Source organism: Euprymna scolopes, chromosome 45, assembly GCF_053919585.1.
Source record: "Euprymna scolopes isolate OS-2025 chromosome 45, ASM5391958v1, whole genome shotgun sequence".
Lineage (NCBI taxonomy): Eukaryota > Metazoa > Mollusca > Cephalopoda > Sepiida > Sepiolidae > Euprymna > Euprymna scolopes.
In genome coordinates, this window is record NC_136526.1 from 29,040,148 (window position 1) to 29,112,236 (window position 72,089).

The 72,089-nt window shown below is 33.7% G+C and overlaps 2 protein-coding genes across 2 annotated transcripts; both read left to right on the forward strand.

The window, feature by feature from the left end:
- Positions 1–7,417: 7,417 nt before the first annotated feature.
- On the forward strand, positions 7,418–36,770 carry LOC145269327 (uncharacterized). The gene is made up of 2 exons (XM_080125027.1): positions 7,418–7,775; positions 33,666–36,770. The coding sequence occupies exon 2, from the start codon at positions 34,037–34,039 to the stop codon at positions 34,826–34,828; it is 792 nt and encodes a 263-aa protein (XP_079981153.1). The 5' UTR covers positions 7,418–7,775; positions 33,666–34,036; the 3' UTR covers positions 34,829–36,770.
- Positions 36,771–61,281: 24,511 nt separating this feature from the next.
- Positions 61,282–63,012, forward strand: LOC145269135 (uncharacterized). Its single transcript, XM_080124741.1, has 3 exons — positions 61,282–61,574; positions 62,074–62,219; positions 62,405–63,012. Exons 1-3 carry the CDS (start codon positions 61,282–61,284, stop codon positions 63,010–63,012), a joined length of 1,047 nt encoding a protein of 348 aa, XP_079980867.1.
- Positions 63,013–72,089: the final 9,077 nt, after the last annotated feature.

The following is a 72,089-nucleotide window of genomic DNA, read 5'->3' on the forward strand; positions in this document are numbered from 1 at the left end:
TGTTGCACGGTGGTTTGCTGTCCTCCCTTCTTGGTGTTTGGGGAGGTGGTTGATGGGGTTGTTGAGCGGGTGGATACTCCGGCGTATCCATGACCGGTTTGATTTTCCTGAGGAAACGGCGATTGCGTAATGTGATCCTGCCGCTACCATCCAACCGTATCCTGTACTGCCTGTTACCCATTGTCTCGACGACTCTCCCAGTTTTTGCCCATCATCGTGGATTTGGTTCCTCCTGATTCTGCACCTGCACAGACTTGCCGACTCGGAGCTGTTGGAGGGGGCGGCTGTGTATGTCGTACTGTTCTTTGTTAAGTACGTGCCTTTTCGCCATCACCCTCTCTCTCAAATCTCTGGTCTCCATCCAACGCTTGTGGATGCAGTATTTTTTGCGAAGTGCGGGGAGATGGCCCCTTACTGTTCGACCATATAGCATTTCCGCCGGCGACAATCCAAGGTCCTGACTGGGCGTATTCCTATGAGTCATCATCGCCCGTGCTGCCCGATCATGATGTAGGTGTCCGTAGCCATCAACGCAGTCCATCAGCATTCTTTTGGTCGTTTTTACGGCCAGTTCAGCTCGGCCATTACTCTGGGGGTAATGTGCAGATGATATGCGCCTTTTTATGCCCCAGTCTTCTAGGAACGATTTGTATTCTAGTGAATCGAATGGTGGCCCTCCATTGGATGATATTTCCTCCGGCGCACCATACGTGCAAAACCAAACCCTCAGGACGTTACACACCGCTGCAGCCCTTCCCATGTAACTTTTCCCGTGCATATCTAGCAAGTCAGTGACTGTCTTTTGAAATGGGAATTCCGGGTTTATGGGTGGCATTAGTGGTTCCGAATTGCAACTCCGACATTGCGCCCTTGTTTGTCGGATGCTGGCATCTAAACCAGGCCAAAATAACCGTTGTCTGGCGTTAGCCAACATACCATTCGCCCCTTGATGGGCAGAGTGTAATGCCTCTAACACCTCGGCTCTAAGCCGTTTTGGTATCAAAATTTTGTCCCCTTTTATGGGTACCCCTTCCAGACAATATAGTTGGTCTGCCATCGGCCAGAATTGCCGGATTTCTGGTGGTAGTTCGTGGCGTGACCTTGGGAACCCGTCTTGAATGTATGACGCCAACGTTCGGCACTCCTCATCGGTGGCTGCAGCTGCGACTATCCTATCCCAGGTGATCGCTCGGAACTTGGGGTCATGTGCGTATGCAGCTATGATGGATGCTTGTATACTCCCCTCGATTTGCTGGGAAGTGTCAGTGCCCTTTAGTCTGCTGTGTCTTGACGGCGCAGGGTATTGGGATGTGCAGTCCGGTGCTGCGTTGAGTTTCCCGGGAACATGCTTAATCTGGAACCTGTACATCAACGACCGCTCCTTGAATGAGAACAGGCGGGGATTTTTTATATTCTCCAGGATCTGATCCGAGAAAATTTTCACTAGGGGCTGGTGGTCCACGGTGACCAATAGGTCTGGGGATCCCAGGATGAACATCCTACAAGACTTCAAGCCATAAATCAGCGCTAGAGCCTCCCCCTCTATAGGGGAATAACGAGATTCTGCATCTTTCGTGAAGCGAGACCCGGCCAAAATCATCTTCCAGTGGTCCTTACCACAGTTGGGACCTAATTCCGTTGGGCATTGGCAATGCTTCTGGAACAGAAAATACCCAATGCCAACCTTACTGAAGTCGGTTGAAAGGCAGGTCGCTCTGTTCATATCGAAGGTTTTCACCCCTTCTTCGATTTTCTGAACGATATTCCTCTTCGACTCTTCGAAAAGTCTATTCAATGTGTCATCCTAGTAAAATTTACGGTTCTTTGTCTGCAGTAACTCTCGAAAAGGGGCCATTATATCGGCCTGTGCAAATGTATACGACACCTGGTTAACTAAACCAAACCGGGACCTGATACCAGTAATGCTCGTTGGGGTCGGGAAATTGAGAATAGCCCCCGTCATTTTTTTAGTTGGCTTCACGCCGTCCGAGGTTATCACAAAGCCGGCAAATTCAACTTCATCGTCAGCAAATTGAAATTTGTCAGGGTTAAAGACTATCCCACTTTTACCACAATGGGTAATATAGTCCACAGTATGCCAGAAAGCCAATTCTAAGGACCTGTCCCATAGGAGTGTGTCGTCTATGCACCGGGTCTTTCGAGGCATGTCAACTGTGATGTCATCGAACCGGCGCGTGTACCCGTCCCCGGATGCGTGAAAACCCTGGGGAGCCCTGAGATACCGATAACGACCCCATTCCGTTATGAACGTGGTCGCGTCCTGGGCTTTTGGGGAGAGTGGCAGACTATGGTACCCATTCCATGCGTCCAAGACAGTCTTTTTGGTTTGGGCAGGCACCACGGACACCTGATTAAAAGGGGACGGTGTGTGATGAGTCTCTCTCATCGTTGCTGCATTCAATTTTTGTAGGTCTACCGTCCTTCTTGGTGACCCGTCTTTCTTTGGAGCGACTACCATCCTCGAACACCAGATCGTAGGTGTGCCTGCTGGTACCGGTTCGATAATACCCAACGCAACATCTCGATCCAAATCATCCTTTACTCTTTTCTTCCAGTGATGAGGGACTGGAATGGGTGTGTGTATGGCCGATGGTTTCGCCCCCGGGGTAAAAGTTATATCCAGCGGCCTCCCTACCATGACTTGTAACGGTTGATGGGGGCAGGTGTTGAATGCGCTGGACTTAAAGTGTTCACGTAACCACTTCTCTAACCGTTCCCTATTATCTTCAGTGGGGGTAAACGGGATCCTCGCTGGCTTGTCCGGGACGGATTCTCTTTTCGGACATCCACACGGTGCTGTCCCACTTTCTGAAGCCGATAAATCGGCCTTTGATACTCGATGCGGGAAGTCGCGATTGATTACTCCTAGGTCTTTGAGGGCCGATTCTGACAAGTAGAATCCTGACGTGTTTTCTGAAACGTAGACCACTTGTCGCGTTTCCTTCTGACCGAGCTTAATCTGAGTCAGGACCACCCCCTTGATATCTAGGGGTTCGTCTGTGATTCCCCGTATCCTGTGGGTGGTAGGTATCAGGATCCTGCTGGTGCACCCTAATATTTTCAATATTTCTGGGCCACTCGAACATGTCTGGGCACCGGTATCTGCAATGGCCTGGATGCGGTGTTTTCGACGGCTTACTCCCTTATCCAAAGCGCACCCGAATTTAGCCTGGGACTCTGGTATCAGGGACACATCGACCATTAATGAGGGTGGTGGCTCAGGGGGACTTCTCCTGAACCCACCACTGCTCCATGCAAGGTGTGGCACTGCTTCTATTCTACCTTTTTGATTGTAACATGCCGGTGCCCCCTCCATTCTGCTGCCGAAAATATTCGATTGACGTGTGGCATCGTTTGTTGACTCCGCCGTCGACCTCTCCTGTTTCCGGCACACTCTTTGTAAGTGGCCTGTGACACCACAATTAAAACATTTTAGCCCCCTCGCCGGGCAGTTCTTCCGCCCTTTTAACCCACTGGGGTGTGAGGTCCTCCCACACCCTTCACAAGGACTATTCTGAGGGGTTTTGAGCGGCTGCTTCTTCCGAGATGGTTTTTTCTCGGTTGTTAGTAGGCCAAAAGTCGAGTGTCCCTCTGAACCTCGTTGCAACTGAGGAGCAGACGTCTCTGTAGTTTCTAAACTAACCAGCCTGTGAAGCTTCTGCTCCACAGTGGTTAGAATATTTGCTTCGGCCAGCAATTTACACTGGTACTCCGCATTTGCCAGACCAGCTACGAGTTGGCCAGCTACCATGTCCTCCGAATAGTTTACGGCTTGCCGGCAGTTCTCGTTGGGGCACAGAACCGTGAAATTGCAAAACCGTGCCTGGGACCGAAGCTTTGCCAAGAACTGTGCGGGTCCCTCCCCTGTCTGTTGTCTGATGTTATGAAATTTATGTCTATGCACCTCCGGGTGTAGAACTTTCACCGCAATGAACTGTATATGCCTTAAGAGTTGTTCCTCTGTGACAGAATTGAAGGTTCCAGGCCCAACTAAGTCAAATAAAAGTCTATTTACCTCATTTGAGCAGGCTGTCCTTAGTTCATTGCGGATTTCCACGGGGTCGGTAAGGCCGCACATTTGTTTGTATCGGGCCCACGAGTCGATGAAAAGCGCCCAGTCTGCGTCGGTGAATCCATGTTCGATACGTGGCCGGTCTGGTTTCTTGGTGTTAGACCGACTCGAGGCACTCCCTCCGCGAAGCTCATTGTTTTCTCTTTGCAGATTTATTAGTTGTTGAATCAACTGCATGTATTGGCCGTCCTCGTGTTGTCCTGACGCCATTATACTCCAAAAATCGTGCAAAAGAAATTATGTTGAAAAATAAATCCTGTTCGTAGCGCCATGTAAAGTTTCCGAGTCAACTATCGTCGTAGTCGTCGTTCTTCTACCTGTGCGTGCGTGCGTGCTCTATATATACTACTAATCAGATGACGGTGTCACTCTTTTGTGTGTCCCGTCTTAATGGTCGTTCCTATTCTCTACACCTATGACCTCATTCAGATTGTTCGCGAGCCCACCCATGTGCCCGATACTACCGGTCAGTATGCAAGCCTTCTAGACCTTTTTCTCTCCCCTATCCCCTGAGCTATGTTCATGTACCGTTCTATCTCCTCTGGGATCCTCTGACCACTCCATTGTATCAGTTAAGATAAAAATGAAATATATGTTTACAGATGTACCTCTCGACCGTACTGTATACTGATACTCTATGGCTGACTGGGATAGCTTCCGTACATTCATATCTTATCTAACTATCCATTACATGTTTAAAAAGGATGTGTCCTCTATAGTACCAGACCTGACCGAATGGTTACTTGTAGGCATAAACCAATTCATACCACCCAAAAAATTCCAACAAAAACCTAATAGCCAGCCATGGTTCTCCCCTGAATATGCTGCTGCCATCGCGCAGAGAAATCACTTTTTCCATAGCTACCAACGTAATAGATGCACTGAGACTAAAGCTGCTTTCAGGACCGCCAGCGACCACTGTAAAAGAGTAATAAAAAATGCAAGAGAGCTATATGCTCAATCCGTTAAATCCCAAGTAGCTGAGCAGCGGCTTGGTTCCCACCAGTTCTGGCAAATAGCAAATAGGATCCTGAACAGAAGCGTGCGTTCTATCCCAACCATCATCAATGGACCAGAGGTCATCTCGTCAGCATCAGACAAAGCCAAACTATTTGCCAAGAACTTTGCAGCAAATTTTACCCTATGCAACAATGACCATAAACTCCCCATATTTCCTCCTACAATACACAACACGCTAGGTAACATACAAATATCTGTGCGTGAGGTCGCAAAGCTAATCAAGAACCTTGATTCCAGTAAAGCAACTGGCCCTGACGGTATTCCAATTATAGTGTTAAAAAAGCTACAACCAGAACTTTCCCCCATACTTACCAAACTGTTTAAGCGTTGCCTTAAGAAGAAGTGCTTTCCAACACCCTGGAAAACCTCATCAGTATGCCATGTATTTAAGAATTCAGGTGATAAGTCATCTCCCTCTCAGTACAGACCAATAAGTCTCCTGAGTGTCAGGAGTAAGTTGCTAGAATCCATATTAAATAAAGAAGTAGTCAACCTCAGCAGAAACAACCTTCTTAGTGACATGCAATATGGTTTCCGTTTTGCTAGATCTACAGAAGATGTGCTAACTGTAATATCTCATAGAATTAGCGTTTCTCTCAACAAATGTTTCCTTTCTAGGGCAATTGCTCTTGACATATCAAAGGCCTTCAACAAAGTATGGCATAAAGGCCTACTTCACAAGATTTCCAGCTACGATATAACTGGAAATGTTTTCTCTATCATTAAATCATTTCTCTCTGATAGGCTCATAAGAGTAGTGGTTGATGGGCAGAAATCAGACCACAATATTAATGCTGGAGTCCCTCAGGGGTCCATCCTGGGCCCAACTCTCTTCTTGATCTACATCAATGATCTACCTAAACACATACTAAAATCATTCATTGACATCTATGCTGATGACACGACTATCTATGGCAACACATCAAAGGCCGTAAATGACAATGTTCTCTCTGATTCTCTCTCCTCAGATCTTGAGCGCGTGGTACAGTGGGGGAAGAGGTGGCTGGTTACCTCTAATGCATCTAAGACCAAACTCCTATCATTACATCATAACATTACATCTCTGATCCCCATCTGGCATCGATTGAAATGGATGGCCCTCGTCTAGGGGAAGCCCCATGTTTTGACAAGCTTCTGGGTTTGACCTTTACTCCAGATCTGAAATGGAAGACATACATCAAGTCTGTGGCCAAAGTCGCTGGGAAAATAGTGGGATCCTTGTATCGAAAGATTTTCAATAATCCCAAAAAGCAAACGCTAAAAATAAATTTGGTGCACAGGTGCGTGAAAAAAGTTCATTTATTTTTAGTTGTCTTCACTTTGAAATGCTGACATGTGTTTTATCTCCCCTTTGAATTTCTGACATGTGTTTGCTGTCAACAACAAAGTTAGTCAGTATGGATCACCGTAATTGAAAATTATCACATTTAACTCATCAGTTGAATAAGTAAGGTTATATTTAAACACAAACCAGCCGACAAGTTTTCCATTTTTTATTCTCTTAAAGAATTACATGAGTTTTTGATTTAAAATATTTTATTTCTTCATTATGCAATGATTATTTTTCAAAAATCTAAAAAAAAAAACATTGAATGACATAGAAAAAATTGATGTAGGTGTCCAATTTTTACTGGGCAATATTTTCCAAATATGAGCTTTCACTTAAAATTTGTTTTTAAAATCAAGATTTTTTTTTTTTAATGTTTTAAACTTTTGACATTACAGGTAAATTTGCACATAACTATTTTTTGGTTTTGTTTTAAATTAGATTATTTTATTTATTGATCTTTTATCTTGAATTTGTGGTACATAAACCTTAGGTGAGAAAATTAATTATTTTCATTTTAATAGACATTTCAAAATGAGGGGCGGGTGAATAAAAAAAAACAAACGTTTGTCTAGAATATTATATTCGGTTTATTGGGAAGAGCATAAAATTTCACATTAAAATATCTTAAAAATTGAACCAATAGAAAAATGTTGATAGATTTTACAATGAAAAAATTGAAGTGGTAAAATTCAATTCATTTCATTACGTAGAAAAAAAAATGGCTGCATGAGCGCGCGCATGCACGTTGTAAACACTTTTTTTAAATGTAATATTTCTATTATTTTTTTAAAAACTTTAATAGTTTATTTTGGAAGTATATTTCATAAAAAAAATTAAACAACTCACTTAAAAAAAAAGAAAGAAATTACGAGTTTGTATATATTATTCGCAGTTTTGTGTTAAGAGTGTTAAAAATTCCCAAAAGATTCTGACACAACTATGCAGGCATTTATTTAATAAAATGGGGGAAAAAGAAAGAAATGGAATGAATTAATACTTACTACCCGTTAAAACATTTTTTTTCTTTTTTTTTTTTTAGATAAAGAATAAGATAATGGCTATATGATTTATAAATAAATATAAAAAATCTGGTGGCAAATAGTATTTACTCATACGAGATTTTGCCAGTTTTCCTTCTAAACAGGAACTTGTTTTCGAATAGGGGAAATAATTCAAAATCTATTTCCGATGCAAAAGCACATGTTGAAATCCTATTTCATTTGATCGAAACGTAATTCGATGATTTACCACAAGATTTTTGTTTTCACAAATATATTGCGATTATTTCATTATTTAAAACAGGCAATTATACGCAACAATATTTGGCGAAAAGTAAGTATTAATTCATCCAATGTCTTTGTTTTTTGCTCCAAGTAAACCACTTCATACAATAATTAGATTGGCTTTCTCGAAGAAAAAAAAAAAAATGAAACAAATAAAAAACACACTTCACCTTAAGATTTTTTTTTAAATCAGAAAACAGGATCCGCTTTTTTTAATTAACTTATTTGTTCATTTCAGTAATTTTGAGAAACAATTAAAGCGATAATTATTATGATTTCAATATAAGACAACATTATTATGTTTGAAAAAGGGGTGCTAATGCACTTACTGATTCGCGCTATTTTTTAAATCGTATTTCCAAGTTTAATTAAAGTTTTATGATATGTTTTTTATTCAATTGTAAGGTTAAAGTACAGAATAGGTACAAAACACCCTCCCCTCCCCATGTTAAGAATGCTTTTTTTAAAATAATAACGTTATTATTTCAGCACGGATCAACAAGTGCATGAGTACCGAAAAAGGGGTACTTGCAGTGGCGTAGCTAGACCTTTTGCCGCCCGGGGCGGTAGTAAAATTTGCCCCCCCCGGCATTTGGATGCCCGGAAAATTCGTCCATGGAAAATTCGTCCGTTTTTTGCTAGGAGGAAAACTGGTCCATTATTATTAAGTTAACATTTATTCTGTAGCTGCTTAATTTTTATACCTTGCGAAAATTAGTTCTACGGTATCTAATTTTCCTAAATTCAATTAAATTAAAATTAAAATATGAAAACTGATTTTTAATATTTTTTATTCATTTGAGATTTTATCTGTTTTCCTTTTGTTTTAAGTAGATGGTGGGGGTTACCCGTGGTTTTGTCCGATCCCCCAGCTAGCAATTGTAAAGTTTACAAGGAGTTATAAAAAGTATGCTACAAAAACAAACGTTTGATACTTTCAAAGTCTTAGCCTCATGAATTGGACAGTAATAAAATTAATGAATTCAAACTTTCGCATCTAATGTTATTTCCTCTTTGATGTCGGTGTATATACACCCAAATATCCAACTTTCTTTTCGCACCTATTCGATAAAAATTTATATGAAAGTATGAAATCTTTCTGAGGTCATTTTTTTGTTTTTTGGTGCTTGGCCGAAGCCTGGGCTTGGCCCTATCCTGTTAGGTCAGCCGGTCACTGAGTATATCTCCAGAAATAATTAATGCTTGCATTTTTTAAACTTAGTGATTGAAATGAATTAAAACAATTTATTCTCAATTAATGGAAATTTTGAAAACTCCAAACTGTTAAACTATTTATCAAGTAATAATTTACAATTGCGTTTGGAGTTTTCAAAATTTCCATTAATTGAGAATAAATTGCTTTAATTCATTTCAAGATCGGTTTTTAATGTAGAGAAAGTTCAACCTAGATTAAAACAAAAAAATTGCCTCAATCTTGAAGGATATATTATATATATATTTGTTTATATATATATTTATATGTATGTATCTACCTGTATGTATGTATATATGTATGTATATATTTATATTATATATGTATATATATATATACATATATATATATATACATATATGTATATATATATATATATATACATATATATGTATGTATATATGCGTATTTATATGTGTGTGTATATATGTATATATGTACGTATGTATGTATATATATATGTATGTATAAATATATGTGTATATGCACATATATATGTATATATGCATATATATAGTTATAAAATAAATATGTATTTATTATAATGCTCCCATAATGTTGAGCATAATGAGAGCCGAAAATGGCAAACATCCGTAAGCGAATATAGCAATGGTCTTGTTTAAAATTAGATCTTGTGTGCAATTAGAGCTGAGGTCGGTTTGGCAACGACTGCCGATTGTTCCCATTTACTTGCCTCTCCACGAGGGCAGAGTTAGACACAAGGCCGGTTTTTAATGTGGGGAAAATCCAGCTCCACAAAAAGGGGCCCTCCGGATAGGAACAAAAATAAAAATTCTCAGTCATGAACGATTTCCCCATACTGACCGGGGGGGGGGGCAAATCTTACGATCGCCGCGGGCTGCAAAGACTGTTGCTGTTTAATTTTTCAACATTTTTCAGAACATGTAAAGCAACTGCTTTCTTTGAAAGGTTACATAGAGAATTTATGCAATTTAAAAAAATTGTTTTACAAATAAAATAAATTTACATCGTATTTTGAGGTTATACTCATTTTAGTTTTAGTGATAATTTAAAAATAATAAATATTTATAATTAGTACCAATAATGAAAAATTAAATTAAAACTTTAAAAGAATCGGTTTTGGGATCGTAAAATAGGGACACATTTTTCCGATTCCGATACCTCCAATACTTCAGATTTTTATAAACTTTCGGTATAAAATTTCAGAGTTTTTGTTAGCTTTTATATATTTTTTCTATTTTCTATTTTTATCCTCTCAAAATGCCGCCCCTGACATGTGCTGCTCGTAAATAAGAGACACATTTTTCTGATTCTGATACCTCAAAAATTTCCGAGTTTTTACAACTTTTTCAGTATAAAATGTCAGATTTTTTGTTAGATTTTGTTTATTTTTATTTATTTTTTTCTACTTTCTATTTTTACTCTCTCAAAATGCCGCCCCCTGACATATGCCGCTCGCAAAATAGGGACACCTTTTTGCGATTCCAATAACTACAAAAGTTCCCAGTTTTTACAACCTTTTCGATATAAAATTTCAGATTTTTTGTTAGCATTTTTTTCGATTTTCCCCTTTTACCATCTCAAAATGCCGCCCCCATGCTGCCCCCCCCTGACGCTCAGGAAATAGGGACACATTTTTTCTGATTCCGATACCCCCCAAAATTCCAATTTTTTACAACCTTTTTGGTATAAAATTTCATATTTTTTGTTAACTTTTGTTTATTTTTATTTATTTTTTCTACTTTCTATTTCTACCCTATCAAAATGCCACCCCCTCAGGTGTGCCTACTACTTGATGAAATTAAGTGAAAAAATTTTTCGGAGGATTACGTTCCATAACGATTGCGTATAATATAACTTTTTTTTCGATCTTTCATTATTTTTATGTCTTCATTAAACTGTACAAATACCAAAATAAGATCTGTTTTCTAATTCGTATTAGTCTAAGAATACTTCAGATTATAATAATCTGTTGAAATTAAAAGATTGATCCTTGTTAAGATAGAGTTGATGGATCGATTTTTTAAATATGTCGTTTTTTAAGCTAAACGTACTTAATTGTCATGTTTATAATCATGTCATTTTTTTCATTATTTGACGAAAAACCGTGTATAACTTAAAGTCTTATTTTGTTAGTATTTTAAAATAAACCAACAAAACATGAAATGCCATACTGTCGAAAATATAAATCAGGGTTAGGTCTGGTATAATAGTTGCGAAATTTTACAAGGTCACGAGCCCCAGCTCTGTTGGGAATCAAGACTATAGGAGACGGGGAGTCTCGTCGTGGGCAATGAAGCGTTTCACTGAAGAACCACGGCAACACACAGCGAACCAACAAACAATGACAGCCGCGGTGCGAAGGTAATTAACAAAGCTCAGCTGACTGCACGAATAGAAACGGAACCCAACGGTCACTAACAGAACCCAACAGTCACTGTACTGATCGCCACGAACGTCAGAACCCGACTGCCTCGCACCTCCAATGGACCGATTTTTATTCCTCAAGATGGCCTAGCTAATTTGCATCCCCGCGAGATCTCGCGCGATCCTGCGAGATTCCGTCTCTAATAAAAGCAGGCAGGCGCCATCTTGGAACTCTTTCTTCCGCTGCCCCGACCACAGGATCAGCCACCACCCCGCACGCCAGGCACACACGGACCCTCTTGCGCCGAGGGCTACGGTTAGTCTTTTAAAAAAAAGTTATGAAGAAAATAAACACAATTCTGGTTTAGATAAATTTAAAGATAAAGACACAACATAGCAATTGCAAGATGTTTTTAATTTTAACAAAATCGAATTAGTCACCATTCAATTACATTTGCTTATTAGTTTGGTAAATATATTATAGGTTATAAAAGTATTTCTTGTAAATTATGAAAATACACTTTAAAAAAAATTAAATTTATTATTTAGCAATTAATGATTTCGATATATAATTTTTAACTATTTTTTTAATGTGCAAGAGAATATACATAGCATAAATAAATCGGAAATATTTTTAGATTCAGTTTAAATTACATTTTTATATTTTACTTTGTAAAGTCTCTTTGAAAATGTATAAACTTCAAATAAAATCTTATGCCTTAATTTTTAAAGTGCTATAAAATAAAAGAATATTTTGATTGAAAGAAATGTTTTTATCAGTTGTATCTCGTTTTTTAAGATTATATTTTTCTTATATTTTGTTTAAATTAAAGAAAGATATGATTTGCATGCTTGTAACAAGTTGAAATTATATTTTGTTTCAATATTATTTTTGCGGGACTAACAGGTGTCGATGCTAATCCCGCTTTTACGTTTAAATTGTGTAACAAACAAAAAAATATGGATGATATTAAATATGGTTTTCTTTATTTTCAACAATAACAAAATAAACAAATAAAGTGATTAACAAATATTTTCAACAATAACAAAATAAACAAATAAAGTGATTAACAAATATTTTCAACAATAACAAAATAAACAAATAAAGTGATTAACAAATATTTTCAACAATAACAAAATAAACAAATAAAGTGATTAACAAATATTTTCAACAATAACAAAATAAACAAATAAAGTGATTAACAAATATTTTCAACAATAACAAAATAAACAAATAAGGTGATTCACAAATATTTAAACAATAAAAAAACAAACGAAAAAAAAAGTCAGTTAACAAAAATACAGTTATTTTGGATTACTACTATCTACCACAAATTAAAATACGACTTGTTGAAACTCGAGGTCGACAACTAAAACGAGGAGGTGGAGGGTTACAAGGATAAGGGAGAAAGTCCAAATTAAGAACGGCTACAGGCCAGTCTTCTAGTGATTATTCACTCTATTAACAACGAAATTCAATGACTATAAAAATTTCTTTTGGTTTTTTCTTTAAAAAGTTTCGTCAATGAGATTATTTCAAAAGTGTATTTACCACTAGTTCAGAGGGCTTTTTCTGCAACTTTCCGTGGGTTGGAGGCATGTAACTTTTTATATTTTTGTGGTTTGGATTCTTTCGGCTGAACGTATCCGTGAATCATAGACCGGAGTTATCTTGATGGGACTAAGTTGATAACGGGTTTGTTTCCCTCTCCACTTTTCTTTGTATGACATCTTGACCCATTCTAGATTATTGCTGAACCCTCTGGGACTTTCCAGATACTTCTAAAACCTTCTACTCTTTCTATTACTATACTCTGGCCTTTAAACTATCTCGTGAATTAAAACTTCTGAGGTTTGATCATTAGGGGTGCCTAGAATATGATAGCACACATTTTAAATGGTTTTATTGATTTTTATTATTATTTTATAGAAATGCTCGCTCGTAACAAAATAATGATGAAAATCAAATGTAAAATGGAGTTGAACAATCAAGCAAAGATGACTGAGACGAATGAATTAAATACAAATTTATTTTTTGTTTAAAAGATTGTAAATAAATGAACAGAACAGACAGGATTGTTTTCTTTGTGAACGGTAACTGAGGTAATTGAATGTTTTCTTATGAAATGAAATAACCAAGAAAAGTCCAGTGACTGAAGTAATTGAATGTTTTTTTTATCTATTGAAATAGTCAAGAAAAATCCTTGGGTAATTGAATGTTTTGAAGGAGAAAAGTAAAAGTTCTTGGTTAGAAATAACCAGTCGTTTTTTTAGGAAGAATTAAACAATATAAAAGTCCCTCGTTACGTAGCGGTGAGATAGAAAAGTCCATCAGGGTAACAAGTCCATCTTCATGTGGAGGAATTGTCGACCATGCGTTTAACGTCCACACAGACAGAGTTGATGATGATGATGACGTTACAGCATGCTGTCTTGTGGTCGACAGATCTGTTTTGGTGCAGAAATGCCCTTTTTATACATTTCAACCGGCTCCATGAAGACCTTCAGAAAAAAAACAACATTTTTTTAAATTTGTTATCCTTGTAATCCAATTGGATGAAAAGAATAACATTCTTCTGATGTAAGAGACTTCTTACGCCGTCTGCGTGAACAGGTGAAGTTTTGCATATAAAGTCCACCGAAATTGCGTGGGTGGAGAAAAGGAAATGTACACACAGGTGAAACGATGTTTATACATCTGTGTGCAACTGGGTTTTACCGTTTGAGCAGGGCGCCATTATTCTGTTTTGAGTAGATTTGATGCCGCAGCGTCGGGACTACAATATTATGCTTTATTTAGAAAGTAAAATGTTTAGTAATAAAAGAAAAATGATTAAAATTTCATTAAAAAATACAAAAAAGTAATAAAGAAATACACGTACAATTATCACTTTTCTTCAGTTCTATTTATCCTTTCCTTCTCTCCCATTCTCTTTCTCTCCCTTGCACCTCTCATATATATTCTATCTAGAGTATTGAGCACTATCATAAGATTTAATAAAAGTAAAAAACATACAAATATTTAATAAAAGTAAAAAAACATACTGAGTACATTTGGATGCAGCATCAACCACATTCGAAGTGGCCTATTGCAATGCTGCTCACACCTGTTACATCCATGAAATTGAGCACTGTTTTATGTTGCATATAATATTTACTGAGTGTCTTATTGTATTAATAATTTATTGCTTTAGATTTTGTTATAGATCATTGACCAGGACCGTAAAAAACAAAGCAGTATTGAAAAATATGCTTAACATATTTTCCTTAAAACTTATTTCTTTATTTCTTATTATCTTGGAACTCATTTCTTTTGAAATCAAGTTTATGTAAAACTTTGAAGCAAAATATAATGAATAAACAAAAGCAATTTAATAAGTGAGCAGTGAAAAAATAAATGTCATGAGACCTCCAAAGGGCTACTGAAAGCCCTAAATTTAGAGGGCATCCAAATTACTACTAAAACCAAGTTTCTAACCCCTTTAGATTAATTATATTTTTATTGATTCATTTTCCATAATTTTGGCTTTATAATTATTTCGACATGACAAGTAAATATGTAATAATGTTTTCACCTGAAATGCGTTCGTTTAAAAACTTTTCCTATATTTTCTTGTAATTATCTTTCTATAAATTCATTTTCCATGATTTTTAAATTTATACGTAATTCGACATGAGAAATTGTGATAATTTCACCTGAAATGTGTTAGTGTAAACGATTTCTTGTCTCCACTAGCACCCTATATTTTCTTGAAATAATTTTTCTATTGTTTCATTTTTTAATACTAATTTCAACATGACAATAATAATGCAAATTCTTTAAAGTCATAGTAATCAAGATAATAAAGTTATTAAATGCTGGAATCAGACTTTTCTTTTAATTCTACGGATTCCTCTGCAATGTGAAAACTCAAAACAGCCTCTCACTGAACTTTAGATTTTTCTCAACTTTATCAACAACAGATGAACTACCATCATTTTAATTGTCATCATAATAACTTCACCAGACAATTGATGAGTATATCTCACCAGCATGGTTAAATGTTAATATCCTTATACCCAAAACAAGTAAAACACAATGCCTATGTAAATTCAGACCTATCTGTTGTCTCAAAACAGCCTACAAAAACATTTCTTCTCTGATGCATACCTGAATACAGAACAAGCAGGATACAAAATAAATTTAATAAACAAAAATTTCACTATTAAAAATAGCATAGTAATATAGGTGCACAAGCACTGGTTTTTCAAACTCTAAATACTAAACACTCGTTTAAAATAGCACAGCTACAGCAAGAATGAATCTCTTTATGGATAAATTCATGTTATCGAAGGCGGAGCTAAAATCTGCTAAAAATGTCTAAACTAAACACTACTATGCCTCTGATTTGGTTCGGTCCTCTCTTCAATACATCTAATTCAACTTTACAAAGTTTTTCATTATTTCTTATAACTAGCACTTATATTTTTTACGTATGAAACTGGAAGATAGCCTAATACAGTTTCCTTCAGTTATAATCCATTTATTTATTTTACTTTTCAGATTAGAATGTCAGTAAAAGCACAACGTTCAGTTTTAACCCGAGATTCACAAAATTTGCTGGTCCACCTTGTCATTTGGATGAAACAGCACCCCCAACTTCACGACAAGCCATAGTTATTTCCTCGAAAACAGTTATCCCCACTTAAAAAATAGTGAGATTTTTAAGTTAATTGCCAAGGAAATTAGTATTCAGCAAGCAATCAATCCACAATTGCCTTGTTAAGGTAACATTATATAGGACAGAAGGTCAATATATTTTGCTATAAGAGGGCCAAACAGATTGATAGGAAATCTCTTGCAGCAATCAAAGTGAAAAGAATGAAGGAACAGCTAGACAGACTGTTTGATATATCTTCTTGTAGCTGTAAACTTTCTGTCTTGAGATGTGATGACTTTGCAGTAAAGTGCAAGGCAGAAAATTTTCAAACAAGGCACATAATCTGCACTTGGCCTTCTAACAAGGAGATAAAATTAATTCTATAGATTCACCTGCAATTATGTTCCTTTTTTTGTGGAAAATGAAATAATATATTGGTATTTATTATGTAATCTGGCTCTATTATTAAATATGCAAATTTTCCAATTTTCAGGTTCCACTAGACGAACTGCCATTTACAGCAATTTTTAAATTAATTGATGGAAAAACAAAAAGCCTAACAACATTTACTGGTCCTTTGGGGAAACTTTGTATCGATAATTATCAAGATTTGCCTCAAGTAGAATTCTAAAAAATTAGTGTCCCTCCCGATCATCATTATCTGACAGCAAAAGAAACAAATAATTTAAGTGTGAAGACTAGAGGCTACTTTTTGAGTATGCTGTTGGCATTTCTTGTGGAGAAGTTAACTTAGAAAATTGGTCCCTTGAATCAAGGAAGATGGCTAACATAAGCCACAAGGTTAATGTGTTTATGGGCCAGAGTTGTCTATCCTCAAACATTATGATAAATTAAACATTCTGGTCAAATTTATCATCCAAGTGTATGCAGTTAGTTGGTTTGAGATCTAAACCAACAATATTTTTTTTAACCAACAACAGTATATTTTAATATGATTCAGAGAACAAATCAGATAACTGAAATCCAAATTACTGTTTTAAACTGTTCAAAATATAGTGCTTTTGCACTACTTCCAGAAAATATAATATTGATGATAAACTCAGATGAATTGAATGTGAGAGAAGAGGGCATGCAAACGATTTTGTCCATTAGGTAAATAAATATCCATTAAATTTTATTAGTTTTCTTAATTTACCCAAACAATAGTTAGTTTTATTCATATTACATCGCAAAAATATAAAAAATAAATGTTTTCAAATATTTTTTTTTTGTGTTGTTTTTTTCCAGAAATAGTGAACAACTAAAAAAAAAAAAAATGAAAAAATTACTGCTATCAATTTTGCAGCCACACACTGGTCAAATTTGATTAATTTTTCTCAAAAAGTTGGATATGGGCCGGAAGCAAAACATAGACACATTATTACAAAGTCATCGTGCCAGCAAATTAAACTTTCATTTTCCTCGAAAGGAAAGTATACAGAACAATTTAGTTCTATTATAAAAGTTTATATTATTGCATTTAATAAAAAATTAAAATACATGGTTTTGAAACGTGTATCAAGTTGTTATATTGTGTAATACATCTCCACATATCTTTTTAAATTGTGAAATTTAAAAGACTTAGTTGCTAATTAGCTTTGTTACAATTTTTGTTTAATCAATGCAGTAAAAGTTGAGATATTTTGCTAGTTGTGATTCATAATTAAAATTATAATTCATGTATTTATTTTTCTTTCAATGTATTTCATATAAATATATCAATTTTAATTGGATTTTTTTATAAAAATAGTGAAATTTCAAAGTCAGGGTTGTGAAAAATGCTATGAAAATGAAGAATTTTTCAGCATTTTTCTACACGGTTTTTAAAAACAAATGCTCAACTTTTTGTTAAAGATGGGAATCAAATTTTTTGGTATATCACATCAAATCCCAACTATCATCACCAGTGCCATGTTGATTTCCTGAAAAAAGTTGACAATCGACCTGCCCTAATGGGCATGTGACCACTTTCACATTTCTATTTTCAGACCCTAATACTCTGTCAATATCACAAAACCATTAGCATCAATTTTTAACAACACCTACTCCCAACTCAGCACAGATTGAACATTAGGTTTTAATACATGACTCGTGTATACTGAGCGAACTGATTATTACAGTATACTGACCTAGCTGATTATTATAGTATACTGACCGAACTGATTATTACAGTATACTGACCAAACTGATTATTACAGTATACTGACCGAAATGATTATTACAGTATACTGACCGAACAGATTACTACGGTATACTGACCAAGCTGATTATTACAGTATACTGACCGAACTGATTATTACAGTATACTGAGCGAACTGATTATTACAGTATGCTGACCGAACTGATAATTACAGTATACTGACCGAACTGATTATTACAGTATACTGACCGAACTGATTATTACAGTATACTGACCTAGCTGATTATTACAGTATACTGACCTAGCTGATTATTACAGTATACTGACCTAGCTAATTATTACAGTATACTGACCGAACTGATTATTACAGTATACTGGCAGAACTGATTATTACAGTATACTGGCAGAACTGATTATTACAGTATACTGACCGAACTGATTATTACAGTATACTGACCGAACTGATTATTACAGTATACTGACCTCACTGATTATTAGAGTATACTGACCGAACTGATTATTACAGTATACTGACCGAACTGATTATTACAGTATACTGACCTAGCTGATTATTACAGTATACTGACCGAACTGATTATTACAGTATACTGACCGCACTGATTATTACAGTATACTGAGCGAACGGATTATTACAGTATACTGACCTAGCTCATTATTACAGTATACTGACCGAACTGATTATTACAGTATACTGGCCGAACTGATTATTACAGTATACTGACCTCAGTGATTATTACAGTATACTGACCGAACTGATAATTACAGTATACTGACCTACCTGATTATTACAGTATACTGGCAGAACTGATTATTACAGTATACTGACCTCACTGATTATTAAAGTATACTGACCGAACTGATTATTACAGTATACTGAGCGAACTGATTATTACAGTATACTGACCGAACTGATTATTACAGTATACTGACCTAGCTGGTTATTACAGTATACTGACCTCACTGATTATTACAGTATACTGACCTCACTGATTATTACAGTATACTGACCTAGCTGATTATTACAGTATACTGATTTACCTGATTATTACAGTATACTGACCGAACTGATTATTACATTATACTGACCTCACTGATTATTACAGTATACTGACCTCACTGATTATTACAGTATACTGACCTAGCTGATTATTACAGAATACCGAGCGAACTGATTATTACAGTATACTGAGCAAACTGATTATTACAGTATACTGACCTCAGTGATTATTAAAGTATACTGACCGACATGAGTATTACAGTATACTGACCGAACTGATTGTTACAGAGTACTGACCTACCTGATTATTACAGTATACTGACCTAGCTGATTATTACAGTATACTGACCGAACTGATTATTACAGTATACTGACCTAGCTGATTATTACAGTATATTGACCCAACTGATTATTACAGTATACTGACCTAGCTGATTATTACAGTATACTGACCGAACCGATTATTACAATATACTGACCGAACTCATTATTACAGTATACTGACCTCACTGATTATTACAGTATACTTACCTAGCTGATTATTACAGTATACTGACCGAACTGATTATTACAGTATACTGGCAGCACTGATTATTACAGTATACTGAGCGAACCGATTATTACAGTATACTGACCTAGCTGTTTATTACAGTATACTGACCGAACTGATTATTACAGCATACTTACCGAACTGATTATTACAGTATAGAGACCAGACTGATTATTACAGTATACTGACCGAACTGATTATTACAGTATACTGACCGAACTGATTATTACAGTATACTGACCTCACTGATTATTAGAGTATACTGACCGAACTGATTATTACAGTATACTGACCTAGCTGATTATTACAGTATACTGACCGATCTGATTATGACAGTATGCTGACCTAGCTGATTATTACAGTATACTGACCGAACTGATTATTAGAGTATACTGACCGAACTGATTATTACAGTATACTGACCTAGCTGATTATTACAGTATACTGACCGAACTGATTATTACAGTATACTGAGCGAACTGATTATTACAGTATACTGACCGAACTGATTATTACAGTATACTGACCGAACTGATTATTACAGTATACTGAGCGAACTGATTATTACAGTATACTGAGCGAACTGATTATTACAGTATACTGACCTCACTGATTATTACAGTATACTGACCGAACTGATTATTACCGTATACTGACCGAACTGATTATTACAGTATACTGACCGAACTGATTATTACATTATACTGACCTAGCTGATTATTTCAGTATATTGACCTAGCTGATTATTACAATATACTGACCTAGCTAGTTATTACAGTATACTGAGCGAACTGATTATTACAGTATACTGACCTAGCTGATTATTACAGTATACTGAGCGAACTGATTATTACAGTATACTGACCGAACTGATTATTACAGTATACTGAGCGAACTGATTATTACAGTATACTGACCGAACTGATTATTACAGTATACTGACCGCACTGATTTTTACAGGATACTGACCTCAGTGATTATTACAGTATACTGACCTAGCTGATTATTACAGTATACAGACCGAACTGATTATTACAGTATACTGACCGAACTGATTATTACAGTACACTGACCGAACTGATTGTCACAGTATACTGATCTAGCTGATTATTACAGTATACTGACCGAACTGATTTTTACAGTATACTGACCTCACTGATTATTACAGTATACTGGCAGAACTGATTATTACAATATACTGACCTCACTAATTATTACAGTAACTGACCGAACTGATTATTAGAGTATACTGACCGAACTGATTATCACAGTATACTGACCGAACTGATTATTAGAATATACTGACCTAGCTGATTATTACAGTATACTGACCGAACTGATTATTACAGTATACTTACCGAACTGATTATTACAGTATACTGACCGAACTGATTATTAAAGTATACTGACCGAACTGATTATTACAGTATACTGACCGAACTGATTATTAAAGTATACTGACCAAACTGAATATCACAGTATACTGACCTAGCTGATTATTACAGTATACTGACCCTACTCATTATTACAGTATACTGACCTTGCAGATTATTACAGTATACTGACCGAACTTATTATTAGAGTATACTGACCGAACTGATTATTACAGTATACTGATCTAGCTGATTATTACAGTATACTGACCTCTGATTATTACAGTATACTGACCACACTGATTATTACAGTATACTGACCGAACGTATTATTACAGTATACTGAGCGAACTGATTATTAAAGTATACTGACCTAGCTGATTATTACAGTATACTGAGCGAACTGATTATTACAGTATACTGAGCGAACTGATTATTACAGTATACTGACCTAGCTGATTATTACATTATACTGACCTCTGATTATTACAGTATACTGACCTCACTGATTATTACAGTATACTGGCAGCACTGATTATTACAGTATACTGACCGAACTCATTATTACAGTATACTGACCGAACTGATTATTAGAGTATACTGACCTCACTGATTATTACAGTATACTGACCTCACTGATTATTACAGTATACTGACCGAACTGATTGTTACATTATATTGACCGATCTGATTATTACAGTATACTGAGCGAACTAATTATTACAGTATACTGACCGAACTTATTATTACAGTATACTGACCTCACTGATTATTACAGTATACTGACCGAACTGATTATTACAGTATACTGAGCGAACTGATTATTACAGTATACTGAGCGAACTGATTATTACAGTATACTGAGCAAACTGATTATTACAGTATACTGACCGAACTGATTATTACAGTATACTGAGCAAACTTATTATTACAGTATACTGACCGAACTGATTATTACAGTATACTGAGCGAACTGATTATTACAGTATACCGACCTCACTGATTTTTACAGTATACTTACCTCAGTGATGATTACAGTATACTGACCTAGCTGATAATTACAGTATACAGAGCAAACTGATTATTACAGTATACTGACCGAACTGATTATTACAGTACACTGACCGAACTGATTGTCACAGTATACTGATCTAGCTGATTATTACAGTATACTGACCTCTGATTATTACAGTATACTGACCTCACTGATTATTACAGTATACTGGCAGAACTGATTATTACAACATACTGACCTCACTTATTATTACAGTAACTGACCCCACTGATTATTAGAGTATACTGACCGAACTGATTATTACAGTATACTGACCGAAATGATTATTAGAATATACTGACCTAGCTGATTATTACAGTATACTGACCGAACTGATTATTACAGTATACTGACCGAACTGATTATTACAGTATACTGACCGAACTGATTATTACAGTATACTGACCTCACTGATTATTTCAGTATACTGACCTAGCTGATTATTAGAGTATACTGACCTAGCTGATTATTAGAGTATACTGACCTCACTGATTATTACAGTATACTGACCGAACTGATTATTACAGTATACTGACCAAGCTGATTATTACAGTATACTGACCTCTGATTATTACAGTATACTGACCTCACTGATTATTACAGTATACTGGCAGCACTGATTATTACAGTATACTGACCGAACTGATTATTACAGTATACTGACCTAACTGATTATTAGAGTATACTGCCCTCACTGATTATTACAGTATACTGACCGAACTGATTATTACAGTATACTGACCGAACTGATTGTTAAATTATATTGACCGATCTGATTATTACAGTAAACTGAGCGAACTAATTATTACAGTATACTGACCGAACTTATTATTACAGTATACTGACCGAACTGATTATTACAGTATACTGACCGAACTGATTATTACAGTATACTGACCGAACTGATTATTACAGTATACTGACCGAACTGATTATTACAGTATACTGAGCGAACTGATTATTACAGTATACTGACCTCACTGATTATTACAGTATACTGAGCGAACTGATTATTACAGTATACTGACCGAACTGATTATTACAGTATACTTACCGAACTGATTTTTACAGTATACTTACCTCAGTGATGATTACAGTATACTGACCTAGCTGATTATTACAGTATACAGAGCAAACTGATTATTACAGTATACTGACCGAACTGATAATTACAGTACACGGACCGAACTGATTGTCTCAGTATACTGATCTAGCTCATTATTACAGTATACTGACCTCTGATTATTACAGTATACTGACCTCACTGATTATTACAGTATACTGGCAGAACTGATTATTACAATATACTGACCTCACTTATTATTACAGTAACTGACCGAACTGATTATTAGAGTATACTGACCTAGCTGTTTATTACAGTATACTGACCGAACTGATTATTAGAATATACTGACCTAGCTGATTATTACAGTATACTGACCGAACTGATTATTTCAGTATACTGACCGAACTGATTATTACAGTATACTGACCGAACTGATTATTACAGTATACTGACCTCACTGATTATTACAGTATACTGACCTAGCTAATTATTTCAGTATATTGACCTAGCTGATTATTACACTATACTGACCTAGCTAGTTATTACAGTATACTGCCCGAACTGATTATTACAGTATACTGACCTAGCTGATTATTACAGTATACTGAGCGAACTGATTATTACAGTATACTGACCGAACTGATTATGACAGTATACTGACCGAACTGATTATTATAGTATACTGAGCGAACTGATTATTACATTATATTGACCGAACTGATTATTACAGTATACTGAGCGAACTAATTATTACAGTATACTGACCGAACTGATTATTACAGTATACTGAGCGAACTGATTATTACAGTATACTGACCGAACTGATTATTACAGTATACTGAGCGAACTGATTATTACAGTATACTGACCGAACTGATTATTACAGTATACTGAGCGAACTGATTATTACAGTATACTGAGCGAACTGATTATTACAGTATACTGACCTCACCGATTATTACAGTATACTGAGCGAACTGATTATTACCGTATACTGACTGAACTGATTATTACAGTATACTGACCTCACTGATTATTACATTATACTGACCTAGCTGATTATTTCAGTATATTGACCTAGCTGATTATTACAATATACTGACCTAGCTAGTTATTGCAGTATACTGACCGAACTGATTATTACAGTATACTGACCAAGCTGATTATTACAGTATACTGACCTAGCTGATTATTACAGTACACTTATCGAACTGATTATTACAGTATACTGACCGAACTGATTATTACAGTATACTGACCGAACTGATTTTTACAGGATACTGACCCCAGTGATTATTACAGTATACTGACCTAGCTGATTATTACAGTATACAGACCGAACTGATTATTACAGTATACTGACCGAACTGATTATTACAGTACACTGACCGAACTGATTGTCACAGTATACTTATCTAGCTGATTATTACAGTATACTGACCTCTGATTATTACAGTATACTGACATCGCTGATTATTACAGTATACTGGCAGAACTGATTATTACAGTATACTGGCCTCACTAATTATTACAGTAACTGACCGAACTGATTATTAGAGTATACTGACCGAACTGATTATTACAGTATACTGACCGACCTGATTATTAGAATATACTGACCTAGCTGATTATTACAGTATACTGACCTCACTGATTATTACAGTATACTGACCAAACTGATTATTACAGTATACTGACCGAACTGATTATTACAGTATACTGACCGAACTGATTATTACAGTATACTGACCGAACTAATTATTAAAGTATACTGACCAAACTGAATATCACAGTATACTGACCTAGCTGATTATTACAGTATACTGACCCTACTGATTATTACACTATTCTGACCTCGCAGATTATTACAGTATACTGACCGAACTGTTTATTAGAGTATACTGACCGAACTTATTATTAGAGTATACTGACCGAACTTATTATTAGAGTATACTGACCGAACTGATTATCACTGTATACTGATCTAGCTGATTATTACAGTATACTGACCTCTGATTATTACAGTATACTGACCACACTGATTATTACAGTATACTGGCCTCACTGATTATTACAGTATACTGACTCAACTGATTATTACAGTATACTGACCGAACTGATTATTACAGTATACTGACCTAGCTGATTATTACAGTATACTGACCGAACTGATTATTACAGTATACTGACCGAACGTATTATTACAGTAAACTGAGCGAACTGATTATTAAAGTATACTGACCTAGCTGATTATTACAGCATACTGAGCAGACTGATTATTACATTATACTGACCGAACTGATTATTACAGTATACTGACCGAACTGATTATTACATTATACTGACCTCTGATTATTACAGTATACTGCCCTCACTGATTATTACAGTATACTGGCAGCACTGATTATTACAGTATACTGACCGAACTGATTATTACATTATACTGACCTAACTGATTATTAGAGTATACTGACCTCACTGATTATTACAGTATACTGACCGAACTGATTATTACAGTATACTGACCGAACTGATTGTTACATTATATTGACCGATCTGATTATTACAGTATACTGAGCGAACTAATTATTACAGTATACTGACCGAACTTATTATTACAGTATACTGACCGAACTGATTATTACAGTATACTGACCGAACTGATTATTACAGTATACTGAGCGAACTGATTATTACAGTATACTGACCGAACTGATTATTACAGTATACTGACCTCACTGATTATTACAGTATACTGAGCGAACTGATTATTACAGTATACTGACCTAGCTGTTTATTACAGTATACAGACCGAACTGATTATTACAGTATACTGACCGAACTGATTATTACAGTACACTGACCGAACTGATTATTACAGTACACCGACCGAACAGATTATCACAGTATACTGATCTAGCTGATTATTACAGTATACTGACCTCTGATTATTACAGTATACTGACCTCACTGATTATTACAGTATACTGGCAGAACTGATTATTACAATATACTGACCTCACTAATTATTACAGTATACTTACCGAACTGATTATTAAAGTATACTGACCGAACTGATTATTACAGTATACTGACCGAACTGATTATTAGAATATACTGACCTAGCTGATTATTACAGTATACTGACCTCACTGATTATTACAGTATACTGACCGAACTGATTATTACAGTATACTGACCGAACTGAATATTACAGTATACTGACCTAGCTGATTATTACAGTATACTGACCCAACTGATTATTACAGTATACTGACCTAGCAGATTATTACAGTATACTGACCGAACTGATTATTAGAGTATACTGACCGAACTTATTATTAGAGTATACTGACCGAACTGATTATCACAGTATACTGATCTAGCTGATTATTACAGTATACTGACCTCTAATTATTACAGTATACTGACCACACTGATTATTACAATATACTGGCCTCACTGATTATTACAGTATACTGGCCTCACTGATTATTACAGTATACTGACCGAACTGATTATTACAGTATACTGACCGAACTGATTATTACAGTATACTGACCTAGCTAATTATTACAGTATACTGACCTAGCTAATTATTACAGTATACTGACCGAACTGATTATTACAGTATACTGACCGAACTGATTATTACAGTATACTGAGCGAACTGATTATTACAGTATACTGACCTAGCTGATTATTACAGTATACTGACCTAGCTGATTATTACATTATACTGACCTCTGATTATTACAGTATACTGGCCTCACTGATTATTACAGTATACTGACCGAACTGATTATTACAGTATACTGACCTAACTGATTATTAGAGTATACTGACCGGACTGATTATTAAAGTATACTGACCGAACTGATTATTACAGTATACTTACCTAGCTGATTATTACAGTATACTGACCGAACTGATTATTACAGTATACTGACCGAACTGATTATTACAGTATACTGACCTAGCAGATTATTACAGTATACTGACCTAGCAGATTATTACAGTATACTGACCGAACTGATTATTACAGTATACTGACCTCAGGTATTATTAGAGTATACTGACCGAACTGATAATTACATTATACTGACCTCACTGATTATTACAGTATACTGGCAGAACTGATTATTACAATATACTGACCTCACTTTTTATATCTTCTTCTATTATTAGTTTCTTATATCTTCTACTTCTTTTATTAGTTTCTTATATCTTCTACTTCTGTTATTAGTTTCTTATATCTGATACTTATATTAATAGTTTCTTATATCCTCTACTAATATTATTAGTTTCATATATCTATTATTAGTTTCTTATGTCTTCTCCTTCTATTATGAGTTTCTTATATCTTCTTCTTCTTTTATTAGTTTCTCATATCTTCTACTTATATTATTAGTTTCTTGTATCTACTACTTCTAGTATTTGTTTCTCATATCTTCTTCTATTATTAGTTTCTTGTATCTTCTTCTTATTTTTCTTCTATTTTTAGTTTCTCATATCCTCTACTAATATTATTAGTTTCTTATGTCTTCTCCTTCTATTATTAGTTTCTTATGTCTTCTCCTTATATTATTAGTTTCTTATATCTTCTTCTTCTATTACTAGTTTCTTATATCTTCTACTTATATTATTAGTTTCTTATATCTTCTCCTTCTATTATTAGTTTCATGTATCTTCTATTTTTAGTTTCTCATATCTTCTACTTATATTATTAGTTTCTTGTATCTACTACTTCTAGTATTAGTTTCTTATATCTTCTATTATTAGTTTCTTGTATCTTCTTCTTCTTCTATTTTTAGTTTCTCATATCTTCTACTAATATTATTAGTTTCTTATATCCTTTCCTTCTAGTATTTGTTTCTTATATCTTCTTCTATTATTAGTTTCTTATATCTTCTCCTATTATTAGTTTCTTATATCTTCCCCTATTATTAGTTTCTTATATCTTCTTCTATTATTAGTTTTTTATATCTTTTACTTCTATTATTATTTTTGTATATCTTTTACTTCTATTATTAGTTTCTTATATCCCCTCTTCTATTTTTAGTTTCTTCTCCTTATATTATTAGTTTCTTATATCTTCTTCGTCTATTATTAGTTTATTATATCTTCTCCTTATATTATTAGCTTCATATATCTTCTACTTATATTATTTGTTTCTTGAATCTTCTTCTATTTTTAGTTCCTTATATCTTCTACTTATAATGTTAGTTTCTTCTTCTTCTACTTATATTATTAGTTTCCTGTATCTTCTACTTATATTATTAGTTTCTTGTATCTTCTCCTTCTATTTTTAGTTTCTTATATCTTATTCTTCTATTTTTTGTTTCTTATATCTTCTTCTATTATTAGTTTCTTATATCTTCTACTTCTATTATTTGTTTCTTATATCTTCTTCTTCTATTAATAGGTACTTATATCTTCTACTTCTATTATTAGTTTCTTATATCTGCTCCTTCTATTATTAGTTTTTTTTATCTTCTATTATTAGTGTCTTATATATTCTACTTATATTATTAGTGTCTTATTTATTCTACTTATATTATTAGTTTCTTATATCTCCTACTTATATTATTAGTTTCTTGTATCTTCTCCTTCTATTTTTAGTTTCTTATATCTTCTACTTCTATTATTAGTTTCTAATATCTTTTCCTTCTATTATTAGTTTCTTATATCTGCTGCTTCTATTATTAGTTTTTTATATCTTCTATTATTAGTGTCTTATATATTCTACTTATATTATTAGTGTCTTATATATTCTACTTCTATTATTAGTTTCTTATATCTTCTACTTCTATTATTAGTCTCTGATATCTTCTATTTATATTTTAAGTTTCTTTTATCTTCTACTTATATTATAAGTTTCTTATATCTTCTACTTATATATTCTACTTATATTTTTAGTTTCTTAAATCTTGTACTTCTATTTTATGTTTCTTATATCTTCTACTTATATTATAAGTGTTTTACATCTTCTACTTCGATTCTTAGTTTCTTATATCTTCTCCTTATATTATTTGTTTCTTATATCTTCTCCTTCTATTTTTAGTTTCTTATATCTTCTACTTATATTATAAGTTTCTTGTATCTTCTCCTTCTATTTTTAGTTTCTTATATCTTCTACTTCTATTCTTAGTGTCTTATATCTCCTCCTTATAATATTAGTTTCTTATATCTTCTCCTTATATTATTAGTTTTTTTATATCTTTTTCTTCTATTTTTAGTTACTTATATCTTCTCCTTCTATTATTAGTTTCTTATATCTTCTCCTTCTATTATTAGTTTCTTATATGTTCTACTTCTAATATTAGTTTCTTATATCTTCTACTTCTATTCTAAGTTTCTTATATCTTCTACTTCTATGATTAGTTTCTTATATCTTTTCCTTCTATTATTAGTTTCTTATATCTTCTCCTTCTATTATTAGTTTCTTATATCTTCTCCTTCTATTATTTGTTTCTTATATCTTCTCCTTCTATTATTAGTTTCTTATATCTTCTCCTTCTATTATTAGTTTCTTATATCTTTTCCTTCTATTATTAGTTTCTTATATCTTCTTCTTCAATTATTAGTTTCTTATATCTTCTCCTTCTATTATTAGTTTCTCATATATTCTCCTTCTATTATTAGTTTCTTATATCTTCTCCTTCTATTATTAGTTTCTTATATCTTCTTCTTCTATTATTAGTTTCTTATATCTTCTCCTTCTATTATTAGTTTCTTATATCTTCTTCTTCTATTATTAGTTTCTTATATCTTCTCCTTCTATTATTAGTTTCTTATATCTTCTTCTTCTATTATTAGTTTCTTATATCTTCTTCTTCTATTATTAGTTTCTTATATCTTCTTCTTCTATTATTAGTTTCTTATATCTTCTTCTTCTATTATTAGTTTCTTATATCTTCTTCTTCTATTATTAGTTTCTTATATCTTCTTCTTCTATTATTAGTTTCTTATATCTTCTTCTTCTATTATTAGTTTCTTATATCTTCTCCTTCTATTATTAGTTTCTTATATCTTCTTCTTCTATTATTAGTTTCTTATATCTTCTTCTTCTATTATTAGTTTCTTATATCTCCTTCTATTATTAGTTTCTTATATCTTCTTCTTCTATTATTAGTTTCTTATATCTTCTCCTTCTATTATTAGTTTCTTATATCTTCTTCTTCTATTATTAGTTTCTTATATCTTCTTCTTCTATTATTAGTTTCTTATATCTTCTTCTATTATTAGTTTCTTATATCTTCTTCTTCTATTATTAGTTTCTTATATATTCTCCTTCTATTATTAGTTTCTTATATCTTCTTCTATTATTAGTTTCTTATATCTTCTTCTTCTATTGTTAGTTTCTTATATCTTCTCCTTCTATTATTAGTTTCTTATATCTTCTCCTTCTATTATTAGTTTCGTATATCTTCTACTTATATTATTAGTTTCTTATATCTTCTCCTTCTATTATTAGTTTCTTGTATCTTCCACTTCTATTATTAGTTTCTTGTATCTTCCACTTCTATTATTAGTTTCTCATATCTTCTTCTATTATTAGTTTCTTATATGTTCTTCTATTTTTCGTTTCTTGTATCTGCTACTTCTATTATTAGTTTCTTATATCTTCTTCTTCTATTATTAATTTTCTCGTATCTTCTCCTTCTATTCTTAGTTTCTTATATCTTTTACTTATATTATTAGTTTCTTATATCTTCTTCTATTATTAGTTTCTGATATCTTCTTCTTCTAATGTTAGTTTCTTATATCTTCTACTTCTATTATTAGTTTCTTATATCTTCTACTTCTATTATTAGTTTCTTATATCTTCTTCTATTTTTAGGGTCTTATATCTTCTTCTTCTATTATTACTTTCTTATATCTTCTTCTTCTATTATTACTTTCTTATATCTTCTTCTTATATTCTTTGTTACTTATATCTTCTACTTCGATTGTTAGTTTCTTATATCTTCTCCTTCCTTATATCTTCTATTATTAGTTTCTTATATCTCCTTCTATTATTAGTTTCTTATATCTTCTACTTTTATTATTTGTTTTTTATATCTTCTACTTCTATTATTAGTTTCTTATATCTTCTTCTATTATTAGTTTCTTATATCTTCTTCTATTATTAGTTTCTTGTATCTTCTCCTTGTATTAATGTTTTTATATCTTCTACTTCTATTATTAGTTTCTTTTATCTTCTCCTTCGAAATATTCCAAACATTTTTATAGATAATAAAGCGAAGGGCAGAATAGAAGTCAGAATCGAAAACAATCGAAATATTGAATATAAACTTAAAAACAATGGTATATACTTGTCATGTCGTAGTAATGAGCATATCCAAAAATTACAAAAACTATAAGGTAGAAAATAATTATTAATGAAAAATGATTTTTAAGATAAGTGAATATTAGGGTTCACTAAATGGGCTTACGACTTTCAAAAATGTTCAGAAACTAATTACTTCCGTTGTTACAATTATAACTCTCCGTTTTCTTTTTTAGCAAAGTTTTATTTATCAATATTTGTCTTAAAATTATATTCATTAAAATTAATCTAATCTTTTTTTAATGCATGTATATTAGTTATAGGATAAATAATTTCTAAGGAGACCACTTGGAAATTTTGAAGATGTTTTCTTCATTGAAATTGCATTTTCTAATGGCTATAATATTATAAAATACATTTTATAATATTAATATATTATATTTTATAATAAGTGATATTTTATTGCATAGCGTCGTTTTTATAGTTACACAAAAATAATAATTTTCTTTCTACAAATTTTAGTTAATAACATTTTGTTAAAACCGAGAGTAATGATATCCAAACATCTAAAATATAAGTTCTGTTCCGTTTCTTTTTTACATATATAAAGTAAGTTGTATCAAAATTTTGTGTACATATAAATGCTACTGCTATTTTGTAGAATTTGTATGAATTAATTTCTTTCAGGTTATTGCATATTGGAATTGTTATGGTTGCTAAGTAACTAATTTCAAATCATTTGTGTTAAAATAATTCGATCATGAATTGCCTTTATATGAGAAACTCTCAGCTAAAATATAGTATTTCAAGGAAAGAAGCGGGTCATCTTTTGTGCTATAAATACATGTAATTTGGTTGCATTAAATATTCAAAACTAGTGAATAACCAACGATTGTTTAAAGCAAATAGAATCAATTTCTTGAAGATAGTTTGTTGCCATTTATGTTCAGTGTTATGACGCATAGAAATGAAACATGGAATGTGAAATTCGAGGACATGAATTGCATGGAGAGAATTGATATAAGAATTATATGATGCTGTGTAATGTGAGTTTAAAGACACAATATTGATGACCTCACAAGAAAATTAAATATTGACCATATAAAATGTATCAAACATTTATCAACTGAACATATAACAAATTGTTTGGAGATAACTGTAAGAGTATGCCAGTGTTGTCATTTATCTTTTTTCACCTTAATTTCTGATGAAGGAACTGTAAAATCTGCATTTAATATTGGTGTTTACAAATAATATTTGTGATTTGTTGCCACTGGTTTTGATGCTTTGTTCTATTTCTAAGCTTGAAGAATTTTGTTAGAAATAAGAGATGAATGTGAACACAGGAAAATGCCAAATAGTTTTCTCTCCTGGAGGTAAAATATATCAGTTGACAACTAAACGATTTAAGAAAATGTTTATTTGTTTTGGGATCCTTATTTGATCTTTATTATTCTCAAATAGTTACTTTGGTATCGCAAAATTAAATGAAAAAATATGAATCATGAAAAAAAACATATCAGCACATCTGAAATTAAAATTTACAATACATTGGCAGTTCCTATTGCTGTATATAAATGTTATATATATATAACATTTATATACAGCAATATGAACTGCCAATGTATTGTATATATATATATATATATATATATATATATATATATATATATATATATATGTATGTGTGAAACCTCGATTTTATTGGCAGAGATTAAGCTTAATCTCTTTGAAATGAAATTTAAGAACAAATTGTTTTGTTTAACTTTGTGAACTAGGTTGCATAATGAAAATATTAGAAAGCGCAAAAAAGGGAATAACATGGTTTTGACATACGCTTCCCTGCTATTTGAATTCAGCAATCTAAAGAAAGCAAATTAAGAAGACTTAATTCAATCACAACTACCAACGAGATGGGCTGAGCAAATATTTTTGGACTGGTATGATAGCTGAAAGAAAAGTGATGTAATTTTGGTCGAAAGATGTTTGAAGCATGCAAATATATCAGGCCAAGGATATTCTTAAAAATGTGTGTATTTTATTTAAAACTTTAAACATGAAGGACTGATGGATAGCAGAAGCTTTTGGAAAAAGAGGCACTGAACATAACTATAACAAACGTTGCAGAGTTGTAATGTTTTATTTTATATAAATTTAATGGAATTCATGACACGTTTTACATAAACAACATTAATTTAAATGACTGATCAATTTATTGTGTTGTTTTATATTAAATTCGTGTATCATCCTTTCTTTATTTGCAGATTGAACAAATTAGAACAAATGTTCCATTTCAACACAGAATCATCAATGCTGCTGGATCTTTCTATGACTGACATTAGTTTGTTAATAGGAGCACTATTTAAGAAGTTAGATCTGCTTTATTTTCTGAGAAATCGTCTTTGAGAAAACAAAGAATTTTAAAAAGACCTCTCGGCTGAAATGTCTGAATTAAAAAGTGAATGTCTGGCATCTGGTACAATACTTAATCTCCAGTTAAAACAAATTGGTAAAATAGCGATAACAGTTATTACATATGAAATTTATGTACTTAATTTAAAAAGCTGAGTATGAATACATAAAGCATGTTTCTATAAAATTTAGGTTCTGCATTTGAGTGAGTGCATGTCTTGACATGAACATGGAAACACAGAGTGAAGAGAAGCCATATTCTTGTCAGGTTTGTGATGCTGCATTTTCAAAGGACTCAAGTCTAAAAAGGCATATACGAACACATACAGGAGAGAAGCCATATGCTTGCCAAGTCTGTGGATCAGCATTTTCGGACAGTTCTTATCTTAAATATCATATGCGATTGCATACGCAAGAGAAACCCTACACATGTCAAGTTTGTGGGTCGGCATTTTCACAGAACTGTGATCTGAAAAACCACATGCGAACACACACAGGAGAAAAACCATATTTGTGTAAAGTTTGTGGATCTGCTTTTTCACAAAATAATCACCTGAAATCACACATCCGAACACACACAGGAGAGAAACCTTATTCTTGTGAAATATGTGCGATGTCATTTGCACATAAGTCACATCTACAAAACCACATACGAACACACACTGGCGAGAAACCATTCTCTTGTAAAATTTGTGGGTTTTCATTTGCAGACAATTCTTACTTAACAAGTCACATGCAAACACACACGGGAGAAAAACCATATTCATGTAAAATTTGCATTAAATCATTTTCACAAAATTCCCACCTAAAAAGCCACATGCGAATCCATACTGGAGAGAGACCATATTCTTGTGAAATTTGTGGATCTTCATTTTCACGAAGTTCAAGCGTCACTAAACACATGCGTATACACACAGGTGAGAAACCATTTTCTTGTCAAGTTTGTGGATCAACATTTGCAGAGAATTGGAAGTTAACCAAACACATGTGCAAACACACAGACATAATCGCGTAAATCAACAGAAATGACAGAGTGGGCAGATACATAAAAGAACCATTAAACCAGACATTATAATATGTACCAGCCTGAAAGAACTGCGCTCATTATTGATGTCACTGTCCCAAATGACTGTGGGCTTAGTAGAGCTGAATGTGGAAAGATAACAAAATATCAGAACTGAAAGAATGATTTAAAAACAACATGGTCCCATAAAGAAATCAAGGAACAAATAGCAGCTTCAGAAATACTTGGAAACAATCCTGAAAGACCAAACTGATACAGAATACAGATAGCAGAGATAAAGGGAACAACGTCTATTTTTAAAAGATTCCTCGGATGTAACAAGTAAAATAGTTTAAAAAAGATAGAAACAAAATTCATGTAAAGCTTCACATTTACAACTGAGATTTGTAAGTAGTTAATTATCGTCAAGAATTTATTGACAATATGCACTGCAATAATCAGTGCAACACAGGGAAGCATTTCAGGTAAATGGTAATTTACATGATTTATACTGATGAAAACGTTATAACTCATTTTTCTGGTAATGGTGTATAAAACCAGACCCTAGGTTTTGAAACATGGCGGCAGGTCTGTCAATTGAGGTATGGAAGCAACCAATGGATACAATACTTATGCTATTTTTCAAAACTGATTATTTTGGGGCAAAGTATTTAGATATTTTTGTTAGTATATTTCTTATAACATAGTTATGTTTTTTTAATATACTTATGTTTTTTTATGTATTGTTTTTAAATATACTTTATCTACCATATACTTTATGTAAACATGCACAGTTTATTATGATCGTCACTGATTAAAAAACATGTTAACTATATTTCACGTTTATTTCCCCCCCCCATAATAAAAATTTATAAAAATATGTAAACATTCTTTTGTCTAACTGTTTAGCTATTTCTATGCGATTAAAAATGCAAAATCAATGTTTACATATTTTTATATTTTTATTATAAGGGCGTAAAATAATAAATGTCAACTATAGTTAACTATAACAATAGTATTTATTTTAATCGGCAACAATTATAATAGACTGCATAGGTTTAAATAAAGTATATTTAAATGTAGTACATTTAAAAAAAAAACGTAACTATATTTGAAAAAAAAAAGTAATATGTTGGAAAAAATGTATTAACAAAATCTTGATATTTTGCCCAAATATATAAGTAAGCAGTAGTATTGTATCCATTTGGAGTTTTCCATAATTCAATTGACAGATTTGCCGCCATGTTTGAATCTTTGTGTCTCGTTTTATGCACGATTATCATTTTTTTCTTTAAACATGAAATACTTTTCTTTTTTTAATTCGATACTTTTTGACACAGCTTATTTATTACATCCTAATAAAATTATATACAATATATGATGTATATACTTTATATAATATTGCTCTGCAGTAATGATTATATTCACCAATGAAGCGAGAACTTTCTTCACATCCCAACTTCAAATATTCAATGTAATAAACTTTACATTCTTCACTAATAAACTAAAACTTTTCCTGAATTTTTTCACTTCTCATACATTGCTTTCTAACTTAGATACATACCGACTCAAGAAAAAAACTGTTTTATTTGTAAAGTTAAATCATAAAATGCCACTTGAAATTTCCATTAATGTTTATGGCTAAAATTATACATGCGTGAACAGTTATAATTATATATTTTTAAAGCAAATATTCAAGTTTAGGAAAGGCCAGATTATTTGTTTTAATTCGTTATTTTAATTTATTGTCAGCAAAACCATTAAAAATATATTAAAAAATAATTAATATCAGTTTTTATTTTGTTTGTAATATATCTGTTAAAATCTGTTATTCTTTCAACTCTAAATTCTTTTCTGTTAAAAACCATGTACACTCATTTATAAAATACCAGTTTGCCTATGTCCAATAAGCTTTTTTAAAAAGTTCAATAAAAGTTTAAAAAAGTAAAAAAAAGGTTTTAAAAAGTTCAATAAAAGTTTTTTAAAAAAGTTAGATAAATGTTCAAATGTCCATTTCATAGTTTAGTTGGAATTTCCATTAAACACTGTTTATTTTACATTGATTGTTTCTTTGTAATTTTGCAGGATCTTTGTCCTATCTGAGTTCATATATGTTGACTTCTTTGTTAGGCTTTATTCTAGGACTCTATTTCTTATAGTTTCTTTGGTAAGTATTAGAAGCTCGTGGATCAATTATGTAGATTAGTTCCATCTGGGAAGATACATTGTTTGATTTGTAGTTTGAATTGATGTTAATCTATGATATTGGACTTCATTATTATTATGTACTCTTTTGAGAACCTAGTGCAGTTAAAATCCTTACATTTGTTCCGCTTTGGCGTAACCCAAACACACTCGTTTAGCAACAAAATCCAACCCATTTACTTTTTTTTTGTAATTCTTAAAAGAAAGAAGCTTAGTCTTAGTAGCATTAAATATTACCATCCATCTACTGCTTCTATTCTATTACAGTCTGTAATGAACAAACAAACTGCAAGTTGATATATATAACTGATTTATTACCGTATGTACACATGCAGTTTGCTACTATAAAGATGGCGTTTTTCACTGTGTAGCAACTGCTATGCTTGGCTGGAATAAACACACGCATATGAAGAACACATAGGAACTTGACGTTGTGATGCAATAAACACACGCATATGAAGAACACATAGGAACTTGACGGTGTAAAACAAAAGGAACTATGCATATGAATACAGTAAACAGGCTAGAATGATCAAGAAAGCCTGTATATAAAGAATTGATCGCCAAAATCAAATCAGTTGTCTCTTCAATTTCTCCATTTCAACATGTGGGGAGGAAATTCTGTCGGTGAGAGATGTTAAAATCTCTGCAATGATTTTATGCATGGCAGCCATGAACTTTACTTGATGAAGGATTAAATTTTTTTAACAACTTTATTTCAAACTACTGTTTTTATAATATGAACACACAGATATCCATTTATATGCAACAATTAAAATTAATATTTCCTTTAACATGTAAATAGATGTCGTTTATTTCATGTTAATACTGCGATTTCATATTTTTTGTTTAATGCTGTTATTTTCCAGACACAAATTATGCATTTCAAATAACATTGCTTATAGTGACAACAAACATTTTATTAATTTTATAAATCATAACACCTGCAGTATACAGGCAGTAATCAAGGAGTTACTAGACTACAGTGGCAGACTAGTATGCCACTGTGCCAACAAATTCAACTATGCTTGGTTCCGCCTTTTTTGGTTAGACGACCCCACAGTTTGGTTCACACATGTAGAGTCCCAATTTTATACTCAAAGGATCCACAACAGATTTACCAAGCTCAACCATGTCATGGCTTCACTTTCACATGAAGTGCTGACATGTGTGACTTAATCATAGCCCAACTTGGGTCGGTTACATACAACATTTTTTAGTCAGAATTGATTAATGAACATTGGATTCACAATAAAAACGTCTCCGCCAGTTCCTTATGGAAGAGAAGCTGGGCGATAGGAAGCTGTTTCAACTCTTGAGATGGATGAAGCAGTGACTAGGTGAGAACCCACTTCAACTGGACATTTTGAAGCAGCTATTTGTCAATAGATTGCCGTTCAGAGTCCAAATGATACTCACGTCCACTCAGAGATGACACCGGTCGAAGGCTTAGCCAACTTTGCTGAGAACATTATGGAGGTTACAGTGTCAGTCTTACTAGTCAACCAAACTCCAACCCCAACCATCCCTCTAATCACTCCTGAAGTCGATGAAGACAACATGGAGAGATGTTTAAAAAGCTAAACTCACACAGGAGTTAAGCAACAGATGTGGAATCTAACTACAAGGCAGCATCTGCCATACTGTCCTCCACAGGGCGGCTTTTCTGAGAGTCAAAACAGGTACCCTCGTCAAGACAATAGTGATGATATGATATTATACTATTATCATCAGCATTACGGAGAAAACGCTGTGAAATTCTGAAAGCCCTGCGCATTTACACAAGCATCTAAATCGATGGGAAACGGCATGGCCAAGCGGTAAATGCGACTGACACCCCTGCCTGGTTTCGTACACATCGCACATTCTACATCATCATCAGGAATTCTAGCATGCATATTCTCATCGATACAGGAGCAGAAGTGAGCATTATCCCGAGCAAATTAATAAAGGAAAAACCAACACAGTCACCAGTCCTTTTATAAGCTATGAACCACTTCCCCATTCAAACTTCGGTCACAAATTGATAACATTAGACCTAGGTTTGAAACACACATTTCAATGAATATTTACGGTTGTGAAGCTCCTAATCCCGATTCTATAGGCAGATTTCCTACACTGCATTGGCATCAAAGTTGTTGACATCAAATGCGGAAGAATAATGAATAACAATACAGGACTATCAGTGCAAGGATGAATCAGCAAAAATAAATCGTATTAAAAAATGCAGAAGATGCATACACTAAAATACTTCGACGTTTTTCAAGTGTTACTGGATCTGTCTACATGAACGATACTGTCAAACATGACGTCACGCATCATATACAGACTCCTGCCAGCAAGTGCCTGTCCGAGCAGACTCCAACCCAACCGGTTAAAGGCAGCTAAACAAAAGTTCCAATACATGCTGGGTAGCATTCGTCCATTTCAAAGCAACTGGCTGTCACTACTCCACATGATACCCAAGAAGACATAGGGTGACTGGCACCCTTGTGGGGATTATAGGGTACTCAACAGCCGAACAGTACTGGATCCAATACGTCACTTGCATGATTTTTCCAATTCGCTCAACAGAAAATCAATTTTTTTCTAAAATCGACCTCGTGCACACATATAATCAAATACCTGTTGAACCCTGAAGACATCCTCAAGATTGCCATCACTACTCTATTCAAATTTTTTTGAATTCATTAAAATACATTTTGGACTGAAGAACGTGGCCCGGACTTTACAACAGTTCATAGATGCAGTCATGCATGCGTTGATTGCCTTATTGTACGTGTATATCAATGACTTTGCAAGCTCGTCTACAGAGAAGCATATTCAGTGCAACCTCGGTTGTATAAATTGATAAATCCTGATTATGGATTGGTTACCCCACCGTTCACCTGCATCTTACAATTGCATGTGTGGAAAGACCCAGATCCGCAATTCAAGGGACGTCACTCTGTCCAAACATGTTTCACTTACTTTACACCCTTTCACCCAGAGTTCAGAATTTTGTGCTTGTTTGTATGAGATAGTTTTTTTAAGTGCTTTCATTTGATCTTGGTTCTCTTTCTACATCTACTGATTTCTCTTACTGGAGTCGCATGCTGGGCATCCCCCATTCCATTTGTCATTTCTTTGTCAGGAATCAAACTCTCTTGAATATTTGCATCCGAGGTCAGTGGGGTCACCCAATCTGTGTCCAGATTTTGGATTTGGATTTCTGTTATGTGAGCTTGTTTAAAACTTAAATATGGAATCGGAAACTCAAAAACAAAATGAAACGAACTCTGTTTTTATTATTACCAGAAAAGATGTATTTTCAGCAGTCTTGCACTTACGCCCGGCAAAGTCGGAAGTAAGTACGACAACTCTAGAAGGGTCATATCAGTATTTTACACTGTTACATAAAGTAAACGAACTATATATATATATATATAACCATTTATTTAACAGAAAAATGAAAATTTTTTAAAAAGTGTATTATTGTCTTAACCGAAAAACAAACAAAATAAAACAAAATAAAATCCCCCAATGTAAACAGAAAACAGTAAAATCTCCTAAAAATGTTAAATGGTATTCTAATCGGTAAATGTCGGCACGTTACTTACGGAAAAATGATTAATTATACTGCAGAAGCAGCTGGTAAGTCACACAAGTTCTATAATTGACCCCCTCCCCCAAAAGAACGAAAAATATAAAAATGTTTGATGCTTATGTTTTTGTAAACTGCTCATGAAAACTTTGTTTCAGATCAATTAAAATGCATTAAAAACTATGTAAGACAAAAAACAAAAAATCCCCCCCACCACCAAATGTTATAATGTATTTTTTTGTAATTTTGTTTTAGACAACTTTTTCTTCTAATTTTGAATTGTCCACCAATAAAAAAATTTTTTGAAAATTCTGTATTCTAAAAAAAAATTTTTTTAAATGTCTTTCTGGCATCATTCCCCCCCCCCACTTGGAGTGCTTTTCTTTTCTTCTTGTTTTATTTCTTTTTGTATAATTTTAAATTGTCCGCGGAAGATTCGTACACCATGTGAGAAGGCAGTTTGCTACATGAAGACGCATTTAACAGCTGTCGTTTATGCTACCACACATGCACGTAGTGTAAAAACAGAAGCTGTAACATGGCGGAAAATAGTTCCTGGGTTCATGTAAACAGTAAAATTGCGATGGGGTTGATTAACAGATTCATTGTCAGCGACATCAAATACCCCTAAAAACAAATTAGGGTGGTCGGTGTTCTGTTGTAGCGTAGGACTATATTTACCAATATTGTTGTAGCGTAGGACTATATTTACCAATATTGTTGTAGCGTAGGACTATATTTACCAATATTTGTTTGTCAGTTTTTGTTTTGTTGTATCATTTACTTGAACTCCTCATTAACTCTTATCCTCGAGTATGTTTTAGCCTTGATAACTAGCGATTCATTAGGAAAAAAACTAAAACTTATCCTGAAAGACGCACTTTGTTTAAAAACTCCATAATTAACCTTTATCATCGAGTGTGTTTTATCCTTAATAAGTTGCGACTCATTAATCTTCAATTGTACATATGTCTATAGATAATCATTTATGAATTTCCTAAATACATTATATATCAACCAACCTCCGGAGTTTGTTTGCTGATGTGCTGTTGTTCCATGTAATTTTAATTCTTTTATTTGCCACTTGTGACCCCATTCCCGTCAACGAACACCCAGTCAACAGGACGACCAACTAGACGATCAAGAAGAACAGGCCTTGAGGACCATGCAACCGAGAAGAGTCCTCCAATGCCTAGACGAGGACTCACTGGGTGACGCGACGTACCAACGGTTGGCAGACATGGTTGCCCAGTCGACATAATTAATTACCCGGTGACTAGGATAGTCATAATTGGGCATCGACCCAGGGTTAAGATCATAACTGGGCCGCGATCAGAGGTTCAAGGTCGTGTAAGGTCACGTGTCAAGGTCACATACTTTTAGCGGTCCCGCAGATACCCTACTACTTTTGACTTCAAGAGATTCCTTCACCTGCAACGTCAGTCCTAAAAAATGATAGATCTTGATTATGAATTGGTTAACGCCAACTCACACCCTTACTATTTCTATTGTTAACTACTCATTTCCTATACATCATTCCAATTTATTAAATAGAATAGAGTGTATCACAAGTGAGTATCACAAAATCACATTTCGTCAAATATTTAAGTAGTTCTCTTCATGGCACAAAACGGAAAAATGATTTTTTGACACAATGAAAAGTAGCCTGTCTGCAGCATATATAACACAGTTAATTTATTTTCCCTTCAAAATAACTCAAAATATAGCCATTAAAAGCTAAATCCCTGGTAACAAAAGTGAGTACACCCCTTATAAAAACTTGTCAATATTAACATAGAACATGTCAACTCTCAATATTTTGTGTGGCCACCATCATTATCCAAAATTGCTTTTACTCTCCTAGGCATCGAGTTTACCAGAGCTTCCACTCGTCAATTATGACGTAGCGGAGCTGACGGATATTTGAGACTTTGCACACCTCCATCTTCTGCTTGTTCTATTGGGTTCAAGTCTGGAGACATGCTTTGCTAGTCCCTCATCTTTACCTCCAGCCTCTTCAGTAAAGCAGTGGTTGTCTTGGATGTGTGTTTTGGGTCATTGTCATGCTGGAACACTGCTTTCCGACCCAGATTCTGGAGGGAGGGGATCATGCTCTGCTGCAGTATTTGATAGTACATGTTGGAGTTCATGTTTCCCTCAATGAAATGTAACTCTGCAATACTTGCAGCACTCATGCAGCCCCAGACCATGAAATTCCCACCACCATGCTTTACTGTAAGCATGACATGATCTTTGTACTCCTCAAATTGATGTGCATGGCAGTCAACCCAGGGGAAGCCTCTTCTGAAGGCAATACACAAGAAAGCCTGCAAACAGTTTGCTGAAGACATGTCAACAAAACCCATAGATTACTGGAACCATGTCCTATTGTCCGATGAGACGAAATTTAATTTGTTTGGTTCTGATGGCCTTAGCATGTGTGGAGGCGACCAGGTGAGGAGTACAAAAATAATATGCCATATACTTAATCTTATAAACAATATTTCTTTTAACCAGGAGAAAAAATGAATTCATAGTCATTTGATTTTTTTTGGTCTTTTTTGCTTTTGTATATTTCCAGCTATGGGGTAATAGTATCAATAACTATAGTGGCATTCCCTATTATTTATAAATGGAAACTTTTATTTTTATAATTAGTTTCATTACTATTGCGAGAGAAATACAGAAGCAATTGTAATAGATTTTGTATAAACTACAAGGTGACTTAAATAAGTTTCCACACATTTTGGACAAGCATTTAAAATTATCGTAGATTCTTTAAAATTCAGTATGTTATTGCTACACGTTTTATGCGATGACTTACCAATATTTATGATTTCAGGTTCAAATGAACAGCTACAACAGAAATTGGAATACATCATACTAAAGCCTGATTGTCACAGCTAGTGAATTTAAAAAATGCAATCTGGATGTGAGGAGACATTTTGATATGCAATAAACTTGGAAAAATGCTACAGAAACACATGGAATGCTTCAAACATCTTTTGGACCATCTTGCATGGATTGAGGATCAGTTTTTGAGTGGCATAAGAGATTCAAGGAAGGCAAGGCGTCTATGCGGGATGATGAGAGGTGTGGGAGGAGTAAAGAAGTCAGAACACTAGCGTTGATTGGTCAAATAATTTCATGGATAAGGACCGGTATGTGTCTATAGAGACATTACACAGTTTGATGTCAGTGTGGGAACTGTATGCACAATTATCTGCAAGGAGCTGAAGATGCAGATTTGCATGAAGTTTGTTCAAGATCAGAAAGACATTGCCATGATAGTCGAGCTGATCAATTCAGATCCTGCAGTTTTTGATGCTCTGGTGACCTGCGATGAAAGCTAGTTCTACTGCTATGATCCAAAGACCAAGTCACATAGTTCCCAGTGGAAGTATGCTGGCTGTCCCAGACCCAAGAAGACCAGACAGATAAAATCCACTTGGAAGCTTATAGTCCTTTTTTGACAGCAAAGGTATGATCTACATGCACTGGGTTCCCACTGGACAGACAGTCAACAAGGAATACTATGTTGAGGTTTTAAGAGTTCAGGAAGAGATTACATTGGAAGAGGCCAGCATTCTTCAAATCGGGTCAATAGCATTTCTACCGGAGCAATGCATCAGTCTACAATTCCATCCATGCTACAGACTATTTGAGCATCGAAACATTTCCTCACCCTTTCTATAATCTAGACCTTTTTCCGTGACTTTTGGTTCTTCCCTAAGCTTAAGGAAAACCTTAGAGGCTGTCGTTATGATAAAATTGAGATGAAAAAATGCTGTGACGAGGGTCATTAACACGCCCACACAGGAAGACTTCTGTGGGGCCTTTCAGAAGTTGTTGGAACGGTACAATGCATTGCAGCCGGAGGAGATTACTTCAAAGTGGACTAGAATTCCATGTGTATACTATTAATAGAAGTGGCCATACTAAAAAGTCTGGAAACTTAATGAAAGCATCTTGTACATTAAAAAGGGTGAAAAAAATAGAAAAAAATAGAAAGAAATTTGAAATGATTGGAATGATTGGAATGCTAAATAGAATAAGTAAAATGTTTTCCCCCCAAAGATAACTCCATTCAAAAGAATATTTGTATATTTTTATTATGTGATAATTTTTATTATGTGATAATTTTTATTATGTTATAATTTATAATTTAATGTAAATTTCACTTGAATATTGTTTATCTTTGGAGTGAAAACAGTAATTTTTCACTATGATTTTATATGATAAATATGAACCACACATATCAAAATAAAAGGATTACTCTTGAAAGATTTTTTAAGAGTATTTAAGTTGATAATACATTTCTGAAAATATCTAAAAAGAAAAGAGATCAACTTAGTTTGTAATGTTAGAAAACTGTTATTCTCCAAAATGAGTTTTAGCATGTCGAGATAAATTATTTTTTTGTGAAAATGATTTACCACACACGTCACAATTATATGGCTTCTCGTCTGTATGTGTTCGCATGTGTTGAGTGAGGCTACCTTTTAGCGCAAATGACATTTCACATATTTCGCAAGTAAATGGTTTCTCTCCAGTGTGTATTCTCACATGACGAGTCAGGTATGATTTCTGTTTAAATGAAGAACCACACAATTCACAAGGGTATGGTTTCTCACCTGTGTGTTTGCGGATGTGTTGAGTTAAAGTGTTCTTCTCGGAAAATGACGTCCCACAAATTTGACAAGAAAAAGGCTTCTCTCCAGTGTGTTTTCGCATATGACTTTCCAAGTTTGACTGTTGCGTAAAAGATGCTGCACATGATCCACAAGAATATGGTTTTTCGCCCGTGTGTCTTCTGACGTGTTGGTTTAAGCTGCTTTTTGTTGTAAATGACCTCGCACATACATCACACGCATATGGTTTCTCTCCAGTGTGTGTTCGCAAATGATTTTCCAAGTCAGACTTTTGTTTAAATGAATTCAAACAAATCTCACAAGAATATGACTTCTTCTTACGTTTCTTCTCGATTTTCTTATCATTTTCTTCAGGCTGGGGATGAGGCATCCTACTAGATGCGAAACATTCATTCGTTAACTTAACAACACAAGTATGTCTTTGAATATGCTCCTTTATATTACTTTTCACTGAAAATGGCATCTCAGATATTTCATAGGAATGTTTCTCTCCAAAGTATGACTCCCTATGGCTTCTCATGTTTGACACTTTTCGAAACGAGGTCTCACACATTTTGCTAGTGTATAGTCTATCTCTTGTGTCCCTGATTTGATGTGGCAGTTTTACATTTTCAGAAAATTTGCTTCCGAATAAAATACCTTCTTTTCAATCTGTACTTCTGTATAATGCCTCGACATTTACATGTAGCAAAATAAGATTTCTGATATTAAATATTTCATCCGTGAGAATAAATTCTTTACAAAAAGTCATCTACACACAATAAAAGAATATGGGATTTACATAAATTACCAATTTTATTTTGATTTCTCAGCAAAGCAAGTGTCATTTTTATCAGAAAAATAAAAATTATATATATCAGACAGTTAAAATTCTTTTTATATATGTAATATTGCAAGGGTGCAATCTGACTTAATTAAAAAGTATAGAATCTAGTATTAGTTAGTATGAACTATTTTGTATCCCCAGATAAATCAGGAGTTTTTTTAATCAATGTTGATCGAATTGTTCGCATCTTTTTACATGCACCAGGATTTCAGTCTTCCACCGATTTTCCATTGTTTCAGTTAGAAATTACCATCCATTGGACTATTTATATTATAAAATCATCTGTAAGAAACAAAAGAAAATATACATACATTATGATATGCAATTTGTAAATGTAAATATTTAAATTCCAAAATTAAGACTTAATTTTATGCAAAAATACATTTGCTATTTTGGAAAATATACTATTTTAAATATTTTTTTCATTCATTTAATGTCTTTTCAGATTTTCTAAAAAAAATTAATACTTTAAAAATCAAATAAAATACATATTATATACATTTGAAGCCAAAATAACGCATTATTACAAAATAAACAGACATTTATTTTATTTGAAATTTATGCTGAAATTCATAAATATATGTCGAAGCAAAACTTCATCTTCAGTATGTCTTTTTGCCATGTTGTTGGAGCAGAGAATCAGAAAGTAGAAGTCTGTTTGTTGTTTTTACGGTAGGTTTTTTAAATCTCGGAACAGTGCGTTGGTCACGTGGCATTTATGTTAAGATTTTTGTTCCTTTGTTTTGGCTTCAAACGTATATAATATATATTTTATTTTATTTAAAATCAACCAGTGCTTCTAAGAAACAAAAATCTTTTATTTTTATGTATTCATTGATTAACCTATTCTTACTAAAGAAATGATATATTTTATAAGGAATTAATGTTTCATTTTCAATACTCTCTGTCTGCCATATATTTGCATATATTTTCTATATAATAAAGGTGTAAATGACGACTTTTATAATTTTATAATAAACTCCAACAATCATATATATATATATATATATATATATATATATATATATATATATATATACGTTTTATTTTTTATTACCGTATCTTTCTGTTAAGTTACATTATTGTTTCAGCTACTTGGTCGTTTTTTTGGCCGTCTGTAGCATCCTCAGACTTTTACTAATGTAACTTTACAGAAAGATACGGTAATAAAAAATAAAACGCATATCTGCTCTACAACGGTATTGGGCACTTTCTTCAGTTTTTATTAATTACCATTTCCATTATATATATATATATATATATATATATATATATATATCCTGAAACTATATTATTTATTCCTTTTTTGATTATAGATTTCTTCTTGGCGATGATATTGTTATGTGGAATATGTTGTAAAATTATAAAAAAAAATAAAAACACAAAAATGTCTAATATTAATGCAAGGTTTATATCTAGTATGCATCCATTCCAAAGATTCACATTGTACTAGAAAAAAAAACGTTGCATCTCTCACGCACATATACAGCATATCAACTTATATCTTGATGTAACTTCTAACACGACTAAAGCAATACTTTTTTTTATTTAAAATGTTTATTAACAAATAAATATTCCTCGTTTATTAGACTGACAATTAATCTCACTTAATAAAAACTTAGAAATTAATCTCACTCAACAAAAAGAAAGTTTTTGCAGTTTCCCAACAGGTTATATCAATTAGATAATGGAAAGACTAATTCACTGTGAGTAGAAAGTACTAAATATGCCTTAATAACTCTGCACCCTTGCAGAAATTAGTCTACAAAGAGTCAATAAACACCAGAGTTCTGATAAAACGTGACCTTTTTTTTTAATTAAATGTTCAACAACAAAACCAAAAGAATAAACTTGCTAAAACTCTGTGGCAAACAAGAAAATAGAGATGGAATTTCCATTGTAATGCTGCTGCTGAATGTATTCTAAAAGAAACCATTTACTTTTGTTCATCGAAAATTATCAGGCATGGCTCAGTACTGAGTCTAACAATTTCTCACTGTAATTTGTATTTCTATCAAAGTAAAATTGTTTTAAACATATTTTTCAGTTTACTATAATTTCTATATTGTCTGTAAAATTTAATCTTTGTGAAACAGTTCATAAATGATTTACATATATTTGTAAGTAATTAATACCATGTTAAATAAACCAGAGCTTGAAGTCTATATCCTCAGATTTTCTTGTAACTAGCACTACAGATAGCGAGTATAAATTAAAAAAAAAAACATGCTGAAAAATTGTGCATGTAACTCTAAGTGATTTCCTTTTTACCATTTTGCATAAACCTTCCTGGAGATTGCCCGGATGACATTTCAATACTTACATTTTCTTTAACATTTCAGTTTGGAACATGATGTGATGCTGAAAATTAACCCATATAAGTTTTTGAGCAGAAGAATCTAGAAATATAAACAGATTTGCTAATAACTGAAGATTTTATGTTTTCACGTTTTTTATTTATTGACTGATAGGATACCGAGTTGTTTTTTTCTCTTTGAGATTCATGCCAACACTATTAAGTATATCAGACCCAAATATTATAAAAAGTTCAATTACTTATTTAAACTTAGCTCTTTTTTTCTGAGTGTTCAGAAATATGCTATTGAGACAAGCAAATATGTGAGATTAATCTAAATTTATGAAAAAATTGATATTGAAATAAGTTTTAGAACGATGGGTCTGTATTTGCTAGGGTGTTGTGTTTCACTAGTTTTGGGTACGATTTTTGTATCACCTTTTAACAAATACGCTGCTGTGGCCTCTTCACCTTTAACTAGTCTAAAGAAGCAACTGCTATAATGACTTTGAAGTTGCTTAAATCAGAAATTGTAAAATTCTGTAGTTCTGGAATTTATTCAACATTTGTTTTATCATTTTTTTTCATTTGTTTATCATTATTTTTTGTTGTTTCGGTTTCTGACATTTCTGGTTTGTTTTCATAGCTTTTAGCAACAGCCAAGATCCCTTTGGCCTCTTGCTGGTATTTACAGAGTAACCCTTCCAGTACTTCTCTAGCTCTTGATTTTCTAACAGCATTCTCCTTTTTATTTTTGGAATCCTTTGAGATGAGGCATCATAATTTGTGCATTCATTTTTTCATAGATTTCTATCCTCATCATGTTGTTGTTTTATTATGTTTCTGCCAACTCAGCCTCGAATTCACTACAACGGGATAGGAATACTGAGTCTTGTGTCTTATCTCCAGTAATTACTGCCTTCCATAGTTGCTGTCTCAACAAGAAACAGCAATAGCATTCCATTCTCAGAAACTAAGCATTTCTATCCAATAGCAGTTTGAAGTTGAAGTCCAATGTAAACCAATTTAAAGTCCAAAGTGCAAGTCCAATGTAAACCAATTCAAAGTCCAATGTGCAAGTTCAATGTAAACCAATTTAAGGTCCAAAGTGCAAGTCCAATGTAAACCAATTCAAAGTCCAATGTGCAAGGGACAGGAAAGCGGTCTGATCAATACACACACAGACATGGTGACACACCACCAACACGATCCAGCGTACACAATTACCAACCGGCCGTTCTTTCCTCGCCCTTGCCTTCCAAAACGACCTAAATTTATAGGTCGAAGACCAACTGATTTGCATATATGCATGAGATTTTGCGAGAGTTTCCGAGATCATACCATATGCTGTCGGCGCCATCTTGGGATTCTTTTCTTATCCTAGCTTCGCAACGATGACAAAGCACATACGCACACCTAGGTCGTTTGAACGGTAAGCCCTTATTTTCACAGCTTTTGCCACACTGCCCCCTGATATCATTATCACAGAGGGGGCAAGGAGGCAGCGACCTCCTTCTTCGGGTGCTTCTACGGAGGGGCAGACAGGGAGCCTCGTCTTCAGTTGAGCTCCCGTCTGCGGTCTGGGGATCAGTGAACCGGAGGCTGCTAATTTCAGTGCTGTCGTCATCCGATGAAGCCGGCGTATACCAGAATGATGGTTCACTGGTCGTGGAACTCGTTTCACTTTCGTCACCGAGCAGCGGCTGCGCCTGTGATGCCAATCGCAGGTCCCTGATGTGTCGGGGCACCTCATGAATCCGCACGGCTTGCGGGCTGATCACCTCGGTAACATGCCCGGTTCCATAGCGCGTGGTGCATTTGCCGTGGGGGTTCTTACCCCAGATGACGTCTCCCACTATGATACTATCTCGTGTCGCCTCTGGCTCGGGTAGAGGGCTGGCCTCTAACCCTTTCACCCTTTGTGGGCAGAAGTAGAAGAACATTTCTTTTGTGTGAGCAGAAGTAGAAGAACATTTCTTTTGTGTGAGCAGAAGTAGAAGAACATTTCTTTTGTGTGAGCAGAAGTAGAAGAACATTTCTTTTGTGTTGGCAGAAGTAGAAGAACATTTCTTTTGTGTGGGCAGAAGTAGAAGAACATTTCTTTTGTGTTGGCAGAAGTAGAAGAACATTTCTTTTGTGTGGGCAGAAGTAGAAGAACATTTCTTTTGTGTTGGCAGAAGTAGAAGAACATTTCTTTTGTGTTGGCAGAAGTAGAAGAACATTTCTTTTGTGTGAGCAGAAGTAGAAGAACATTTCTTTTGTGTTGGCAGAAGTAGAAGAACATTTCTTTTGTGTGAGCAGAAGTAGAAGAACATTTCTTTTGTGTTGGCAGAAGTAGAAGAACATTTCTTTTGTGTGGGCAGAAGTAGAAGAACATTTCTTTTGTGTGAGCAGAAGTAGAAGAACATTTCTTTTGTGTTGGCAGAAGTAGAAGAACATTTCTTTTGTGTGGGCAGAAGTAGAAGAACATTTCTTTTGTGTTGGCAGAAGTAGAAGAACATTTCTTTTGTGTTGGCAGAAGTAGAAGAACATTTCTTTTGTGTGAGCAGAAGTAGAAGAACATTTCTTTTGTGTGAGCAGAAGTAGAAGAACATTTCTTTTGTGTTGGCAGAAGTAGAAGAACATTTCTTTTGTGTGGGCAGAAGTAGAAGAACATTTCTTTTGTGTTGGCAGAAGTAGAAGAACATTTCTTTTGTGTGAGCAGAAGTAGAAGAACATTTCTTTTGTGTTGGCAGAAGTAGAAGAACATTTCTTTTGTGTGGGCAGAAGTAGAAGAACATTTCTTTTGTGTGGGCAGAAGTAGAAGAACATTTCTTTTGTGTGAGCAGAAGTAGAAGAACATTTCTTTTGTGTTGGCAGAAGTAGAAGAACATTTCTTTTGTGTGGGCAGAAGTAGAAGAACATTTCTTTTGTGTGAGCAGAAGTAGAAGAACATTGTGTTGGCAGAAGTAGAAGAACATTTCTTTTGTGTGGGCAGAAGTAGAAGAACATTTCTTTTGTGTTGGCAGAAGTAGAAGAACATTTCTTTTGTGTTGGCAGAAGTAGAAGAACATTTCTTTTGTGTGAGCAGAAGTAGAAGAACATTTCTTTTGTGTTGGCAGAAGTAGAAGAACATTTCTTTTGTGTGGGCAGAAGTAGAAGAACATTTCTTTTGTGTGAGCAGAAGTAGAAGAACATTTCTTTTGTGTTGGCAGAAGTAGAAGAACATTTCTTTTGTGTTGGCAGAAGTAGAAGAACATTTCTTTTGTGTGAGCAGAAGTAGAAGAACATTTCTTTTGTGTTGGCAGAAGTAGAAGAACATTTCTTTTGTGTTGGCAGAAGTAGAAGAACATTTCTTTTGTGTGGGCAGAAGTAGAAGAACATTTCTTTTGTGTGGGCAGAAGTAGAAGAACATTTCTTTTGTGTGGGCAGAAGTAGAAGAACATTTCTTTTGTGTGGGCAGAAGTAGAAGAACATTTCTTTTGTGTAGGCAGAAGTAGAAGAACATTTCTTTTGTGTGGGCAGAAGTAGAAGAACATTTCTTTTGCACTGATGAGCAGTGAAGCAGCAAAACAGTACTGTATGTGGATGACTATATATATATATATATATATATATATATATATATATATATATATATAGATGATTCTTGTGAATGCATGATTCACATCTTAATATGATTTCGCTTTATGCCCCTCACCCTTTTCTTTCTGTTTAAAGCAGTTGCATGCCACATGGAGTGTATTCATTATTCAGGTATCAGGAAGAGTTTGATATACATTAGATACTTCCAGACATTAAATGTCGCAACAATGTAATTTCACTCCTTCTTTTAACCCACACTGACTGGGAATTCACCACAGTAAAAAATGGATATGGTCTTAAAGAGGCAAAAATATCCAAATGTGTGTGACACAAAAATAGTCATAATTTTCTTATTTTTAATCAGATTTTAAAATTTTATAAAGATTTTTTCTTAGATCATAAAATTTTTTCTATGTATGCCATTATTGAGATATGTTCAGGGATCAAAATTATTTCATAATGGCTTCAGATTGTTCTAAGATTTTATTTGCCTGGTAAAATTTTTTTACCAACATAAAATTAAAATGATTTTAAATAATCATAGAAATATAACTTGAAATATTAAAACAAAACAATATTCGGGCTATGAATTGTTGAAATTGTTTTTTGTATAAAAGTTATTGATTATTCTTTAGTGAATAAATATATTATATTAATTACGTTTACAGACTCTTGACACAATTAATGTATATTGAAATTGTTTACCAACTATTTTTATGTGTTGCTAGCAAAACCTTCAAAGAAATAATCTAAAAAAGATCACAGCGTAAATGTTTTACAAGTTGTCGCCGTGCAGAGGGAAACGACTTTCGTTTACTAAGAAATTTGTTCATTTTTTCATCTCATGATTTACGACGCAATATATTTTTTTAATAATAAAAAAAAAAAGCTGCAACAATTTTTTTTAATGGAACAAAGTTGATGACATTAATAATGCAAAAAAATGTTTTTACGAAAACTATTAAGAGAAAACCAACGAATCCACGATATTTTCATTCGATGAAAACATTTAAAATAGAAGTTCAGTTAGTAGAGTGCTTACTGCTTGTCTCGCATGCAAGAGGCTCGGGTTTTGAATCCTGAGTTCGGATAGGTCTAACTGATGAGCCCAAATGAGGGCGAAACTCGAGTCTTGGACTTCCGGTTCGTTGGCCCTTCATCTCATGGCTCGTGTGGGCTGCGACGTTGTTTGGCTGTGGAATTTATTATATATATATATATATATATATATATGCAAATATGTATTTCAGCGGCGTAAATTATTTGACAGACAAAAAAATTATAAAAAATCATTTATTTTTATATAAAACACATTATTAGACACTAAGGCTGAACTAAAACCCAAAATAAACCATTAATTTTTATTATTTTATTCACATTTTTGTCATCTTGTTTTGAAATTTTGGCCTTTCTAAGGTTTGCCAGATTGGCCTTTTTGAGGCCAAATTTGGCCTTTTTACGCTCTTGCATGGACCATGGTTCCACACAAATACACGTTTGCCCATATATGTGTGTGTTTTTTTTGTGTGTGTGTGTGTGTGTGCGCGCGCACGCGCGCGTGTGTGCGCGCGCGCACGCGCGTGTTTTACAAAACATACTTTTCAGACAATTGTAAAAAAGATTTAAAAATACTCACTTTTTATACTTTTCTTCAAACGAGCATAGGATTTTCTAAAGAAAAAGTTATGTTATTGTTAAAACGCAAAATTCACGATAGGCACCGGATGTGAAGGTTCGCAGAAAATGGAATTTCACGTAACAGAAAAAAAAAAAAAACATTTCGCAATTAAGTTTTAATTACATGTGAAAATATTATTAATCTTTTTGGCGATTATCAGGTTTCGTGTTTGTGTGTGTTTTTTTTTTATTTTTGTGAGTGTGTGTGTTTTTTGGGGTTTGTGTGTGTGTGTGTGTGTGTGTGTGTGTGTGTGTGTGTGTGTGTGTGTGTGTGTGTGTGTGTGTGTTCCGGTTTCGGCTGACCGTTGGCTTTACGGTGAATACCCCACAAAAGTTCCTTCTTATTAATATTTACGTTTTCCAGTTTTAAAATAAATAAGCGATCTATTTTTAATAAAATGTGTTATAATGAAAATAAATATTCCTTTTGAATTGTTATTTTAAAGAATGATTTGATTTGAAAAAAGTTCAAAACATTAAAAATAGTGTGCTATAAAAAATCGTTTCATATTCCTTTTGAAAAAAAAATCCAAGTACAGAATATTTATTTACGTAACCTAGTTTCTGTGCATTATAAATAGTATAACATTTCAAAGTAAAAAAAAAAAAATATTATTATAAAATTATAATAAAAATATATTTTTATAAAATTATAATAAAAAATATTTTTTATTAGAAATTTATAATAAAACATATATTTTTATTACTAATAAATTATTATAAAAAATATAATTTTTATTAGAAAATTATAAGACAATATATTTTTATTACTATAAAATTATAATAAAATATACATTTTTTATTACTATAAAATTATAATGAAAAATATTTTTTATTAGAAAATTATAATAAAAAATACATTTTTCTTACTATAAAATTATAATAAAAAATATATTTTTATTAGAAAATTATAATAAAAATTTTTTTTTATTACTATAAAATTATAATAAAAAATATACTTTTATTACTATAAAATTATAATAAAAAATATACTTTTATTACTATAAAATTATAATAAAATATATTTTTTATTACTACAAAATTATAATAAAAAGATATTTTTATTACTATAAAATTATAATAAAAATATATTTTTTATTACTATAAAATTATAATAAAAATATATTTTTTATTATAAAATTATAATAAAAAAAGTAATCTTTTTATTACTATAAAGTTATAATAAAAATATATTTTTAGTATAAAATTATTATAAAAAAAATATATTTTTATTACTATAAAATTATAATAAAAATATATTTTTTATTAATATAAAATTATAAAAATATATTTTTTATTACTATGAAATTATAATAAAAATATATTTTTATTATAAAATTATAATAAAAAATAATCTTTTTATTACTATAAAGTTATAATAAAAATATATTTTTACTATAAAATTATTATAAAAAAATATATTTTTATTACTATAAAATTATAATAAAAAATATTTTTTATTACTATAAAATTATAAAAATATATTTTTATTACTATAAAATTATAATAAAAATATATTTTTTATTATAAAATTATAATAAAAAAATATTGTATATTACTATAAAATTATAATAAAAATATATTTTTATTATAAAATTATAATAATATATATTTTTTATTATAATTTTATAATAAAAATATATTTTTATTATAAAATTATAATAAAAAATATTTTTTTATTATAAAATTATAATAAAAATAAATTTTTCATTTTACTTTGAAATGTTGTTACACTATTAATACATTGCATAATTTTATTATAAAAGAATAATTATTTAATTTTTACATGAATATTATGACAAAATCCCCTAATATCTATATTAATAAATTCGAGCTTTAATGAAAACTTAAATGAATTTCTCGAACTACCGATATTATCATTGAATTAAGCATTGTTTATTTAATATTTTCACTCTAAAAATTAATTGTAAAAAATATTTCTACTTTTTTTTTTTAAATTACAGATTTTGTATAATTTTTATATGTAAGATTTTAATATTTTCCTTGCTTGAATGAATGTGAAACTTTCGGCGTAACATAATTTTTATATAATATTGGCCAATAATTTAAAAAATAAAAAAAAATTTATAAACAGGAACATAGAAAAAATTTCAATTATAAGAATGGTAAAAATGATACAAACGTTCAGGATAGAAATGTACGGATGCACGTCTGGAGAAAAAAGAAACCCAGCACCCTCTCCCTCCTTTTAATTACATGATCTCATTCTCAGACAGTTTTTTCAAATATATTGAGAAACACTGATTTTCGAACCGAATAAACATTTTACATTAAATAAAAACACTAAAAACTTATCCAGTTAGGTAGAAAAGTAATTTATCTTGCCTTTAATAACATTTGTTTGTTATATATTTGTTTTTTGACAACTTCTTCGAATCTATGTATATAATAAAACAACCCCCACTTTTTTTCATTAAATTGTTAGATGAAAGTGCAGAATAGTTAGAACCACCCCGCCCCCAATTAAAAATGGCTTTCTAAATAATATTTCTTTAGCATGGTGCAAACAATATTTATTTATAAGATAAAACACAAGAAAGTAAGTTAACTAAAATTTAATGAACTTTTTATTTTTAAGTTCATATCAAAACTTTAATTAAAACTGTTAATGAATTTTTAATTAATTCGTGTTGTTCATATGTCTCGGGAGAGGATAGAAAATTTCCTATTTCATTTCCCATTTCATTCATGTAAATTATTTACAAATAAAATGTTATAAAACAAACAAAAACTTTTAAGTTTTAAATAATTTCAAAGAAATAAATTACGCCCGGTGCTAAAATATTGAATTCATCGATCGTTTTAGTTAAAATAAAAAAAAAACTGTTGTGAAAAATGCTTCTAACTTTAAAATATTTGGAAATATTCAATGAAAAGTTTTATTTATTGTTAAAAGAACAGACTGAAAAATATTCTTATGTAAAAATTGTTTGCAGTAAAAAATAAATAAAATAAAATATTCGACTTTTTCTGATAGACATAAGAAAAGTTCAAAAACAGGTTCACTTACTATATTTTGTTAGATTAAAATTGTCCCAATGTGCAATTATAATAATTATCCAAATGGAGAATTGTTCTTCCTCTTTAGAAGAAGAAAATATATGGACGTTTGGACTACTTTCATGAAATTACCACAGCCATATTTTTTTATGCCTATTAGTGTGACCACGAGGTTGAATAGAGGAAACTTTAGGTACCCTTTACCTACATGTCGATTTGGCAATGACGTCACGATCTCATGTTCACTGGCCTTCTTCTCTTTCGGTAGCCGTGTATTTGTGCCATTCGCTCTCTCCACATAGATTCATAAAGATACAAACGCATTCGCTGAAGTCCTGTTGATTCATTCCGTTTGACTCAATCTTGTTTTTATTTTATTGCAAGGTCAAGGTTGCTTATGGGTCAATGAACGGCAACAGGAAGCCATGTTGATTTGGTATTTATTTAATTTTTACACATTTTAATCGTGCTTTTCCTACGAAATGATGACTCCTCGTGTAACAATGTTTCAGATAAGAAACATTTTTAATGTCTTATTTTTATCATATCAACCACAAACCTTATGTAGTGATGCTAATGTTACGTACTTGGTGTTATTTTAGAAGGTACCAAATATGAGAGTATGTTACGTTGTTCTTATTTAGATGACGATTTATATAATTGTTGTTGTTCATGTTAGTAAGTGTCTTAGTGTGTTCATGTGTGTGATCATGTTGTTGGATGCTAGATATTATATATATTCATTGTGAGTGTTCATATTGTTGAGAGATGGAGACATTGGTGAGATATAGAGACAGGGTATATATAAGAGAGAGACAGTTCTTATATATAACGAGACAGATAGGGTACAGATTACTACAGGAGAACCAAGCCTGTAATTCAATGAGAGAAGATTTATGAATATCTTGATAGATAGACCGATAGTGCGTTTGACATTTACGTTGACAATTGTACATATATATAAACACATTACCTTTTTCGTTGAAAACATAACTCGAAGATGCAGTTATAAAAACACATGATGATAGTTTATTCTTCTTCAACCGGTCGGACATGATTCTGTATTTCAGGGATTCAAAGTTGTTTACATGGTTACCTCTGAGCCTCCCGCTTCCCAGTGGGTACCTTGACTCTAACGGAGAATCGATCTGATCTCCTCTGCTTCTTTGATCTGACTCCTCTGATTCTCCTCTAACTTCGAACTCTTTCCTATATTGAGAAATCACACGTATGTCTGGTCAACGTGACCACAACTCACGTGTTTCAAACATGCGCGATTTGCACGTTTTGAAACCATTTCTGACGACCAGGAAATTTCCAATTCCCTTTGTTGTTTTACAAAAGATTTTAATCTACTTGTCTTATTCTGTAACCGATATTTTTATTATGCATTCTTTCTACGAATTGTGAATAGTTTTTCCATCTAAATTGTATTTATTAAATATTTTAACAGAATCAAAAATTTAAGTGGACATTCTATTTAAACCTATTGCTCTTTAAAACTTATCTACAGCACTCAATCCTTGTTTAATCTGATATCATTTTTATTTAACTAATTCCCTTTTTTTACTTACATGAAATGGGGACAGCCCTTATCATGTAACACTAATATTAATATATATATATATATATATATACACATACATACACACACACATATATATATATATACATATATATATGTCTGTTTATTATACAAACATTATTGGTTACATATGTGCATATATATTTCAGTGGAATCCCAATTCAAAGAGACTACATCATAAGATTACATTCGTTTTTTATAAATATATTCACGTGTGATTTACACTCTGAAAGAAAGTTGGATGTATACTTTGTAAATTTGAGCAATAGAGGTTTTGGATGTGGTGAAAGAAGGGACTAGGGGTAGGGTGGGAGTGAAGGAAGAGGGGCAAGTATGATTCTATGTGGTCAAGCTGTCGCAACGGAGAGGTATTGATATTTTAACTTGGTGGTTGTTTATTGGTCTAAGTTTATGCTTTGAGCTGAAGTAATAATATACTCTCATCACTGTTATTCCCTATCTTAGATTATTATTGTTGTTTTTTTATTTACTTTTCTGGTCGTGATTTCATGTGTGTGTGTGTGTGTGTGTGTGTGTGTGTGTGTGTGAACGAGAAAGTGCTTTTTTTTATCCTTGACAATAACATGCACATTAAAAGTAAATTTACTGGTGTCGTCAATCTATAGAAAAGGTTTCCAATTACATCCCATAATAAAGGAATAAAAATAAACACTCGACAAAGAACACAGAATTGATGAATTAATATAAGATAAACAACATTTATTTACGTGTTAGGAATATTAATTTAAATTGTTCTAACATAAGTGTTTTTTTGTGTTGAATGTTTTTTTGTGTTGAATGTTTTTTGTGTTGAATGTTTTTTGTGTTGAATGTTTTTTTGTGTTGAATGTTTTTTGTGTTGAATGTTTTTTTGTGTTGAATGTTTTTTATGTTGAATGTTTTTTGTGTTGAATGTTTTATGTGTTGAATTTTTTTGTGTTGAATTTTTTTTTGTGTTGAATGTTTTTTTTGTGTTGAAATTTTTTTGTGTTGAATGTTTTTTGTGTTGAATGTTTTTTTGTGTTGAATGTTTTTTTGCGTTGAATGTTTTTGTGTTGAATGTTTTTTTGTGTTGAATGTTCATAATGAAAGAATTAATGAAGGAGTTTGTGAGAATAAAGAAATGATTAAAAAAAATCAGTAATTTCAAGCTTTGTGTCGTTTGAAATTTTTTATGATAAGAGTGCTGCATGAGGCTTAAAGTCCATGTGGCTAGTTTTGAGAGAAACAGTTCATAAATCATATTATCGCCTGCATGTATCTGAGTGTGTGTGTGTGTGTGTGTGTGTGTGTGTGTGTGTGTGTGTGTATCAAGAACAGTAGTTTGAAATAAGAATATTGAAAAGGAGGTTTGCTATATGTGGTAAATTTCCACGCTGGGTATAGAAGAGAAAAACTCTGACTGTTATACCAACACCTCATTGATCAAGTAAAGAACTCAGCCAAACAACGGTTATGGAACTTCTTCAATTTCTTCAGTTTAGAATGAATGCCAATTTTAGACTTCACCTTATAATACCAAAACTACAGCCATAAAAAAGAATTTTTCTGACTCATGAGGCTATTTACTATTATTTTTAACATGAGAGACAAAAATAAATAAACGCTTACTGCTTTCTTCTGCTGCTCCACTCAACCAGATTTGAAAACTATGACCGCATAAGCAGGATCAAAACCCAATGATCTCTATCTCTGCAGGAAAATTATAATAAAAAATAAACACAAAACAAAAGCTAAGAGCTGATTTGACTGACTGACAGGGACAGCTTCAAAGAGACAATGTTGTATCAGTCGACTTCCTATTTCATTCCTCCAACAACTAACACTTACCTTGAATCTTTCAATGGCGATGTTTTTTATCTTATAATACCTCTTTTCTTGTAAGAGGCTTTCACTGATTTTTTTGTACTCTGCCTAGATTGATAACGGTGTAATGTCTTTGTCAGAATTTTATCTTGCTTCCAGATAAATTCGACGCTAAAGTAACTAACCGGAAAAAAAAATAACAGCATGGAATAAAAAGGGTGTTGGTGGGGGGTGGGGGGTTAAAGAATAAAGTATAAAGGTCTTGCTTTGAAACGAAGAAGAGATTTTATTCACAATAAAATTCGTTGCAAATTTTTCCCTTTGCGGGCATTATATTTAAAAAACGCCAAGGTAACATATAATGAAAAGAATAACACTGGTTTTTATAATGAAGATGTCGTATCCATGAATGAATACAATAATAAGATTCAAAATAATAGTTCCTAATCTCACTCTCATATGGAATAGATTTTAGGAGCGTACTCACAAATTGAAAGCCAGTCAGGCACGTGCCTTTTTCTTTTTTTTTTTTTTCGTTTAAAGTCTTTTTAGAATTTTCTCTCCTCCATTTGCATGCAAACCGTAGACACACAGATGGATTTCAGAAGTATGGCCGCGTCGCATGTCCGGGGTATTCTTGCTGGGTTTTCTTCTTTGAAGGAGGCTCCAAAATTCCTTGTCAGCAGTGGGCAATGAACACGTCCAATAGCCATGTCGCAGAAACCAAAAAAGAGGGCGAATCTAGCGCTGGGCTCGTGACGTCATCACGGAGCTAGCATTTCCCTTTTCTTCCAGTTCAAGGGAGTTTCGTACAAACCCAAAATGTATGAAATTAAGAATCAAAAAGATACAAAATACAAAAAATCAAATACAAGAACCAGATAAAAAATAATAAATGTAAACAGGAGGGATGTACTATTATTGGTACAAAAAAATTCCAACATCTTAAACAATAAAGAGAGATAACCTCTGCTGTCTCAGGAATTACAGCTCCTGGTGATATCCAGGGATGATCAGTCTGTATATTTACCAAGTACAATTTCGAGTGTTCGGTTTTCTCTCTCGTCTTAATTGCTGTCCATCCTCATGACAGTAATAAGCGATATTTAGCAAGTATTGATTACTTACTACGCTGATCATCACATTGGTGATGAGGACAGAGTTACCTACTAAAAAACAAAAAAAAAAAAAACAAGAAAACACAAAAATAAAAAACGGTGCCCCACTGCCCCACGTGTTGCAAAACAAATATGGCTACTTTACCACACAACCCAGAATTCGACTGCAAGTCAGAAGCCAAAGCAGCAAGATGGACAAAATATATTAGCAGATTAATGAACTATTTCATCATCGCCAATGACGTAGAAAGTGATGAAAGACAAAAAGCAATGCTGCTAACGTTTGTGAGTGAGGCGATGAACGATCTCATTGACGAATTGCCACCCGAACAGACCACACCGGGAAAAAGCGAAACCCACTTTGACAAACTCGTCTCAGCCGTGCAGGATCATTTTAATCCACAAAATAACACAGAATATAACCGGTTTGTATTTCGTAACATCAAATAAACTACAACCAATGTATTTAATGTATTTCGTAACATCAAACAAACTACAACGAATGCAGAGGATTTTTTACCGAAAATTAAAAGAAGCAGCAGCTACATGCCACTTTGCAGACACGAACGCTGAGAGAAAATCTCAACTGATAACAGGTTGTTTATCAGAAAAGATTCGCCAAAAGGGTTTAATAAACTCAGACATGTCATTACACGATCTGATGAACTATGCCAGGACTACAGAAACAATAACAGCACAGCTCCAACAAATGCGCTTAGAGGACGCCACAAAACGACCTACTGCCGCAGTAGTAAACAAAGTCGGATACAAACAGCAACAGCAACACGACCGTCCCCAGCAGATTCGGTGCCGAAATTGCAACGGGAAATACTCACACGAATGAAGACCAATGTCTTGACCTGCATTCCAGAACCAATGTGCTTACTGGCAGAGATGATGACATTTCATCTCTGTCTGTTTCAGGAAATTAAATGACGAGAATAGACAACAGAGAACAAATCGTCCCCCATGTCCACAAGCCCAAACCAGTCACCGGCCGGTGAACTGCATTGAAGATGACCAACAGAACTCAACCAGTGGTAGTGACACAGAATATGTATTTCATACAGGTAAGATGAAAAACCTTCCCTGTTTTGATGTATCTTTTGGCAATGGCCACCAAATGTTCAATGTGTTAATTGACTCAGGAGCCACTATTAACATTTTGTCTGAGGCAAGCGTGTAAGACCCACACCCCATCTCTGACCCATAAAAACTGTGATATCTGGATTTGGTGTCAAACAAACTACTCCAGTTCTCGGTCAATTTAACACTCTCTTAGAGTTTGGGGGCATCTCCTGCCAAGCTGATATACATGAACTCAAGAGCCTAGAAAAACCCATCATCGGCTGGGACACATGTAAAAGACTCAAATTATTATCAGCAAACAAACTCCCAGTTAACCACATTAGCAACTCTGAGACACAAACGCCACAGACAACCCTCAAGCTTCTGGAGGACTATGCAGACCTGTTCAATGGCTTAGGCAGACTTAAAGGAGAAAAAGTTCATCCACACATAGATGGAAATATACCACCCATCGCTCAGAGATACCGCAGAGTCCCCTTTCACATAAGAAAAGACATAGAAGAACTGATATGCAAAAATGAGGAACTAGGAGTGGTTGAAAAAGTAGAAGGACCGGCTCCATGGGTATCCCCTATTTTGGTGGTACCTAAAAAGGGCCAAAACAAAATCAAGATTTGCATCGATATGAGAGCAGCAAATGAAGCCATCAAAAGGGAACACTACCCAAACCTCAGACTTGATGAGCTGAAAGCCATTCTATCAGGAGCCAATGTATTTAACAAGTTTGACCTTAATCAGGGCTACAACCAGTTGGAACTAGCTGAAGAGTTCTGATACATAACCACATTTGCAACACACCTAGGCCTATGTAGGTACAAGAGGCTATTCTTCAGTGTCAACTCTGCCAGTGAGATATTTCAGGAAGAAATTAGCCAAGCCATCAACATCAGTGATGACATCCTTTGCTTTGGATTAGACCAGCAAGATCACGGCCTGAATCTCCACAAAATATTCCAACAACTATGCAAAAAAAGGCCTCACCCTGAATGGCAGCAAATGTGCATACAACAAGAGGTCACTGGAATTCCTCGGACCCACCTTTGGTAACGAAGGTATCAGACCAAGCAACCTTAAAAAAAAACAATCTTTGGACTACCAGACCCCAAAAACGCATCAGAAGTCAGAAGTTTGTTGAGGATGACTAACTTTTGTGGTGCACGGTTCATTCCAAACTACGCAATCCTGACCCATAAACTACGTCAATTAACAAAAAAGAACATACAGTGGTCCTGGACTGAACACAACACTGAATGTTTACAAAACCTCAAGGAGGCCTTAAGAAAAGCATGCTCACTCGCCTACTTTGATCCCTATAAACACACCAAAATACATACCGATGCCGGTTCCATAGGTATATTTGCGATATTATCACAAGATGGACAGGTAGTACTATTCGCAAGCCGGGCACTATCCACAGTCGAACAAAGGTACTCCCAAACAACGTGAGGCACTTGCCATCACATGGGAACACTTTCACATATGTATTTTTGGGGCCCCATTTACGGTCCATACAGATCATAAGCTCTTAACATCAATTTTCAACAACACTAACCCCCAATTATCAGTACGCATCGAACGTTGGGTTTTGAGATGTTACGACTTGGCTATCTCCACTGGGGACTGTAGAGATAGGATCGCAACAATAATAAAAAAAAAAAAAATTTCCCGGGATTTAAAAAATAAATACGAGAAGGGATTATCCAAATTCTTTGGAGACAACAGTAAAACACAAGACAGAAAACCACAACCGAAATAACAAACAAAAGGCTGATGGAAATTGTGAATGAAAGTTTATTTATAACAACACCAAAAAAAAAAAAAAAAAATGTAAAAAAAAAAAAAAAAATGCAATTGTTTTGATAGTTTAAAATATAATGAGTGAAAGAAAATAAATTGTCTTTATCGAGAGAGAATATTCAAGTTAAATATATGCCAGACCCAAATACGACATTTTCGTACTGATCATTGTCGTCTGCTCAGTTCAAAACAAAAAGAGAGTAAGAGAGAGAGAGAGAGAGAGAGAGAGAGAGAGAGAGAGAGAGAGAGAGAGAGAGAGAGAGAGAGAGAGATTTTGTTTCACTCACTGTCTTAGCGTCTTTACTTCTTTCTTCTTTTTATCCGATTTCCTTCCAAAAAACTGGCTCCAAAATATCTTACGTGGACGCATTTTCAATATTCATCAAATTTTTTTCCGTCTTATCCGGCTTCCTTTTGCAAAAACTTATTCCAAATACACCAGGTGGACTCCTTTCCAATGTTTATTAAGCGTGCCGTCCTCAGCTTTATCAACTGCAATGCTATATTACTGCTAATATTACAACTGTTTGCAGTGTCGCCGTTGACGACTGCTTTGCTCAGTAGCAAGGGGCAGACTCTGTTTTTTTTTTTCTCTTGTAAGTGTGCCAGTTAAAACGCCCCCTCTCTCCATATATATTTTTTCACCTCCCCCTGCTCGCAGTATCGCCGTTGACGACTGCTTCATTCGGTAGCGAAGAAGAGCAGACTCTGTTTTTTTGTCGTTCGTAAGCACGCAGGTTAAAACGCCCCCTCTCTCCATATATATATATATTTTCACCTCCCCCTCTCTATACAGCCTGCCAACGTTCGCTAGCTGGTTTCTTTCTTTTTTCTTTCTTTCTCCTCTACTGTCAGCGCTCGTTAGCTATTCTCTTTCTTTTCTTCTTTTGTCCACTCTCTATATATCTCTTCCCATCCTCTCTCATTGTGATTATTTTTTTGACTGAGCGCAGAAAATAAAAAAAAATTCCTATTCTCTCTCGATTTCGAACAACATATAAAAAAGATAATTAATTACATTTTATTCTTCTAAAAATGTAACACACAACACAACCATACAATATGACTGTTATATACCGACCAGGCCATGACAACCCAGCTGACTATCTCAGCCGCCATATAATGCATCTGCCACGAAGCAACAGGGAACAGAAAATAGCGGAGGAATATATAAACTACATTCCCTCAACTTCAACCCCCCCCCCAAGCAATGGCAATCGATGAAGTTGCAGTGAAAACTGCAAAAGATAAGACACTCAACACTGCCATTCAAGCTATTCTCACTGACATGGCAACATTGATAGCATAAACAAAGCCACATTTCACATCCTACATGCCAACTGTGATGAACTGTCACTAACATACAAGGACAGCATCATTCTGAAGGGACGCCGGATATTACTAGCTGAAGCCTTACAAGACAGAGCTGCTAAAATAGCACATACCAGCCATCAGGGCATCGTGAAATCCATGGCCCTCCTCCAGGAAAAGGTCTGGTTCAAAAACATGCAGTCCTTGGTAGAAGAAAATATCAGGAACTGTCACACCTGCCAAATCAGCACCCACAAAACGGCAAGGGAGCCACAGCAAATGTCTCCACTACCAGCAGCCCCATGGACAGAAGTCAGTGCTGACTTTGGACACCTCCAGAATGGAAAGTATCTTCTTGTTCTCACAGATGAGTACTCGCGCTCCATTGTTGTCGACATCCTGGACTCTATCTCAACAAACTCGGTCATACCCCATTTGGATAAGATATTTGCCGAACTTGGGGTACCAGTATCTCTCAAAACAGACAATGGCCCACCCTTCAACAGCTATGATTTCAAAGCATACGCCTCCATCACCGGATTTAGACACAGGAAGATAACACCTCTATGGCCCCAGGCTAATGCTGAAACAGAACGATTTATGTACACTGTAAAAAATCCATCAAAGCTGCCCTAATCAAAGGTAAAAGCTGGAGGCACGAGTTATTCAAATTCCTGTTAGATTACCAGACAACACCATACTCCACCACAGGCGTTTCCCCAGCCTCAATCCTATTTGGCCAGACCATAAAAAACCATCTGCCACATTTAGTTATACCTATAATTGGAGACCGTAGCATTAGGGAACGTGACACCCAAGCCAAGGAAAAAATAAAGAAATACGCTGACAGAAAAGCATATGTAAAACCCAACAATCTGAGTGTGGGTGACACAGTCATCATAAAATTTGAAAATCACCCCTTCTCAGGTACATGCTATTATAAAAAACCTAAACACCTCAAAAGCATGTGGACCAGATCTCATCCCGGCTGTGCTATTAAAAAAATGCTCTGCCGAGGTCCAAACTTTACAACAAATGCCTTAACGAATCTTGTTTTCCCGACTGCTAGAAAACCGCCTCTGTGGTACCAGTCTTCAAGAATTCTGGTGAAAGAACTGACCCACTAAATTATCGCCCTATTAGCCTCCTCCCGCTTTTCGGCAAAATATTTGAGTCCTTAGTTAATCAAGCCCTAGTCCAGCACCTAACAGCTGCTAAACTCCTGACTGACAAACAATATGGATTCAGGCAAGCCCCTTCAACAGCAGATATCTTAACTGTAGTTTCTGAACGTATATACCGTTCATTGGACAAAACAGGGGAGGGTAGAGCGGTGGCCCTTGATATATCTAAGGCTTTTGACAGGGTATGGCACGATGGTCTTCTAAGGAAAATTAGATCATATGGAATCACTGGGAGAATTCATAATGTAATTAAATCCTTCTTAAGTAATAGAAAAATCAAAGTTGTCCTCGACGGTCGTACATCCAAACAATATGACATAAATGCGGGAGTACCTCAGGAGTCTATCCTTGGACCTCTATTATTCCTGATATTCATAAACGACATCCCTAATAAAATTGTTTCGGAGATGGGTATATTTGCCGATGACACCACTCTTTATAACAGATATGAGGGGAAAACAAATGAACACATATCCAAGGAAATGGCAGAAACACTAGAGGATGACCTCCAATCCGTAGTGGAATGGGGACAAAAATGGTTGGTCACATTCAATGCTGCTAAGACTAAGCTTGTTTCCTTCAATAACTACAAAAAACCTTCTCTACCACCAATAGCAATGGCCAAGAACACATTGCCTGAAAGTACTTCTTTTAAACTCCTCGGCCTAACGTTTACAGGGAATATGAACTGGAATAGATACATTGAGAGCATTGCCAAGGCTGATGCAAGGAAGGTTGGCTCCCTCTACCGTGCTAGAAAACTACTTATGCCTGACAGTATCCTATACCTCTATAAGGCAAGCATTCGCCCATGTACTGTTGTCACATCTGGGCTGGTGCATCTGCTGCTTGTCTCTCGCTCCTGGACAGGGTTCAAAAGAGAGTCGCCAACCTGATAGGTCCTGAACTGTCATCTAGGCTTCAACCTCTGTCCCATCGACGAGATGTTGCATCCCTCTGCCTGTTCTACAAATACTTTAATGGTGAATGCTCTGACGAACTGCAAACACTTGTACCTCCCCGACGTAACTACCCCCGACAAACCCGACAAGCTACTAAGTCTCATCCCTTTACAGTAGAGATCCCTAGATGCAAGAAAGCCTTTTACTCCAATAGTTTCTTCCCCAGAACTGCGGGTCTTTGGAACTCCCTTCCGGGATTCTGCTTTCCCAACTGCAATGATATGCAGAAGTTCAAGTGTAATGTTAACAAACATCTTTCTACTCTTCTCCCTTCATAATGACCCCGCTAATTAAGTCCCTAATAGTAGCCCCCTGCTTCAAAGTGGCACTGTGCCTTGTTTGGGGTGAAAATTGAATTAAAAAAAAAAAAAAAAGTGACCTCACCTCAAAGGCACTCACACCTTACCAACCTCACCCGCTGACTACAACAAAGAAAAAGGAATCCATGATCACTGCCACACAAAAGGGCAACCAAATTACAAGAAATGCCAGCTTCTTAAAAAAAATCCCCAAGCTACTAACAAACCCTACATATAACCCACCCGAATACTCCTCATCTGAAGATGAGGGACCCACACATGTGACAATACCACCAAAACCTAAAGACAACCAAGGATAACCTCAGGCGTTCAGTCCGGATAAGACGGCCAACGGCCACGGCCACCCAAAAAATTTGATTGCTACACATAATAATTCATAATTATTATTTTCTTCACTTAGGTTGACAGATCTCCCCTCGCACAGAAGTTGGACCCATCGGCGCAAGTACTCTAGACACATCACGTTTGAATAAACTCTTTGATATATATTAAAAAAGAAAGAAAGAAAAAAAAGGAAAAAGAGAGCATTGTAATGTCTTAAAGAATAAAGGGAGATAACCTCCGGTGTTACAGGAGTTACAGCCCCGTAGACGATGAAAGTGTTCACATGCCCATGTGATGGCAAGTGCCTCACGTTCTATTTGGGAGTACCTTTGTCCGACTGTGGATAGTGCCCGGCTTGCGAATTGTACTACCCATCCATCTTGTGATAATACCGCAGACATACCTACAGGACCATAACTCCTGTGACACCACAGGTTATCTCCCTTTGTTCGACTGTGGATAGTGCCCGGCTTGCGAATTGCACTACCCGTTTCTTGGCCTTCGGGACAAGATCAAAGTGTAGTATCTGTTCCGGCAGATACTGCACTTAAGATAATTTGTACCAGTCAATGGAGGGGAAACCCTCTATACTGGGACAATTATTATTTTTGGTAACCAGAGTGACCCCTTTTAGGGGAGCTGGTTTTTACCTCACATTAAAAACGGCCTTGTGCCTAATTTGCTCAGTGGGGGAGCAAATAAATACCATCTGTTCTTCAGATGCATTGCTGCACTTCTATTTCTTGTTCTCTTACGGTGGAGGAGAAATCCTTCACGACTGAGACAATTTTTATTTTTGTACCTTTTTCTCCACGTTAAAAAACGACCCTGGTGTCTAACTCTGTCCCGTGGGGAGCCATAGTAAATAGGTACCCGTCCATCTTGTGATAATACCGCAGGCAGCGCAGATATATCTACTGGACCGTAACCCTGTGACACCAGAGATAATCTCCTTTTATTATTACAATGCTTTTTTTTTTTTTTTAAATATATACCAAAGAATTTATTCAAACATGATTTGTCTGGAGTACTTGTGGGGATGATCAGTCTGTATTTTTACCAAACACGATTTCGGTGTTCGTTTTTCTCTCTCCTTAATCGCTGTCCATCCCTCAACCTCACAACAGTAATAATCGATATTTAGCAAGTATCGATTGCTTACTACACCGATCATCACAACAGGCCATCCACGCTTTTTAAAGTTTAATTACTCTGGACTGTAAGTAATCAAGTTGCCATGAGGGATCGTTATTCTTTTAATTATTTATGAGCGAAGAAATTTTGTAGTCTTAAAAAAATTCATCAAATAACTACAAATTAAAAAAATCAGTGTCGCTTTGAGTATTGGAATTTGATTTGGTAGACTGACCGATTCCACAGTTATTAAGATTAGATCCTTATGGGGCAATTCTTGGCACTAAAGTCCCTTTCTCCACATTTTCTGAAAAGGATGAATCATCACAAAGCGTTGAACAATGAGAGAAGGATCCATTCCAATATGTTTCCACTAGTGCTGAACCATTGAGTCAATACAAAGAGTATAATAACATTTGGAAAAAGAATTCGAGCAACTGCAATAAGCAGCCACACACTATTTAGCTGTAACGCTACAACACGACTAAGATCAGCATATGTCAGAGTTTTTTGGGAATTTTTCACATCCCTAACACAAAACTGCGAATAAAATAAAAAAAAAAACAAACTCGTAATTTCTCTTTAAAAGTGGGTTGTTTATTTTCTTTATGGAATATACTTCCAAAATAAACTATTAAAGTTGTTTAAAAAATAATAGAAATATTATTTTTATTTAAAAAAAAAAAAAACAGCGTTTACAAAGTACCTGCGCACATTCATACAGCCATTTTTTTAAGTAATGAAATCAATTGAATTTTCCGAGTTAAATTTTTTTAAATTTTAAATTCAATAAAATTTTTTTAAATGGTTCAATTTTTACAATATTTTCAGGTTCAATGTGAACTTTTATGCTCTTTCCAATAAACTGAATATAATATTCTAGACAAGCGTTTTTTTTATTCACCCCCCCCCATTTTAAAATGTCTATTCAAATGAAAATAATTAATTTCTCACCTCAAATTTATATATCACAAATTGAATATAAAAGATCACTAAATAAAATGATCTAATTTAAAACAACAAAAAAGAATAGTTATTTGCAATTTTACCTCTACAGTCCAAAGTTTAGAACTTTTTCTTAAAAAACCACGTTGAAGTGAAACCTTATAATCTTGTTATATTGCCCAGAAGATTTTGTAGAATTACGACAATTTTTTCTATTTCATTCAATGTTTATTTTAGATATTTAAAAAAAAATAGTTTTATTAATTAAAAAAATAATTTTATTAATAAAAAAATATAGTTTTATTAATTAAAAAATATATAGTTTTATTAATTAAAAAAAGTAAGTTCTATTAATTAAAAAAGTTTTATTAATTAAAAAAATAGTTTTATTAATTTAAAAATAATTAAGTAATTAATAATAATTAAAAAATATATAGTTTTAATTATTCAAAAATATATATTAAAAAAAAGATGATTTGACTTTACAAAAATTTTAAATTTGGAAAGAAAATATAGTTTTGTCAAAATTCACACTCATTTCAATAATGCATAATCATGTTTTATTAAAAATTAAAAAAAAATGTTTATTTTGTTTATATATCTATAAAAGTGAAAGTGTCTGTGTGTGTGTACATTTCCATACGCAATAACTCTGTCAATTTTAAGTCTACAGGCTTGAAATTAGATATACAGGGTACTGAGATTTGGGAAAATCGATGTGATCGGCTTTCTGCCAGAAATTTGGTGATTAAGGGGTCAAAGTTCAACGATTTGACCTTTGAGAACTCTACCAAATTCCTCCGGCAATTTTGCGTTAACACACTTGAAATTTTAGATATAGGTTCCTTGGACATGGATCTAACTTAATAATTTTATTTGAGCCCAAAACAATAAATTTATTGTTTAAGGGTCATAATAGGGGTCAAAGTTAAAAAAAAATTGACCGCTTTTTTTTGTTTTTTTTTTGCTCAACATACACTTCCAAGTACCCGGGCAACGCCGGACTGAAATGCTAGTATATAATAAAGTAAATAATAGTATATTACATGGAACCGTTTGAAGGGACGAAAAGACTTTATTCTCGAGCGGACAGAATGAAACTCAAAACACAAACTGAAAAAGTAAACACAAATGGAAGAGACAGACGACAATTCAAAATATGATGTTATCTCCCTTGACCAACATGTGATTATAATTTGATACTGCGTGACGCCTTCTTTTCCTTCTTCCTTTTCTCAAGATAAGGGCTCATAGAGCCAGTCAAAAAGATTAGTAACAGTTTTTCAGGTAGGATCGTTTCACTTTACGTCTGGGGGGACGAGCATGTCTTTGTCTATCCACTGTCAATGGGGTGGGGTGTGTTGTGTCTATTCTGTGGGAGGAGTCAACTGGAATCTTCTCCTTAGTCACAATAGGGGTTTGGCTGGTTGACTACTTAGTAGTAATCTCTTGTCGCTGGCTATGCTGCTAATCATCTCAGGAATGGCGGGTTTGGTATGCAAGGTCAGGTCGCCATCGTCACTATCATCTGGGTGTTCAAGACTAGTCCTTGGGCTCTTACCTGGATGAGAAGGGTTCCTGAAGCAATCATCTTTGGGACCTTGTATGTACAAGCCCTTACCTTTGAATGTACATCCACTCATTTTGTTTGGATGAAACTAAGTATCACTCATGTCCTTTATTCTTAGATAGGTCACTGTGAAGGTACACAATGTCTCCAACATTCACCTCCACACATGAGCGGTTGGGGGCCTTAAATAGCTCACTGTAAACATGATTGGCCTTGCACCTATGATGCTGCTCTTCTATAAGATCCATATCATTGAAGTGTTCATTAGTAAACTGATCCCTGTGATACAAGATTTCTCTGGGGG

Excerpts from the sequence above, each read along its gene's own strand:
- LOC145269327 (XM_080125027.1), top strand. The coding sequence starts at position 34,037 with ATGAACATGGAAACACAGAGTGAAGAGAAGCCATATTCTTGTCAGGTT.
- LOC145269135 (XM_080124741.1), top strand. The coding sequence starts at position 61,282 with ATGGCTACTTTACCACACAACCCAGAATTCGACTGCAAGTCAGAAGCC. Across the intron at positions 61,575-62,073 it reads AATAACACAGAATATAACCG|GAAATTAAATGACGAGAATA; the intron begins GTTTGTATTTCG and ends TGTCTGTTTCAG. Across the intron at positions 62,220-62,404 it reads AGAATATGTATTTCATACAG|TTCTCGGTCAATTTAACACT; the intron begins GTAAGATGAAAA and ends AAACTACTCCAG.